At 36.9% G+C, this 72,089-nt stretch overlaps 3 protein-coding genes across 5 annotated transcripts; 2 read left to right on the top strand and 1 right to left on the bottom strand.

The window, feature by feature from the left end:
• Nucleotides 1-34,417: 34,417 nt before the first annotated feature.
• LOC114318947 (uncharacterized) lies at nt 34,418-37,155 on the top strand. 2 transcript variants are annotated; one of them, XM_028265926.2, is made up of 2 exons: nt 34,418-34,853; nt 35,154-37,155. In XM_028265926.2, the coding sequence occupies exon 2, from the start codon at nt 35,191-35,193 to the stop codon at nt 36,874-36,876; it is 1,686 nt and encodes a 561-aa protein (XP_028121727.2). In that variant the 5' UTR covers nt 34,418-34,853; nt 35,154-35,190; the 3' UTR covers nt 36,877-37,155. The 2 variants fall into 2 exon arrangements, with proteins under 2 accessions (XP_028121727.2, XP_028121728.2); XM_028265927.2 differs by having other exon boundaries at nt 34,448-34,853; nt 35,151-37,155.
• Nucleotides 37,156-41,987: 4,832 nt separating this feature from the next.
• On the top strand, nt 41,988-42,311 carry LOC145796272 (uncharacterized). The gene has a single exon (XM_082881342.1). The coding sequence runs from the start codon at nt 41,988-41,990 to the stop codon at nt 42,309-42,311; it is 324 nt and encodes a 107-aa protein (XP_082737468.1).
• Nucleotides 42,312-43,495: 1,184 nt separating this feature from the next.
• On the bottom strand, nt 43,496-46,916 carry XERICO (RING/U-box superfamily protein). 2 transcript variants are annotated; one of them, XM_028265930.2, is made up of 2 exons: nt 46,720-46,916; nt 43,496-44,337 (listed from the first exon to the last, which is right to left on the bottom strand). In XM_028265930.2, the coding sequence occupies exon 2, from the start codon at nt 44,320-44,322 to the stop codon at nt 43,852-43,854; it is 471 nt and encodes a 156-aa protein (XP_028121731.2). In that variant the 5' UTR covers nt 44,323-44,337; nt 46,720-46,916; the 3' UTR covers nt 43,496-43,851. The 2 variants fall into 2 exon arrangements, with proteins under 2 accessions (XP_028121731.2, XP_082735871.1); XM_082879745.1 differs by lacking the exon at nt 46,720-46,916 and adding an exon at nt 44,986-46,701.
• Nucleotides 46,917-72,089: the final 25,173 nt, after the last annotated feature.

Genomic DNA, 72,089 nt, shown 5'->3' with positions numbered 1-72,089 from the left:
CAACAACAATGCAGGCCCGAGCGGCGCTGCAAATACAAGGGCCTCGGAAGTTAGTATGGTCACCACCACTCCCCCTCCCCCTCCAAGGCCTACGACTGCCACACCATTCTCCGGCACGTCCGGAAGCAACTCACAAAGCAACCGATTCCAACCACGAGGCCAAAGAACCTTTACTCCACTATATATGCCTCTGACCAAGGTTCTGGGAATATTGATCAGGAAAAATCATTTAAAACCCCTGAAACCAAAGCCATTACCAAATCCACTCCCCCCCTCTTACGACCCGTCAAGGTACTGCGCATATCACCAACAACACGGTCATGACACCGACCGCTGTTACAGATTGCGTCATGAGATTCAAGATCTTATTGACAAACAGGTGATCGCGCCTCCTGATAAACCTAATGTCACAACCAACCCTCTCCCACCACATAACCAAGCTCCTCCTCCCAAAAGAATTAACTTTATCCAGACTGGGGTCGCATCTTACGATCCTAGTATCTATATTACGCCCACCCACCTACCCAAGCCGGAGGTGCTTCTCCCCGATTGCACTGACTTCTTGTGCATGGTGGACATCTCCAAAACCCAACCGGAACCGATGGTGGTGACCGTCGAAGACAGGGCAGGACAGATTTTGGGAGAGACTGAGTCTGTTGAATCTGGGACTGGGCAGAATTTTGCTGGGGGAGCCTATGATCCAAGCAAGTACATCCTATCAACGAGCCGAATTGGGCTAAGTGTAGAATTGCCAGAGACAGGAGAACTATGCATGATCCGAGGGGATGGATCTGGGCTATGGGCAGATGAGTTGACAGCCGTAGAGGAGGACTTTGCTGACTTGCAATTTCTCGAGGACCAGGAACTGGGGGATGCGTCGATTAATTGGTATGATTATGAGGAATCAGAGGAGGCCACGGGATGGCTCGAAGATCAACCGGATGCAGTGGGGGAAGCCCAACCAGAACAGAGCCCGGCAGGGGCAGAAATATCAGTTATGGCCGGAACGGCCGAAAATCAAGTTGTACCGCTGGAGGGCGCCGGTGTCGAGAATTCCGCTCGGGACATGGGCATTGTAGATACAGAAGTCGTTAAACAACCAGCTGTACTGACGCAGTTGGAACAAGAGAAGTTTGAGGCTACTGAGAGAGCCAGAAAAGCAAAGGGCCCTGAGGGGACTGTAAGTGCTGTGTGCACGAAGACAAACAATGCTGCGAGCATATGGACAGAGAGCACTGAGAGTACGAGTAGACCGGAGCCGGACAGATGTCTGTTGGCTGCCAGCGAAATGTGGTGGGAAGATGACGATTTGTGTCTTGCCCACACCGATGAAGACTGGGGAAATGGCTAGCCGGATGATACTTGGTATCTTGATGAAGTGGACCATATGACAAGAAGTGGGCGATACTTCAAGCCCCCACACCTAGACCAACCCGAGGCGTCCGGGAAAGACAGAGAAGCGGAGAGACAGAAGGAGAAGCAGATTGAAGAGGAAGCTGTGCTGAAACAGTTGAAGAAAATACAGGCAGACATCTCCATCTGGGGGCTGCTAATGGCATCACGAGTACATAGAGAAGCTGTCCTATCTGCTATGGACAAGTCCAAACTCTCCATAGACACCACGCCTGAACAGCTGGTTGGGCTGGTTTTTCCGGGAGGAGGTTCCCCGACATTAACCTTTTCGGACAAAGAGCTGCCGCCTGAGGGCACAGGTCGTAACAAACCTCTCTATATTTCTGTGGAATGTAGAGATAAGTGGATACCGGTGGTACTTGTTGATACCGGGTCTGCGATCAATGTCTGCCCGACCAGAACGGCATATGCAATCGGGTTAAAACCCGCGGACTTCGTCCCAACCACCCAAGTGATCAGAGCATATGACAATACCAGCAGAGAAGTGATGGGGACTGTTAAAATTCAAACCAAGGTTGGTCCAGGACAACACAGTGTCGAATTTCATATCTTGGACGTTCCCGCAACCTTTAACTTACTTTTGGGGTGACCGTGGTTGCACCAGGTCAAAGCAGTCTCTTCCACTCTACATCAGATGCTAAAGTACCCCCACGGGAAAGGGGTAGCGATCGTTTTTGGGAATTCATCAATCCATCCACCGCCGGAAGTGTCCACACCCGTCTTGGAGATCGAACACGGCACGGAGGATGTGTTTTTGTCGGGATTCACTTTGGCTGAGGCTCAAGTGGTGCAGAATGTCATGGCTGTGAATGAGGGCATGTATGTTAGTGCTCAATCTATATACCTCATGAACAAGCTAAAACATACCCCCGGGATGGGATTAGGGAGAAGCGGCCGGAAGGGCGTCTCAGTATTGGCCGAAGTACCACACAACCCCCACGCCTTTGGACTGGGTTATCTGCCCACCAAGGAGGATTGGGTAAGGAAAGGAAAAGAAATGGCCGGAAGGGCCAGGGCAAAGAAGGCCGGGAAGCCATTTGATTTAATGCACAGGCCCATCTGGGGTACCCTAAACGGACGTTTCGTCCGGGAAGGGGAAGATTTTCCATTCTGCGGCTTCCCGGAGCCATGGCTAAACGCGGAGGGGACGCGCGTGCCTGGTTTTGAAATCTTCTTCGACATACAATTATCTGGGGATGACGTTGCCGAAGCGCAGACAGACCCACCAACTGAAGTTGAGCAATGTGAAGCAGTGGATCCTGAGAGTACAGAGCTTGAAATGGGGGTAGCACTGGTGAGTCTACTATCAGATCCTCCGATCGGCCAAGAGTGCTTGGGGGATAACTCTTCGGTTTCTGTGATTGGAGATGAAATAGCTGCAGGCTTTCCAGCGCCGATCTTGGATGCATCTATCGCACCTTCTCTCATCTGGCAATATGAAGAAGGCTTTTTATCTAGCAGTTCCGGGTCAGGTAGTGAGCCGGAATCTGATTCTACCGAATCTTGTACGTCGGAATCAGATTCCAGCTCGACTGAGTCTGAGTCCGGTATTCCCGGGGGTGGTAACCCGGATACCACAGTCCTGTCTAGGTCGTCTTTTTCATTTTCTTTTGAGTCTGTTGTAACAGAGGAATCTGACGGCTTGGAAGTATTTAATGAGAATGATGTGAATGTGGTTTCCGAGTATTTTTCTGTGCCTTTGATTTATTGCTTAAATCAGGATTTTCAAAATTTTGATGAAAATAGCGAGGAAGAAATTCCCCCAGTTTTGCAACGATTAATTGATCAAGAGCAGGAAAGATTTATTAAACCTTTAATGGATGAAATCACTACTGTGAATGTTGGTACTGAGAAGGACCCGCGGCTGGTCCAGATCGGGTCCACGTTGTCTTCAGAGGAGCGCGAGCGCTTAGTCGCTTTATTAAAAGATTTCAAAGATGTTTTCGCGTGGTCCTATGAAGACATGCCTGGAATCGATCCTGAGATTGTACAGCACCGGATCCCTCTTGATCCAGAGGCCCGTCCTGTCAAACAGAAACTCAGAAGGATTCGCCCGGACTGGGCCCTCAAGATTAAGGAAGAGGTCACCAAGCAAATTGACGCAGGGTTCCTGCTGGTATCTGAATATCCAACTTGGTTGGCCAACATTGTTCCGGTGCCAAAGAAGGACGGCAGAATTCGGGTCTGTGTAGACTTCAGAGATTTGAACAGGGCTAGTCCAAAGGACGACTTCCCCTTGCCGCACATCGATGAATTGGTGGATTTCACGGCAGGGCACGCCTTGCTTTCGTTTATGGATGGTTTCTCAGGCTATAATCAGATAGTGATGGCACCCGAAGACCGGGAGAAGACTGCGTTCACTACCCCGTGGGGTACATATTGTTATCGAGTGATGCCATTCGGGTTGAAAAACGCTGGAGCTACGTATCAACGGGCAGCGACTACAATATTGCATGATATGATCCATAAGGAGGTCGAAGTGTACGTGGACGACATGATTGTCAAGTCCAAAGATAGAGAGGGCCACTACACCGCCTTACAAAAATTCTTTCAAAGGATCAAGGAGTTTCGTTTGCGACTAAATCCCCAGAAATGCACGTTTGGTGTTACAGCAGGGAAAATGCTAGGGTTTCTGATCACACAAAGGGGCATCGAGGTCGACCCTTCCAAAATCAAGGCCATCTTAGAAATGCTACCACCAAGGACTGAAAAGGAGGTGCGAGGCTTTCTGGGTAAAGTGCAATTCATAAGACGGTTTATTTCTAAACTAACCTTGACTTGTGAACCACTTTTTGGTCTCCTGAAGAAAGGAAAGAAATTCCAATGGGACGGCCGATGTCAAGCAGCTTTTGAGCAGATCAAAGAGTATCTACAGAACCCACCCGTGTTGTCACCGCCAGAGCCGGGGAGACCGTTGATACTATACCTTTCGGTAACTGAGACTACCATGGGCTGCATGCTCGCGCAGGAATCAGAAGACAAAGTGGAAAGAGCCATATACTATCTGAGCAAAAAGATGCTGGATTACGAGACCCGCTATACACCGCTGGAGAAGGTTGTTTGGCCTTGGTATGGGCAACCAGGAAGCTGCGGCACTACCTGTTAGCCCACTCTGTAATGTTGGTTTCGCGTTTAGATCCCATCAAATATCTTTTCGAGAAACCAGCACTTACGGGTAGGCTAGCTCGTTGGTTGCTGTTGCTCTCCGAATTTGATTTGAAGTATGTAACGCGCAAGTCAGTAAAAGGTAGAGCGGTAGCGGAGTTCCTTGCCGACCACCCGGTTGAGGGGGATGAAGCGGTTGAGTATCTATTCCCAGATGAAGCAATTCTGCACGTCGAAGATGAAACCTGGACAATGTACTTTGACGGAGCGTCAAACCAGTATGGGTATGGGATAGGGGTGTTGCTGATAGCGCCTGATGATTCCCGTATCCCTTTAGCATTCAAGCTCCAGTTCAAAGTTTCCAACAATGAAGCAGAGTATGAGGCATGTATTGCTGGCCTGGAAGCAGCCCTGGAACTAGGGGCAAGACGGTTGGACGTCATTGGGGACTCGAACCTCGTTGTGTCTCAAGCAAAAGGAGATTGGAAGGTCAAAGAGGAAAGGATGATAATCTACCACCAAACCTTGGATCTGCTAATTCCTCGGTTTGAGAAGCTAAATTTCACCCACCTCGTAAGAGAGAACAATAGGTTTGCAGATTCATTAGCAACTCTATCTTCTATGATAGACATCCCGTCCGGAGTCCGGATGCGTCCAGTCATTATTGATCAGAAGTTCGTGCCAGCATACGAGTCAATTTCCGCCATAGATGAGGTTCAAGACGGCAACCCTTGGTATTACGACATCTGGAACTTCTTGGAAAAGGAGACATATCCACTAGGGACAAATGCCAAGGATAAGAGGGCTGTCAGAAGAATGGCTGCTCAGTTCGTTATCTGCGGAGGGAAGCTGTACAAAAGGGGCCATCTGGGAATGCATAAGCTCTGTGTAGAAGCTGAAGAGTCAAGACGCCTGATGGAAGCCATCCATGGGGGAGAGTGCGGTGCACATATGAATGGGGTGATGCTGGCCAGAAAGATCCTCAGACAGGGCTACTACTGGTCAACCATGGAGGAGGATTGCATTAATTTTGTTCGGCGATGCCACAAATGTCAAATTCATGCAAATCGCATGAACATCCCGCCGTCAAAACTGTACAACATGACTTCGCCGTGGCCTTTTTCAGTCTGGGGGATTGACGTGATCGGAGCTGTTACCCCGAAGGGGTCAAACGGGCATGAGTTTATCCTGGTAGCGATAGATTATTTCACAAAGTGGGTCGAGGCCCAATCATACGCGGTGTTGAAGGCGTCGCATGTCGCAAAGTTCATCAGGAACAACATCATCTGTCGCTACGGGGTGCCAAACGAGATAATTTCGGATAATGGTTCCCACTTCAAGAAAGAAGTAATAGACTTGTTGGAGAAATACAATGTGGCTTTTCATAAGTCATCTACATACAGGCCGCAGACCAATGGAGCAGTTGAGGCCGCCAACAAGAACATCAAGCGTATACTACAAAAGATGGTGGAAACCTATCGAGATTGGCCAGACAAGCTGCCATTTGCTCTGTGGGGCTACAGGACTTCAATCAGAACTTCTACTGGAGCAACTCCATATTCATTGGTCTATGGAATGGAGGCTGTTCTACCCATTGAGATTGAGGTTCCATCGTTACGAGTATTGCTGAATGCCAGATAGCCGAGGCAGATTGGCAGCAAAGCAGATTCGAAGAACTCATGCTCTTTGATGAAAGAAGACTGAAAGCACTGTACCACATCCAAGGCTATCAACGCAGAATTGCCCGGGCTTTCAACAAGAAAGTTAAGTCCAGGAATCTGAAAGAAGGAGATTTGGTGCTCAAAGACAACCGAGCTCCCATCCATGACCCAAGGGGCAAGTTCAGACCTAATTGGACTGGTCCTTACATCATCAAAGCTATCTGGTCAGGTGGGGCTGTGGTTCTGATGGATCTAGATGGCTTGGAGTTCTCACAACCGATCAATATGGACAAGTTGAAGAAATACTATCCTTGAGAGGCTCGCTAGGCCGAAAACCCGAAAGGGCGACCTAGGCAAAATTCAGAGCACAAAAAAATTAGAAAATATAAAAACTGAGCTCGCGAGGTTGAAAACCCGCAAAGGGCGGCCTTGGCAAAAGTTAGAGCGCAAAAGGAGAGTGAAAATACTCGAGCGAACCTGAGCCTGAACTACGTAAGGCTTGATTCCCATCTTTGGGATACGTAGGCAGCTTCACCTTGAAGTTCAGCCATAAACTTTTCCCCGATCAACTCTGTCCATTTCGATCATCTCAGTCATCTTTATCCATCAGCATTTATCGTGATCTCCGGTACAGTGCTGTTCAAACTAGGGGCAACTTTCCGTTGCCGCGACGGTGCAAAGTTACTCAGACTAGGGGCAACTTTCCGTTGCTATGGAGTGCCGCATTGTTCTTCAGACTAGGGGCAACTTTCCAGTTGCGGGGATCTGGGGTTGTGCATCTCAGTGACAGATTTTCGGCGTGTCCAATTTTAATCCACATCGAAAATAACTTTGAGAAGTTTTAATAAAAGTTGACTTTGTTCAAATCAATCTTTTTACGACTAAGACCATTTTTGGACCAAAAGTGGAAAATTTTCAGTACCATAACTTTCAATTTCATTGATTTCAAAATAGGGTTCTCCTGCTCTTGCATTACAATCAAGGTTGCTTTTTTTAGTACATTCATAAAGAAAACTTGAAAATGCTAAATGAGCAATAAATTTGGGGCATAGTTGAATCAAGCATCTCTGCGTCCCCTCCCAGAGCTGGACGGAGCATCTGATGCCAAGCTAGGCCCAACTTGTGCTTCCTCATTGAGCCAATCCAAGCACTCATCTGACAAAGTGCAACTGAAAGTTGAAGCAGGGGCCAGAAGCTCTCTAGTCCTCCATGCCGTGGCATATCGGGCAAGTTGTGCACCCCGGACCGGGAAAGCGGCTGCATACTCAATCCCCTCCGGTGGGCAAGTCTGATCATGACCAAACTGACGCAGGAACCGGAACGGAAAATAGAATACGCAGTGGGTTAGACCAATCAGTTGGATCCCAATCAGCCGAGACATACTATAGCTCTTGGCCGGGAGGTTGAGCCAAGGGCAACGCCAAGCAATGCCGTCTGCGGACAAATTGCACATCCAATCAAACCACCACCTTTCGTCAAGAGCATTGATTAGGCGCTGTCGAAAGAAGTAGCCTCGAGCTGAATAAGCTGGGCAAGAGTCCACAACCTACAACTTATCCATTAACCATACCTAGGGGAGGGATGGAAAATGAGAGAATAAAGAATAGAGAGATGTATGATGAGAGAAAAGTAAGACAAGGGTTTTGAGAGAAAAATCGAGCCTGAGGGTCGAGTGATGTGAGCAAATATATATGTGAGGTCGGGTGGGAAACATTACCTGCAGTAGTAGTGGACTCCCAGCAAACCTAGTCGCCTCCCGGCGATAGACAGAATCTAAGCCCATCAATGTCTTGGCCAAGGTCATGGCAATACAGCTCTTTCCTTCTCTCAAACCTTGGGCGACTTCAATCAGGCGGATGCTAGCCCCGCCGAAGCCCGAGGAAAGCAGAAAGTAAGACAACAAACATAAGCAGAGGGCGTGTTGCCGAAAACCCTGCCAATAATGGTTGCTGCGGTCACCAGCGTCGGAAAAACGATGAATCAAGCCGAGGATGTCCAGCTCTCCACTGCAGATCAGAGATCGAGCGTCATGCGCTATGAGCCCACACATCCGCCCTAAAGCCTGGGCGTGACCAAAACGGAACTGGGGCAAAATCACTTCAGAGCACTCAGACTCCATCAAAACCTGAAAATCTTCGAAAGTGGGACACATCTCTTGGCCGCCAAAGCTAAAAACATGCGTCACTGGATTCCAGAACCTTGCCGCGGCATGGAGAAAAGGGAGATGTAACGGAGTATGGCTCAGCGTGAATAGTGCATTCAAGCCGAAACCCCGGAAATTCAGCTTTTCCGAGCCATCTAGAGAAGAGATCCAAGATGTGATATTTTCTGCGAGAAACGCCTCCATCTTTGCCTAAAACTAAGATGAAATGAATGTTCCCGAAGTTGAGGCTTTTATAGAAGGAAAAACACTATTCACGGGGACACGTGTCAAAAATCTGGAGGCTGCAGGACTGAATGGCCGGCCAGCTACTTTTTCTGGCTGGCCAGCCATTTACTTTTTCAGAAATGGCCGGCCAGCTGTCTCTCTCCACCAAAAATGGCCGGCCAGCTCCCAGGGGTGGCTGGCAATGCTGCAATGTATCTCCTTGGCCCTGTTTTACTCTTCGAGGGGAAGTTCCAAGCATTTCCATGTAACGGGGGAGTCAAAGGCCTTCATCTCTCTCCGTTTCGGATGTGTTCCGATGCCCAGGTCGTCAGAAGTACACTTTGTTGTTGTTGAGTTTTGCTTATCGAGTTGTTGCATTTTGCTTATCGAGTTGTTCGTCGAGCGGACGTGTTTTGTGTTTTTGAGTCATTGCTCTCTGTTTAAGCAATTTTTGTTAAAGTTTTGTTTATTTGCGTTGTTGCATTTTGCTTATCGAGTTGTAAACTTGCTAAAGATTCTGTTATATCTTAGTAAGTTGAGTTGTTTAGTTTGTTGCGTCGGTTCACTACCTGACTTGGTGATTACACAATGCGCATTTCCATTTCATTTTTGTGCGAAATAAATTGATGCGATACGATGCTAAAAGTACAAACACCTTTCCAAAAGCTATTTCATTTCATCATGCTTTACAACAAACAAAGGTACAAGTTTTACAAAAAAATAAAACTGCCTAACAATGTGCAAAGTGCTACAAACTACTAGTAAAAGAAAAATAAAGCAGGAAATAGCAGCATCAAAGTCCTCGGGAGCGGGAACGAGAAGCACGCCTCATCCTCTTCTGCGGGACAATCTCCGCACCATCATCATCATCCGAGTCGGAGTTGTCATCCTCAGGATTCCCCTCAGCCTCCTCCTCCTCCTCCCCGGCAGACGTCTCGAACTGACGATCGGTAGCCTCCTCCTCCTCATCAGGCTCCACCTCCACAACATGAGCCCTGCGTCTGCGGATGGGCCCCCCTCGAGCCCCTCGAAAAGGCCTAGATGGCCCGGCTCCTCGGGAAGGCCGAGATGACCCCGCCCCCTGAAAAGGCTCAGATGGCCCAGCTCCCCAATGAGGCTCAGGTGGCCTGGCCTGCGGCTGACCGGACCATGAAGGCATCTGAAACAAAGAGTTCAATTCAAATACATCAGCCCAAATATATACATCAGATGCAGATACAAGCAAAGGCTACATGAAAGGGATGCATGTAAATACAGAATATAAGTGGGGGTGTGTGTTAGATGTACTCTACACGAGTAGTCTATCGATGCAGTAGAAATCAGCATGTCATCAGAAGTATGATAAATTCCAGAAAACTGAAGGGTACCTGGATGCCCGCGACAGATAACAGATAAATCCCTCGAGTGTGGCCACCAGCCCAACCACCTCCTCTATGTACCCTCGCGATGGCTGCAAAAATGAGCTCATAATCATCAGTGCACAGAAGAATGTCTAAATATCTGAATGATGAATGAAAAAAGTGGAGCATACCGGCGGTGAGTCCGGATCAATGGCATATCGATCAACTTGCATCGGAGGCTCTAGTGGAATTGTGGTCGGAGAGATAGCCCCATACTGCCACGCCATCAACTCAGTCGGCATATCTGGCCATCTGACATGAGGATGAATCGACGGAGCCGGAGGAACCGGTCTACTCCCACCTCTAGATGTACCAGCTCTGCTAGAAGAAGGGATGTCTGTAGCTCGAGCCCGAGCCTGGTCCGAAGATGACATACCGGCAGGTCTCATCATCGGGATACGAGCTTCCGTCAATGGAGGCATCAAATATATGTGACGGTAAGTGGCGTAGTCCCCCTCCTCAATATATAGTAAAGCTTCACTACCCAGCATGGCGCCGACTACCTCTGAGTAAGAGAGCCGGTCAGCGGTCCGCATACTAGCTGGAGGTACTGCGGGAATATCCTGAGAAAGATACCCCCATACCTGGCGCAGAAAGCGCTCCCCCAGAAACCATACCCTGCCAACCGGCCCCTCGAGCAGGACCCTATACTGGGAGATGCCTGATGCTCCGGTATACTGAAGTCGGAGATCGTCGCCCAGAGGCGCCCAAGGCTGCCATGTAATCTGCGGATGATAAATGCATAAACCAATCAGAAATCGAGAATATACAGAGCAAATCAAAGATGAAAATGAAAAGAACTGAAAGTTCTGAAGTACCTCTGAGTGTCGCACAGTGTCGAAGTACTCTCGCAGGCGAAGGAGGGTCTCTCGAGGTCTCGGCTGGTGCGGGCCCTCGAATATCAATGAATATGGGGTCACGGGAATCCCTACCACCTCCAACTCTGGGGCTAATGATGGGAAATATACATACACCCATAGCTGAGAAAAGCGGTGCAGAATGTAAATACGAAATGCTGAGAGCAAAATACAGACTGTAAAAGTGCGCTGTGTGCGTGCAATGTACAAGTAATGAAAAGCAGAAATGTAAATCAAGGGGACAGAAAGTACCTCCCAAGCTCTCCAGTAGCCGCCAAGCAAATCGCCCCGCCCGCGGGAGGTCGCGCTCATGTAAAAATAAAGGGTAGCCAGGCTGGCGCCGCCCCAATCATATCTATGAACCTGTGATAGGTCAACTAGAGCGCTCAGCAAGTATAGCCCAACTGTGTTCCCTCTGTCAGCGAACAGGGTAGTCCCGAAGAGGAACATCAGGAAACCACGGGCATACTGCTCCGTCTCCTCGGGACTCTCAGGCACCATCTCCGCCCGCCGAAAATGGGAAGAGAACCAAGTGTATCGGACTCTCCCTGAGACCCTATCAACAGGCGGGCGAGCCCCCAACAAATACATCCAGGCGGCCTCCCACTCACCCATATCCTCGTCGTAGGGAATGGACTAACCCCCGACGTCTAAGCCGGTCAATACAGCAAAGTCAAAAGGGGTCATAGTCATGTCCCCAGTAGCAGAGAAATGAAAGGAATTGGTGGTGTCCCACCATCTCTCTACTAGGGCTGCCATCAGTGTCCTCCTGGTAGGACAACGTGACAACCCGATGCAGAAGGGTCCAAATCCTGCCAAGTCCACTAAGTCTCTGACGCCCTCCGGGAGCTCGGCATACCAATCTCGCGCCATGGTAGAACCATACCCCCGCACACTACGGGAGCAAGCCTGCGTTCAGAATGAATACATGTGTCAATAATGAAATAAATGGGCTGTGTGCCAATGAGATAAAATGGGCTGTGTGCCAATGAGGTGAAATGGGCTGTGTGCCAATGAGATGAAATGGGCTGTGTGCCAATGAAATAAATGGGCTGTGTGCCAATGAGATGAAATGGGCTGTGTGCCAATGAGATGAAATGGGCTGTGTGCCAATGAGATGAAGTGGGCTGTATACCGATGAAGTAAAATAAGCTACATGCAAATTCTATCTATCTGGGCTGCGTGTTCAGAAAATTTGAAATTTGGGCTGCGTGTTCAACTTTCAGTTAACTTGTGGGCTGCGTGTTCGCTATCTACCTGGGCTGCGTGTTCAGAAAATTTGAAATTTGGGCTGCGTGTTCAACTTTCAGTTAACTTGTGGGCTGCGTGTTCACTATCTACCTGGGCTGCGTGTTCAGAAAATTTGAAATTTGGGCTGCGTGTTCAACTTTCAGTTAACTTGTGGGCTGCGTGTTCACTATCTACCTGGGCTGCGTGTTTAGAAAATTTGAAATTTGGGCTGCGTGTTCAACTTTCAGTTAACTTGTGGGCTGCGTGTTCACTATCTACCTGGGCTGCGTGTTCAGAAAATTTGAAATTTGGGCTGCGTGTTCAACTTTCAGTTAACTTGTGGGCTGCGTGTTCACTATCTACCTGGGCTGCGTGTTCAGAAAATTTGAAATTTGGGCTGCGTGTTCAACTTTCAGTTAACTTGTGGGCTGCGTGTTCACTATCTACCTGGGCTGCGTGTTCAGAAAATTTAAAATTTGGGCTGCGTGTTCAACTTTCAGTTAACTTATGAGTTGCGTGTTCACTATCTACCTGGGCTGCGTGTTCAGAAAATTTGAAATTTGGGCTGCGTGTTCAACTTTCAGTTAACTTGTGGGTTGCGTGTTCACTATCTACCTGGGCTGCGTGTTCACTATCTACCTGGGCTGCGTGTTCAGAAAATTTGAAATTTGGGCTGCGTGTTCAACTTTCAGTTAACTTGTGGGCTGCGTGTTCATTATCTACCTGGGCTGCGTGTTCAGAAAATTTGAAATTTGGGCTGCGTGTTCAACTTTCAGTTAACTTGTGGGCTGCGTGTTCACTATCTACCTGGGCTGCGTGTTCAGAAAATTTGAAATTTGGGCTGCGTGTTCAACTTTCAGTTAACTTGTGGGCTGCGTGTTCACTATCTACCTGGGCTGCGTGTTCAGAAAATTTGAAATTTGGGCTACGTGTTCAACTTTCAGTTAATTTGTGGGCTGCGTGTTCACTATCTACCTGGGCTGCGTGCTCAGAAAATTTGAAATTTGGGCTGCGTGTTCAACTTTCAGTTAATTTGTGGGCTGCGTGTTCACTATCTACCTGGGCTGCGTGTTCAGAAAATTTGAAATTTAGGCTGCGTGTTCAACTTTCAGTTAATTTGTGGGCTGCGTGTTCACTATCTACCTGGGCTGCGTGTTCAGAAAATTTGAAATTTGGGCTGCGTGTTCAACTTTCAGTTAACTTGTGGGCTGCGTGTTCACTATCTACCTGGGCTGCGTGTTCAGAAAATTTGAAATTTGGGCTGCGTGTTCAACTTTCAGTTAATTGTGGGCTGCATGTTCACTATCTAAATCTGGGCTGCGTGTTCAGAAAATGTAAAGTGTGGGCTGTGTGTTCACTTTCGAATTCGGGCTGTGTGTTCGACATATCAGTGTTTGAACCGTGTATTCTAATGTGGGCTGTGTGTTCGCAATTAATCAACGAGCCGAGTGCTCAGAAATCCGAGTGTTGAAGCTACATGTTCAAGATGTAAGCAAAGTACTATGTCATAAGCTAAACTGCATGTTCAAGCATGGCAAATGTACGAAATGTAAAATACAGAAGATGAAGTAAATACCTCTCAAGCCTCGTGAGAGAGGTGCTGCTCCGGCTCTCTGAGAAGCAGATCCATGGGTGCTCGCTCGTCAAAACTGGTAAAGTGACGGAAGACGGCACGAGGGAGGACGTGTGCTGCCGGACGGTACCTCTCGGGAATGAAAGGTCGGGTCCTCGGGGGGAGCGTCATGGGATCGAAATCGTCTCCGGCACCTGGAAAAACTCCACCGTGAGGAGAATTGCCCGCCATTTTCAAGAATCTGCAAAAGGGGAGCAAAAATGAGCAAAATTAGCAAAAATTGGAAAAAGTCAACAAAAGTCAACTCTCGGGAAATAAAAAGTCAACAAAAGTCAACTCCCGAGAAAATATTCCAAATATTAAGATAAACTTACCTCAAGTGGTGAAAATGCAAAAAGAAGCTCCGAAGCCGGAATTTAATCGCTCCAAAGTGCTTAAAACTGAGTGTTTTTGCAAAAACAATTTGCGCGGGACGTTGGAAAACGCACGTGAAACTCAAATCTGGAGAGAAAAGTGTTGAAAGAGGCAAGAAAAGGAGAGGGTTCGGCTGCCTTTTATAAGCCTCAAGGCCTTGGATTGCAAGAACATCAAAAAGGAGGGAAAAAGACCAAAATGCCCCCGGGAAAAGGGCACGGCCGGCCGGCCCCTTTTTCTAGCTGGCCAGCCATCTGCTTTTTGCAGAAATGGCCGGCCAGCCATTAGCTTTAATGGAAACCGGTTGGCCACCCCCCCTTGGGAAGATAAATGGCCGCCATGCTCCTCACATGCTCACCTAGCTCTCTGCAAATTTTGAGGAAGATCGGAGTTCCCGGGACCTGAAAAAGTTCAAGAAAAGTACACTTCCGGTCGCGAAATTGCTCTGTCAGGACATCGGCTTCAAGTTCTGACATGTGTCTCATCATCATTCATCAAAATCAAAGCGTATCCTTTTTGAAAGAGTTGTTACCTTTCAGAGAAGTGGATCGGAGGCCGTAATCGAGTTACCTTCGCCGAAACACGCATTTCCGTACTCGTTGGTTCATGACAAATGGCACCCTGATTCATGCTCATTTTGTACTATCATGCACATTATCTTGCATTCTCATGGGCATATTCACATTGTCATGTACATTTCTTGATATTGGCATACCTCTGTGTTTGAGCATGCGTTGTCACGCATATTCCGTTCTTGCATTGCGATGCATACACTCACCGGCACTGCGTGTGTCGAACTTTTGAAATCACATTAAATACCGGTTGTTAGCATATTGTACTTGTTGCAATTTTTCTCTTTTGCAGGCACGATATTGTATGTACGGTTCAATTGAGGCTGGTGCGACCAGACGAATCGCGCAGGTATCGTATCTTCTCCGTGTGAGACGTGGCGGGGATTGAATAGTCCTCCGCATTCTTAACTGCATGAAATGTAGTTGTTGCTTTGCATTCTTGCTTAAAACTGTTGCATCTATTTGCGAATACTTGCTTCATTACAGCTTGCTGCATTTGCACGATCATCGGGTTACCTTCGGCTTCTTGCATATCATTTTGCATTTTGCCCCCTGCCTGTGGGCATGCCTGCGGGCGCATCTCTATTTATCCCGTATGATTTGTCTAAGTCTTCAGCCTTGTCAAAAATAGGTCGTCTCTGGGCTTTGACATTCACTCCCGTCACTTGTGACTTCCGAGTTCTGTCAAAGAGGGGCAACTGTAGACACCCCATTTTTGACCGACCTTAAGACTCAGACGTCACTGAGTGAGCGCTTGGTGATGTTGCATAGTGTGCTCGTTCAGAAGTTTCAAAGTCGCGGCCGTAAGCCCTGCCTCCGGACTTTCGAACCCTTTTCTGTGCCTTGTCTCGGTTTGCGAACCAGACTCGATTTTCTCTGTTTCTTTTCCTGAGGGGAGGGAGAGGTCCCGTAGACCATCTCTCAATGTCCGTAGGCTACGTTTGGTGGCCGTAGGCCATTTTTCCCATTTCGGAGTCTGGTTCCCGGTTTTCGGAACCGTTGGCCGTGTGCCTCGGTTCGGGACCGCTTAACCATCTCTTATTGCTCTGATTTTTAGCATACATCTTATTTGCTCCCTTTTGAGGGACCCTGGGGTCTGAGAAACCCACTTCGTGGCCGAATGCCACTTTCGGTGCTTAACAGCCCATTTTCGGGACCCCGAACTGCGTGTTTTGGCCCCGAAACATTCGTTTTGCATCGGTTTTCGTTCATTTTTGGCAGGTACCTCTGTTTTATCACGAGGAGGGTCACTGAAGGGTGGGAGGCTGTAAATGTTGCAGCAGCCAGTTATCTCTCCTCCGGAGCCTCCCGGCGCCCGTTTTTCCAACTTCCGGGCTAATGTTGAATACCTTGGGGCTAGTGTTGCCAACTTTGAACCACATATCTGTGATCTACACACCTGGGAGGCCACTAAAAGTTGGTGGCCGGCCATTAAGGTCACCTGACCCTTTTGACCCCTTTCTTCCGGGCTAATGTTGAACCCCTTGGACCCTTTTTCTCGAACTTTGAACCACATATCTGTGATCTACACACATGAGAGGCCCCTAAAAGTTCATGGCCGGCTAGTAATTCACATTGACCCTTTTGAACCCCTCTTTCCGGGCTAATGTTGAACCCCTTGGACCCACTTTCTTGGACTTTTAACCACATGGTTGTGTTGTACACACATAGGGGTACCTCTCCAGTAGCTGGCCGGCCAGAAAATCACATTGACCCTTTTGACCCCTAGCCGGCCGGCTAGGGGGTGCGGCCGGCCGGCCACCTCCAGCAAAAGTGTTAGGCCGGCCGTGTTCCTTGCACTGTGCACTTTACAGCTGTTGGGCAATATCCCCCAGATATTTTCTGTATCCGGGGGATATTTTGTGGGGGAGTTTTACTCTCCTTCTCCCCCACCTTTACACCCCATTTTGAACCCTTATAACCAGCTGATGGCCTCCTTTGTAAGGGTTAAAAAATTTACTCTTCAAGTCTCCATAGCCAACTCCATCTTCTTCCCTCTCAATTCTTGAAAAAACCCTAAGTCTCTAACCATCATTCCTTCTACACCACCAAGCTCTACCACCACCATCTCATTTCCAGCAACAAAGAAGGATTCTTGAAGGCTAAAGAAGCTGCAAATCCATCCAAGAAGCAACAAAAGTTTGAATCTTCAAGGGTAAGTAACACTTTTACCCTTTTGACCCTTTTTCTTGATCTATTTCTAAGCCTCACTTCCTTTTTGTTTCAAGCTCCGGCCCTAACTGAAAAGGGCCATATTTTGAGCTCATCTTCACTTCTCATCAAGGGCTCAACCCTGTTTGAGCCCTCCATAATACACTTGCTTCATTGATCATCTTGTATGTCATAGTTTTGTATGCTATTTTTGACCCATGAGAAATTTATTTTCGAGCATGTTGTAAACTGATATAAGGCTTATTTTGAGCCCCTCTTCAACATTGGAGAAGGGCTAAACATTGTTTGGTATCTCCATGTGTCACTTGTAGTTCAATCCCTTATTTGGCCCCATTTTTGCATAAATTGGTAGTCCTCTTTGCTTCTGTTTTTGGACCTTGGTCCGAACTGAAAGTGGTCTTATTTTGGCCTATACTTCATGTTTCATTAACACTTTTTTTCTATTTGGTGATTATTTTGTATACTTCATGTTATAGCACCTTTTGAGCCTTGTTTTGCATCACATTTTTAGCATATTTGTATACTGATTTTGAGGTTTCCATATACTGTGAATGTTCATATTTTTGGTCCATATTCAGTGTTGTAGAAGGAAATTTTTCAGTTTGGGTTTTTCTTGTATTACTTGCTTCATTACCCCTCTTTTGGCCTCTATTCTTGCATGCTATTTTTTCCTTACCTATGCTTGCTGTTTGGCCATGTTTATAACTGTGAAAGTGCATCTTTTGGGACTGTCTAGCTTCTGTCTTTGCATTGCGTGTCCATATTGTGCATGTTTGGCATGGCTATAGGCCATTTTGGGTGCCTAATGTTGCATTTCGGGACATTTCCTTGCATTTCATGTCATTTCGCTTCATTTCGGGACTGTTTTCCCCCATATTTTGTTGCTGAAATTCCATTAGCATACTTGCATATCATTTTGCCATGTTTCATATCATTTTATCATTGTCTCGGTTTGCGTGCCCGTGTGCACGCATTTCGAGGCACCTCTTTTTTATCCGCTGGCATCCCATGTGAGTGTGGCTGAGGCTCACTCATGTTGGTATAAGTCCATTTGTCATTTTCATGTCATTCCATCGCTTTTTGCCATTGCCTCGGTTTGCGTGCCCGTGTGCACGCATTTCGAGGCATCCTTTTTTTTTTATCTGCTGGCATTCCATGTGAGTGTGGCTGAGGCTCACTCATGTTGGTATAAGTCCATTTGTCATTTTCATGTCATTCCATCGCTTTTTGCCATTGCCTCGGTTTGCGTACCCGTGTGCACGCATTTCGAGGCATCTTTTTTTTTTTTTTTTTTTTTTTTTTATCCGCCGGCATCCGATGTGAGTGTGGCTGAGGCTCACTCATGTTGGTATAAGCCCATTTGTCATTTCCATGTCATTTCATCGCATTACGCCATTGCCTCGGTTTGCGTGCCCGTGTGCACGCATTTCGAGGCACCCCTTTTTTATCCGCCGGCATCCGATGTGAGTGTGGCTGAGGCTCACTCATGTTGGTATAAGCCCATTTATCATTTCCATGTCATTTCATCACATATCATCGCCTCGATTTGCGTGCCCGTGTGCACGCATTTCGAGACACATATCATTACCTCGGTTTGCGTGCCCGTGTGCACGCATTTCGAGACACATATCATCACCTCGGTTTGCATGCCCGTGTGCACGCACTTCGAGACACATATCATCGCCTCGGTTTGCGTACCCGTGTGCACGCATTTCGAGACACATATCATCGCCTCGGTTTGCGTGCCCGTGTGCGCGCACTTCGAGGCATTTCATTTTCATAGCATTCTGTGTATGTTAGGACTATATCTTAGTTGCATTTCATGCATATCATGCATATTGCATCATGTCCGGAATAGGAGTTAGCCCGGGCACGGGAAACAAGATACATTTCGTACTCCGAGTGACGGAATGTGTCTCAATTCCCCAGTCACCGACACTCCGGATTATCCATGATGGAGTTAGGTTTTAGCTGTAGTTTCATGTGCATTCATCCTATATTGAGTTGTGCATTTCGACTCCTCGGCCATCATGCCTCGGTATGCGTGATTGGTGGCACGAGGATCGAGACATGCATATATCTGTGCAGATACATTGCTATGCCCCTTTCCTGCTCTCTGTTGCAGCAAAATCAGGAATCAGCAACTTTTTGGGAATTGGCACGCATTTCAAGAACAGGTGTAAACACAGGCTAATTGGGGCATTCCGGTGGATTTCCGCGCAAGACAATCCGGACATGCACCATCCATCAGAAGCAAGGCAGTCCCTGGCTTGCACGCCAGTGTTATTTGTTTTCTTGGTTAATTCTTTAATTAATTAGGATTTTGTAATATTTTGGACTGTAATATTCTTTTATTCGGGACTGTAATATTTGGACTGTATATTTATTCAGACCCTCTCTGCGAGGGCACAACTGTAATAAGTGTGCGTGTGTGTGTTGCATGTCTTCCAGCCCCACGTCTTTCTCCCTTTTATTTATCCGCTTATGATGGTTAGATTAGGGCATGTTTAAATTAGCATACAGTATGACAGCATGTTTGCATCATTCATCTGTATTGCATGCACCGGGCTCGGCGCACCATACTAACTGCATCGTACTTCCAATTCCAAATTGAATACATGGTAGTTGTAGCATTTCATATACCATCTTAGAATAGCCGAACCTGCTATAGTTGCATTTTGCATGCGTTGCATTAGGCATTTCTGTATACTTAGGATCATGCATGATTTCTAATACAGTTTTTGTTTTGGCTTGGAGTACCCGGTAAGTTTTATGCTTTAGCATCCTTGCATGCGTGTGAGTGTTGCCATGAATAGCATGCTTACCATGAGGCTATGTGCTTACATGATTTAACTGCCTGAATGCCTGTGGGTGGAGGCTGTGTTATCTGAATTGGAGTAAAACATCAAATGTTTTAAGCCTACCTGCGGGTAGCAAACCATTTTCAAAAACAAGCATGAAATGTTTTGTTCCAATTCGGGCGACCCGGTCTATACTTGAATGCTGTGCGCATCACATAGTAACCTAGGCTAATAACCGGTATAAGAACTCACAATGTTTTCAAAAATTGATACCATGGTTAGTAGAGGCCGATCTATGACCGGGCGAGCGGGGGTGCTCACGAAGTGACCTTCCCCAATCGTACCCAAGTTCCCGAGCCAAGGCAACTTTGGTGATGACGGACACGTGGCCTTTCGGCACCGAGTCAGGGTTTCCTAAATTTCCCAAAATAAAATATTTAGGGGGCGACTCTGTATCTGGCAAAGCAGTCCATGTTTGGCACTTCTTTCAAAAATCTGTTTTTCTCAAAACGATTTGCCGGATTTGGACTCTTTGGTTCAGACTTGGAACCGTGACTGACGAAAAGTCGGGTCCGAGCTGTAGCGAGGTCCCCCGCGGGCTTGTTATAGTGTTTTTGACCAAGCCATGCATGATCTTAAGCTTTAAATTGCATGTTTGGAGCTCAAAACTCTGTTTTGAAAACGCAGAATTTTTACAGGTCACACAAGCGAAAGATTTGCCGCTTGAGCGAACATGACGAACATTTAGTACTTGTAATAACCCTCACCACTGATTGCTGATAACCCTACTGATTACTGCTAAACTGAGACTGATTATGATAATTGATTGAATTAACTGAAATCACTAAACTGATTGATTAATTGTACTAGTTTGAATGCATATCTATCTGTTGACTGTTAAACTATCTGTTCATGTTTTTTTGCTTTAAACTGCAAATTGAAGGCCTTATCGGCGACCGAATCTGAAATTGATTAGTGATATGTGTTAATCATAATTTATGTGATTTTATGGTATATTTATTTGAAATGTGATTTGGTATGGTTAAATTAGATCAAATATTGATAAAATGCACCACTTGGACTTATTTACTATCTTGCCACTTAGTGGCCCATTACATGGAACATTTGGAGCCTTTGATACACATCATTCTTGTTCATCTTAGAGAGGGGCCAAACCGTAGGAGATAACTGAGAGAGGGAGAACTTGGCTTTAATTGAGAATTGGCTAGAGAACTTGAAGAAATTGTAGAGGATTTGTGCAAATTGAGTTTCTACACTTGAATACAAGACTTAAGGTAGAGTAATTACCTTCTTGATTGTGTATTTGAGTTGATTCTTGCATGGTTCATGAGCCTCTAGTGATTTAAGCCTAGAATTGGTCCTTATATGTTGAATTGAAGCTCATTCCATGTATGCATGCTTATATCCTAGCATTTTGAGGTTGACTACATGGAATTTGGTACATGCATGTTCATATTATTGGTATAGTCCATGATTTCATCATGTTTTGGAAAGAATTGGCTCAATTGACTAGCTTTTGAAGCTTTGAAGTTGTTGAATTTATGCATGTTACACATTCATCATGTTCTTGAAATGTTGGTTGAAATTGGGTTTAATTCCCTCACCTTTGGGCCTTGATTTTACAAATTGAGCTTTGAATCATGTCATACTATGTATTTACAAGTGTTTTCCAGGAAATGGGCCCAAAGGAATCGAATTTGTTACATTTGAAGTTGAATTTGAGCTTGAGGTTCAAATCTGGGAATTTCAGATTTTGAACTCACGCTCGAGCGGGGTGACTGGTGTTCGAGCGTGAAATTCGTGCTCCCAGCACTCTGCACTGTTTTACAGTCCGCTCGAGCGAGGTTTGGACGCTCGAGCGAGGACTTGTGTCACACGTTTGAGCAGGTGTCGAGCGCCCAATCAAGCGTGATTTTCACACGTCCAGTACTTTTTCAGTACGCTCGAGCGTGAAAGTTTACGCTCGAGCGGAGTCTTTTGTTTGCATGTCCGCTCGAGCGGAGAATCCCACGCTCGAGCGAGACCCTTACTTTCTGAAAATTCTGAAAATGTTTGTAAAGTGCATCTTTGCATCCTCATTCCATTCTAGGCATTCCCAGGCCTAGTTTAAGGTATCTTAATGAGGATATAGATCTAGAACCACACCGAGGCAAATTAGGGATTAAGTTACTATTTTTCCAACTGTATAGCTTAGTGTGTGTTCACTCTGTAACTGTGTAGGGTTGGCATCTGAGGACGCGCTCTAGCTTAACTGTAACCCAGAACTCTGTGAGTAACAACTGTGTAAAGATATGTTCAAATATGATTATCTTCTGAACAATTGAACTGTACTGTTTTCTGAAATGATACTGTTACTGAATGAATGATGTCCTAATTACGAACTGTATTGTGACATCCTTAGCAACCTACTGTTACTGTGTTGTACTGCTACTGTCACAGAGATCTCTGTCGGTTCCCACGTTGGAACCAGTACTATTTACTGATATGATGGCCATCAACTGACTATTCGATCTGATAAGACCTACTGTACTGTTTTGCTACTGGATGTGCCACATATGACTGTAATGATTGAATAACTGACATACTGATTGAAATGATTGTTTTCAATATTGTAAGGACATTCATTCTTAACCTCTTTACGCATTATGTTATTCACTGGACTTTAGCTCACTGCTCATATATATATATATATGTAGGTGTACAGGCACCGGACCGTTGCTAGAAGCGTCGGGGTAAACTCCAATTTTGTTAAGCCAGCCACTGTGCCTCACTGCGAGGTTCCGAGCCTGTAAAGCCAGGGCTTTTTGGGTGTTTTAGTTTTCTTATTTTTTGTATCTGTTATGTAACTACTGTTTAGACTGAATGTTTTTGTACTTGTAACAACCCTCATATTGCTTACCGATTAATGACTGATTGATTACCGATAACCATCGATTACTGTTAAACCGAATTGATTATGACTAATAATTGGACTGATTAAAGTACTGAATTGACTGACTGGAATCTGGAATTTATTGACTGACTGTATCTGTTTAAATGCATAATCCATCTGTTTGACTGTTTGATTATCTGTTCGTGTTTCATGTTTAAACTGCTAATTGAAGGCCTTATCGACGGCCGAACCAGAAATTGATTAGTGTTTTATGATCATCATAATTAATGTGATTTTATGGTATATTTATCTGAAAACTGATTAGGTATGATTAAATTAGATTAAAATGAGTTAATTATATGAATTGGACTTATTTACAACCTTGCCCTTGAGTGGGTCACTACCTATACACCTTTGAGTTCATTACACTTAAATCAAAATGTTTTCCTCAGCCTTCTTCCTTGCATTACCGACTATAGAGAGAGAGAGGAACTAGAGGAGTGAATTTCATCTCATTTTGCTTGTAAATTGCTTGGTAATTGAAGGAATTGGAGTATAGGTTGCAAATTAAGCTTTCTCACCTTGTAATTGAAGCTCTAGGTAAGGATTTCAACCCCTCTTTGTTGTGTTTAAGCTTATTCATGCAAGATTCGTGAGCCTCTAGTGAATTAAGTCTAGTATTGGTTCATGGTTGTTGATATAGAGCATAATTCATGCATGCATGTTAGTGTTGTTGGAGTTTGAGTTGAGTTCATGGCAAAATATTGCATGCATGTTCACAATTATATTCAAGTCCATGATTTCATCATGTTTTGGAAACAATTGGCTCCTTAGAGCATCAATTTGGAACTTCAAAATGATTTGAATTCATGCATGTTTGCATGTTCATATTGTTCTTGAAAAATGGTTTGAAATTGGGTTTCAATTAAACACCCTTGGGCTTTGATTTCTCAAATTGAGTTTTGAACTATGATATTCTATATGTTTACAACTGTTTTCTAGAAATTCAGCCCAAGAGGATCGGTTTTGATGCTTTTGAACTTGGTTTTTGGTTTGGAGGTGCAATCTGGAATTTCCAGATTTTTCACTTCCGCTCGAGCGGGGTAAGAGACGCTCGAGCGGGTAATTCGAGCATCCAGTATCTCTGCACTGTTTTACAGTTGTGTCTCACGATCGAGCGGGCGTCGAGCGCCCGTCGAGCGAAGATTTCACCCATCTAGTACTTTTATAGTACGCTCGAGCGGGAAAGTTGACGCTCGAGCGTGTACCTTTGTTGCATGACCGCTCGAGCGGGGAAACCTGCGCTCGAGCGGGACTCTGTTTTCTGCTAAATTCTGAAACTGCTTTTTGAGTACATCTTTGCATCCTCATCCCATTCTAGGCATTCCTAGGCCTAGTTTAAGACATTTTATGGAGGATATAGATGTAGAACACACCGAGGCAAATTAGGGATTAAGTTGTTATCTTTCCCAGCTGTGCAGCTTAGTGTGTGTTCAATCTGTTAACTGTGTAGGGTTGGCGACTGGGAAGACGCGCTCTAGCTTACTGTAGCCCAAACTCTGTGAGTAACAATTGTGTAAAGATATGTTCAACTGAGAATGTTTTCTGACTGTTTAACGAAACTGCTTTCTGAAGTACTTATTGTTAATTGTTGAATGTATGTCCTATATTCCGAAATGTATTGTGGCATCCTTAGCAACTGTTGTATACTGTTATTGCTACTGTTACAGAGATCTCTGTCGGTTCCCTCGCGGAACCACTACTGTTTACTGACTGATGGCCATCATTACTGTTCGGTCTTTAAGACTTACTGTTTACTGCTATGCTAATGGATGTACCACATATGATTGAATAACTGTTCTGACTGAAAGATTGAAGTATTGTTTGATGAACTGATTTCATTACTGTAAGGACATTTCATTCTTAACCTCCTTACGCATTATGTTATTCACTGGGCTTTAGCTCACTGTTTATATATATATGTAGGTGTCCAAGCACCAGACCGCGGCTAGGAGCGTCAGGGTTACTCCAGTTTTGTCAAGCCAGCCCATGTGCCTCACTGCGAGGTTCCGAGCCTATCTGTTAAGGCTTAGGGGTGTTTTAGATTTCCCCCTTCTGTACCGTCTTACTGTTCTGTATAGACTGAAGGTTTACTGTACTGTTATGCAGGGATTGAGTCCCTAGTCTGAATGATTGTAAATATTGTGCATACTGTTCTGTACTGTTTATGTATATATGTATGAAAAGTCTTTTTGCATACAAACTGTCACAGCTCATTGGGCATTGTTTAATTACTGTTTTGGCTTCCGCCAGGCCCTGTACTTTGTTTTACTGTACTACTGTTCTGCAGGCCTTTGGTAATCTCGGATTACTGGCCGATTACGGTGCTAAACCCATAGGTCCGGGTTTGGGTCGTGACAGTACTGTACTGTTTAATAGGGATTAAGTCCCTGTCCTGAATAATTGTATACATTGTACATACTGTCTTGGTACTGATTGTATATAGATATATATGAAAAGTCTTTTTGCATACAAACTGTCACAACTCATTGGACATTGCCTATTTACTGTTTTGGCTTCAACCATGCCCCTGTACTCTGTATTATTGTCTGACTGTTAAGCAGGCCTTCGGAAATCTCGGATTACTGGCCAGTTACGTTACTAAACCCATAGGGGCGGGTTTGGGTCGTGACAGAGTGGTATCAAAGCGATACTTAACCACGAGTTATACCGCACACACGTGTCTAAATGAGCTATAGGGTGTCCTAGAAAAGCAATTAGGGCATCACATGAGCATGAAAAGTGTGTGCGGACATGACATGAATATGTGTTAATGTGTTGAAACATATAACTGCTTATGTTTAAATGTTTAAAGTATGCAACTTCCTACGTTTAGTATTACTATGTTGCATATAGTGAAATGGGTAATGCAAGCACTGCTAATGAAACTGAATCCTCTGAGGCAAGAATGACGAGGTTGGAAAGAATGGTGGAACTACTAACCGCAAGACTAAAACAACAATAGAACCAACAGTCCCCACCTCCTCCAGTATAACCAGAGCCACCTGTTAATGATGATATCATAGCTTTGACACAGAAATTTAGTAAGATGAAACCGCCATCCTTTCAGGAAGGCCTTGAACCGCTAAAAGCTAAAGCTTGGGTTTTTGAAACAGAAAAATTATTTGAGGTTTTTCCATGTTCTGAAGCTCATAAAGTGTTGCTAGCTACCTTCACCTTACAAGAAGAAGCTAGAAGGTGGTGGATGTTAATCCGTGATCCAAATACTGTCATGACTTGGGCTCAATTTAAGGAGTCCTTCTTCGAAAAGTACTTCCCTTAGTGTGTCAGGGACAGAAAGGTGATTGAATTTGAACAACTGAAACAAGGTACCATGTCCGTAGGAGAGTATGAAACAAAGTTTACAGAATTTGCCCGTTATGCACCACACATGGTTGATATAGATTACAAAAAAGCCAGGAAGTTTGAAGGCGACCTTAATGTTGAAATCCTTGATAGGATCAATGTTTTGAAACTATTGAAGTATGTGGATGTCCTTGACCGAGCCATTATGGCCGAAGCAAATATCGAAGCTTTGAAACAGACTGAAACACCTGCAATTGAGTAGCGCGGGAAGAAACGGGGTTTTAAATTCAAGAAAGGCAGAAACAACCCACTGAACAAAAAGTAAAACTCAGGGTCAACCACCAGCTCTAGTCAAGGAAGTGGTTCCATACCGCCCTGCTCCGAATGTGGTAAGAAACACAGAGGGGTTTGCTATAAATTATCTGGTGCTTGTTACAGGTGTGGCAAGGTGGCCCACATGGTAAAAGATTGCCCCTCTGCTCCTCAGGGCAATAGTAAAGCTGCAGCCAGCGGCGCAGCATCAACTGCTCCACCAAAACCCAATCCCAAAGCTACTGGGAAAGAGCCTATGAGGCAAGGCCGAGTGTTCGCACTCGTACCGGGAGACGTAAAAAATACCGAGACCGTCGTGTCAGGTATCCTCTCTATTTGTACCCAAAATGCTTACGTACTGATTGATTCGGGGTCTACGCATTCATATGTATCGTATGCTTTTTTGAAAAAATTGAATAGACCATTAGAACCCATGAATTATCTGTTAGCTGTATCTTCACCTGTTGGGGGATCTATGACTTGTACTTATATGTACCCTGCATGTGAAATTATTGTTGGGGATATGCATCTATATATTGATTTATTGCCATTGAACATTGACCATTTTGATATAATATTGGGGATGAACTGGTTAACGAAGTATCATGCTACCATAGACTGTGTAACGAAACAAGTAGTTTTCTGTCCACCCGGACTGCCCGAATTTGTGTTTAACGGAGTAGGAGTAGTACCTCCCCCGTATCTGATTTCCTCCATGAAAGCCTTTAAATTGATTAAAAAGGGGTGTAAAGGGTATTTCTTTTCTATATTGACTGTACCTACTGATGATAATACCGATGTGAACAATATTCCTATAGTTAGAGAATTTCCAGATGTATTCCCAAATGATCTACCAGGGGATTTGATTGACAGGGAGATTGAGTTCACCGTTGATGTGATTCCGGGTACACAGCTAGTATCTAAAGCTCCTTACCGAATGTCTCCGACTGAACTAAAAGAATTAAAGGTACAACTGCAAGAACTGTTAGACAAGAAGTTCATCAGGCCCAGTACTTCACCGTGGGGCGCACTTGTCTTATTTGTAGAAAAGAAAGACGGCTCACTGAGACTTTGCATTGACTACCGTGAACTGAACAAGGTAAATGTGAAAAATAAATATCCATTGCCACGTATTGATGACTTATTTGATCAGTTACAGGGTGCTCAAGTGTTCTCTAAGATTGATCTCAGATCCGGTTATCATCAGCTGAAAGTTAAACCAGTGGACATTGACAAAACTGTTTTTCGAACGAGGTATGGACATTACGAATTCCTAGTTATGCCTTTCGGAGTTACCAATGCACCTGTTGCATTTATGGACCTTATGAATAGAATTTTTAAACCATTCCTCGATGACTTTATTGTTGTATTTATAGACGACATTCTGATTTATTCTAAAAGTAGAGAAGAACATGAACATCATCTAAGACTTGCCTTACAGACCTTAAGATAACAGAAACTGTATGCTAAACTGTCTAAATGTGAATTTTGGCTTGATCATGTTATGTTTTTGGGACATGTTATTAGCAAGGATGGAATTTCAGTTGATCCGCAGAAAGTTGAGGCAGTAGTAAATTGGCCTAGACCTACAAATGTTACAGAAGTCTGAAGCTTTTTGGGATTAGCCGGGTATTATAGAAGATTTGTCAAAGACTTCTCCAAAATTGCCTTACCATTGACTCAACTGACACAAAAAGGGATATCATTTGACTGGACTGACCAAAGAGAATCAGCATTTCAAGAGTTGAAAACTCGACTTGTGACTGCACCAGTTCTTACCCTACCTTCAGGTACGAATGGTTTTACCATTTTTAGTGATGCTTCTCATAAGGGTTTGTGATGTGTTTCAATGCAGAATGGGAGAGTTATTGCCTATGCTTCCCGACAACTGAGACCGCATGAAAAGAACTACTCGACCCATGACTTAGAACTTGCTGCAGTAGTGTTCGCACTGAAAATCTGGCGTCACCACCTTTATGGGGCGACATGTGAAGTATATACTGACCACAAGAGTTTGAAATATTTCTTCACACAGAAAGAACTGAACATGAGACAGCGGAGATGGCTAGAATTGATTAAAGACTATGACCTACAGATTTTGTACCATTCGGGGAAAGCCAACACCGTTGCCGATGTATTGAGTCGGAAATTGATTGGGAACTTAGCCTGTTTACTCACTGGACAGAAGGAGTTGCTATGTGACCTTGAGAAATCTGAAATTGAGATTGTTTTGCGAGAAACAGGTGGAACAATAACTGCTATTTCTGCTCAACCGGCACTGATTGAAGAAATTAAAGAGAGGTAACAACAGGATGACTTCTTGAAGAAGATCATTGATGAACTAGAATCCAAACCGAGGCCGAATTTCAAATTTGAGAATAATGTGTTGAAATTTCAGGGAAGATTATGTGTACCGAATGACTCTGAACTGAAAAGAAGAGTTTTGCAAAAAGGCCATAATTCGAAACTGTCTATCCACCCAGGAAATACGAAAATGTATCAAGACTTGAAACTAAATTTCTGGTGGCCGGGAATGAAGAAAGAGATTGCTGATTTTGTATCAAAGTGTCTTCATTGCCAACAAGTCAAAGCGGAACATCAACGACCCGCAGGCTTACTACAACCCTTACCGATACCGGAGTGGAAATGGGAACATATCACCATGGATTTCATTGTTGGTTTACCTCGCTCCAGTAAAGGTATGGACTCAATTTGGGTTATTGTTGATAGACTGACTAAATCTACTCACTTCTTACCTGTCAAAACAATTTATAATGCGGACAAATTGGCTGTAATCTATATTGATGAAATTGTTAGACTGCATGGAGTGCCTGTGTCCATTGTTTCTGATAGGGACTCGAAGTTTACATCGAGATTTTGGCAAAGCCTACAGACTGCATTGGGTACTGAACTGAGACTGAGTAGTGCATACCATCCTTAGACAGATGGCCAGTCAGAAAGGACCATCCAGACTCTGGAGGACTTACTGAGAATGTGTGTCCTTGATTTTCAGAGAAATTGGGAAAGCCATTTGCCATTGGTTGAATTCGCCTACAACAACAGTTATCACTCAAGTATTGGTATGGCGCCTTTCGAGGCATTGTATGGCAGAAAATGTAGATCTCCGATTTGCTGGGCAGAAGTTGGAGATGGGCCTTTCCTTGGGCCCGGGATTGTCTATGAAACTACAGAAAAAGTAAAATTGATCCAACAGAGACTGAAAACCGCACAGAGCCGACAGAAAAGTTATGCGGATATCAGAAGGCGAGACAGAGAGTATGAAGTAGGTGATCACGCTTTTGTGAAAGTGACACCAATGAAAGGCCAGACTCGTTTTGGAGTCAAGGGTAAGTTAGCGCCAAGATATGTCGGACCGTATGAGATTATTGAGAAAATCAATCCAGTGGCGTATTAAGTAGCGCTTCCTCCTGAAATGGAGCATATGCACAACGTGTTCCATATTTCTATGTTGAGGGACTACCTCCGAGATCCTTTTCATGTGATAGAGCCGACCCGTATAGTTCTAAGCGATGACTACACTTACGAGGAACGACCTGTTCAGATTGTAAACAGATGGATCAAGAAGTTGAGAAACAAAGAGATTCCGTTAGTGAAAGTTGACTGGCAGAATCATGGTGGCGTGTATGCCACTTGGAAAAGGAAAGATGACATGGCCGAGAGATATCCTGACTTGTTTCCACTGAATCATGTTTTCTTCCAGAATGAAGGTAATTCGAGTTTGGAGGACCAAACTCTTTTTAAGGAGGGGAGACTGTAATAACCCTCACCACTGATTACTGATAACCCTACTGATTACTGCTAAACTGAGACTGATTATGACAATTGATTGAATTAACTGAAATCACTAAACTGATTGATTAATTGTACTAGTTTGAATGCATATCTATCTGTTGACTGTTAAACTATCTGTTCACGTTTTTTTGCTTTAAACTGCAAATTGAAGGTCTTATCGGCAGCCGAATCTGAAATTGATTAGTGATATGTGTTAATCATAATTTATGTGATTTTATGGTATATTTATTTGAAATGTGATTTGGTATGGTTAAATTAGATCAAATATTGATAAAATGCACCACTTGGACTTATTTACTATCTTGCCACTTAGTGGCCTATTACATGGAACATTTGGAGCCTTTGATATGCATCATTCTTGTTCATCTTAGAGAGGGGCCAAACCGTAGGAGATAAGTGACAGAGGGAGAACTTGGCTTCAATTGAGAATTGGCTAGGGAACTTGAAGAAATTGTAGAGGATTTGTGCAAATTGAGTTTCTACACTTGAATACAAGACTTAAGGTAGAGTAATTACCTTCTTGATTGTGTATTTGAGTTGATTCTTGCATGGTTCATGAGCCTCTAGTGATTTAAGCCTAGAATTGGTCCTTATATGTTGAATTGAAGCTCATTCCATGCATACATGCTTATATCCTAGCATTTTGAGGTTGACTACATGGAATTTGGTACATGCATGTTCATATTATTGGTATAGTCCATGATTTCATCATGTTTTGGAAAGAATTGGCTCAATTGGCTAGCTTTTGAAGCTTTGAAGTTGTTGAATTCATGCATGTTACACATTCATCATGTTCTTGAAATGTTGGTTGAAATTGGGTTTAATTCCCTCACCTTTGGGCCTTGATTTTACAAATTGAGCTTTGAATCATGTCATACTATGTATTTACAAGTGTTTTTCAGGAAATGGGCCCAAAGAAATCCAATTTGTTACATTTGAAGTTGAATTTGAGCTTGAGGTTCAAATTTGAGAATTTCAGATTTTGAACTCACGCTCGAGCGGGGTGACTGGCGCTCGAGCGTGAAATTCGTGCTCCCAGCACTTTGCACTATTTTACAGTCCGCTTGAGCGGGGTGTTGGACGCTCGAGCGAGGACTTGTGTCACACGCTCGAGCGGGTGTCGAGCGCCCAATCGAGCGTGATTTTCACACATCCAGTACTTTTTCAGTACGCTCGAGCGTGAAAGTTTACGCTCGAGCGGAGTCTTTTGTTTGCATGTCCGCTCGAGCGGGGAATCCCACGCTCGAGCGAGACCCCTGCTTTCTGAAAATTTTGAAAATGTTTGTAAAGTGCATCTTTGTATCCTCATTCCATTCTAGGCATTCCTAGGCCTAGTTTAAGGTATCTTAATGAGGATATAGATGTAGAACCACACCGAGGCAAATTAGGGATTAAGTTACTATTTTCCTAACTGTATAGCTTAGTGTGTGTTCACTCTGTAACTGTGTAGGGTTGGCATCTGAGGACGCACTCTAGCTTAACTGTAGCCCAGAACTCTGTGAGTAACAACCGTGTAAAGGTATGTTCAAATATGATTATCTTCTGAACAATTGAACTGTACTGTTTTCTGAAATGATACTGTTACTGAATGAATGATGTCCTAATTGTGAACTGTATTGTGGCATCCTTAGTAACCCACTGTTACTGTGTTGTACTGTTGCTGTCACAGAGATCTCTGTCGGTTCCCACGTTGGAACCAGTACTGTTTACTGATATGATGGCCATCAACTGACTATTCGGTCTGAGAAGACCTACTGTACTGTTTTGCTACTGGATGTACCACATATGACTGTAATGACTGAATAACTGACATACTGATTGAAATGATTGTTTTTAATACTGTAAGGACATTCATTTTTAACCTCTTTACGCATTATGTTATTCACTGGACTTTAGCTCACTACTCATATATATATGTAGGTGTACAGGCACCGGACCGTTGCTAGAAGCGTCGGGTAAACTCCAGTTTTGTTAAGCCAACCACTGTGCCTCACTGTGAGGTTCCGAGCCTATCAAGCCAGGGCTTTTGGGGTGTTTTAGTTTTCCCCCTTTTTGTATCTTCTATGTAACTACTGCTTAGACTGAATGTTTTTGTACTGTACTGTTTAATAGGGATTAAGTCCCTGTCCTGAATGATTGTATACATTGTACATACTATCTTGGTACTGATTGTATATAGATATATATGAAAAGTCTTTTTGCATACAGACTGTCACAGCTCATTGGACATTGTCTATTTACTGTTTTGGCTTCCGCCATGCCCCTGTACTCTGTATTATTGTCTGACTGTTAAGCAGGCCTTCGGTAATCTCGGATTACTGGCCGGTTACGGTACTAAACCCATAGGGGCGGGTTTGGGTCGTGACAGTGCTTTTATAGGATTTAGAAGGGTTGGCTCGAGCAGCAGAACCTGCACTTGAGCGACCACCCTTATTTTTGATCTTCAGCTCGAGCGTAGCAAGTTGCGCTCGAGCGTAAAATGAGAGCTCTTAAAAGCTTCACAAAGTTTTGCAGACCGCTCGAGCGACTAAAATTATACTCAAGCGAAGACCTTGTTTTCAGAATTTTGACTAAGTATTTCAAAGTACATTTTGGTATCCTCATGGCATCGTAGGCATTCCTAAGCTTTAATTAAGCCATAATGGTGATGATATGAATTTGAAACACACTAAGAAAAGAATGTATTAAGTTAAGAGATTACAAGTGTGTGTTTCAAGCATGTGATGTGATAAGAAAGAACAAGAATCATGAAAAGAAAGCTAAGTCGTAATGGCCAAGTGCATGTGTAATGATAAGATATGTTTGTGTTATATACTTTTGTGTTTGTAGGTCAACGTTCGAAGATTGATTGACCATTTTCGGAAGTCCACTGTGAATAACGTTATTGTAAAGATATGTTCATATGAATTATGTTTTGAATGTGATTTGATAAGTTATGATTTCTGAAATGATGTTTGTTTACATGAACGAATGTCCTATGTTTGAAATCTATTATGGCATCTATAGATAGTCCGAAATTATGGGGGACGACATGTTAATGCGGGTCCATGATATATATGTGATTACGAGATCTCGTTAGCCACTTCGATGTGGTGATATGTGTTTAATCGATATCCAGAACCAATTACTCTAGTCGGATGACGATGTGATGTGTTCTGTGAGATGTACAATTATTATGTTAGGATATGAGAATTGATGCTGTTATGATCTGTTTTACAGATATGATATGTTATGAATTTGTTTACTAACCTCTTTACGTTAATGTTATTCACTTGGCTTTAGCTCACTGTTTATATATGTATATGTAGGTCAGTGTGTGCCGAACCAGGCCTAAGGGCTTCTGTCTGACTTCGTTTTGTCAAGCCAACCATTGTGCCTCACGTGGAGGTTCTTGAAGTGTCGTGTGTTATAAGCTCCAGTTGTTTCTGTATATAAGACATCAAAGTTTTCGTTGGCTGTACTTAAGATGCTATAGTTATGTGTGTGGGTATAACGTGTGATATATTTCTGGATATGTATATGAAGCTTTAAATATTCTGTTTTATATAAGTCAGCACAGCTTATTGAACGAATTTATTTTTGATATTTGCTTCCGTTTGCGTCTTATTCTGTAATTCTGCTTTAGAGGCCTTCGGTAATTCCAAGATTACTAGTCGGTTACGACACTAAACCTATAGGGGCAGGTATGGGTTGTGACAAGAGGCAATAGATCGAAGAGAAGAGAAGAGAAAAGAGAGAGAGAGAGAGAGAGAGAGAGATATATATATGGATTTTAGTGTGTAAACTGAGGGGATAATGTTAGAGATATAAAATTTTCTACTAAATAAATGATCAAATGTCTTACATGGATATAAGGGTCTCAATTTTGTGACCCACACCCATGTGACATTTGTTTGGTAGAAAATTTAGGACCTATAACATTTTCCAAAATGAGGAGTTTGTCCCGTATAACGTATATATATACTTGGATAGTTTGGTCATTTTACATACGCGTGTCCTTATGAATAAATTATTTTAATACTTGGATTTTTGACCAAACAAAATTCATTTTTGGGTTTATGAGCCGTGTCCATAATTAAAAAATAGAAATTAAAGTGATATTCTAAATCAAATTATATAGATTAAAAGTGTAATTATCCTGATTTTTTATTTTATTTTTTGTTTTTTCATTTTTAGACATTGCTAACCATTTCACTAATGGAAACCTTTTTCGCACATTGCTTTTTGTGGTTGACAATTATCTTTGGCTGCTATCTTTAACCGTCGATAATTACCTTTCACAAGTCACTATTTTTTAAATAAAATTTTAAAATACATATATACTAAACTTATTTTATGTAAATTAAAAATAACAAATAATAATTGTTTGTAGTGTGCTTTGCCATTTGTATGAGATATTGGGGCCTAATTTGAAACATTATTTCAATTTGTGCCACTATTCATCTGTCGGTGTAACTTTTGCATAGCATGCTCATCAATTCATGTAAAGTTCTAACCAGTCATGTCCTCCCCCCAAAATATTATTATTATTTTCCATTATTTTAATATAACATAGATAAAATCAACGAACAACCCCGTACGCCGGGTGCGCAATACGCTCACCCCAATCTCCACCGTCCACGTAATATAACTCCGCACGTGTACGCATCTCATTACCTCAACAAAACACCCGACGCGCACTTTAGCAAGATCCGTTGCAGCCCCCAGTACTTCAATCATCAGATTCATCACAGCCATTGACGAACCTCAGATTGTGAAATTGAAGAGAGATAGAGAGAGAGAGAGAGAGAGAGTGAGTGAGTGAGTTTTAGAGAGAGAAAGTGTGTGTTTTGAGGAGAGAGAAAGAGGGTGGCGTGAGTTTGGATTTCAGTGCTGTTTGCTTCTAATGATGATGTGAAAAAAGGTGAGAAATCTATCCCCATTTTCGTTCAAAATCCCTAAAAAAGCTATATAGAATTACAGATCTGTATATTTGTACTTGTTTCACTGTTCTCTGCTCTCTGTGTTTTTGATAATTTTTTTTTTCCTGTAATTGTTGGCATTGTTTGATTTGTGCTTTGATGACTGTTTGCTAATTTGTTGAATTATTTTGCATAGAATAATTCTATATCGAATTTTTTATATATATGTATATTGTCTGTATTGTTTGATTTTGTGCTTTGATTGTTTGCTGAAATTTTGAATTATTTTGCATTTCTAGTAGGAATTAGGGTTTTTGTGTGGCATTGGATTTTGGAAAAATGTTGGGTCGGAATCCACTATTGCGGACCGGAAGTTTTCGGCCGGAGAACCTAGGTCAAAATGCTCTTGCAATGATTACCAACCTTGGTTTCGCAATTTTCGTAGTTGGGGTTTTGATTTTCACCATTATTGCGGCTACTTATGAACCAGAGGACCCTTTGTTTCATCCTTCAACCCAGATCACAACTTTTCTCACATCCACATCGAATGCCACTTTTAAATCCGATAACACTGTTGTTAAGACCGGCGAGGATTTTATGGCTGCGAATCAGACTGCATTTGCCACTTTTATTAATATTACTGATGTTGATAATGATGTGCCTGCCACCGCCAGTGTTGAATGTGAGGTTGATAAACCCATCGACTGTACAGACCAGGAGATTTTTCATGTGATGATGAAGGCCGCGATAGAACATTTTAAGGATATACATTTTTACCGGTTTGGTAAAGCTGTTCCTGGATTGAATGATAGTTCTTGCCACATGGCATGGCGGTTTAGACCCAAGGAAGGAAAGACTGCAGCTTTTTATAAGGACTATCGGAGTTTTGTGATTTCCAGATCCGAGAATTGCACTCTGAGTGTTATTGGGATTGGAGGATACCATTCTGGAGGGAATGCGAGGAAGAAGAAGAAGAATCAGAAACCAGGGTTTGAGAAGAAGCCTAAAAAGCGAGATCTGAACCCGGTTTCTCTGCCAGAAGTTGGGGAAATTGTCAATGATGCTCTGCCTGTGGTTGAATCAGAGGGTTCATTTAGCCGGGGGCGGTACTTGATTTATGTTGGAAGTGGGGATAGATGCAAGCCCATGAATCATTACCTGTGGAGTTTCATGTGTGCTTTGGGTGAAGCTCAGTACTTGAATAGGACACTTATTATGGATTTGAGTATTTGTCTCTCTTCAATTTACACCTCATCACATCAAGACGAAGAGTCGAAGGATTTCAGGTTTTACTTTGACTTTGAGCATCTAAAAGAGTCAGCTTCCGTGTTGGACCAGGCTCAATTTTGGACTGATTGGAATAAATGGAACCAGAAAGATGGATTGAACCTCCATCTTGTTGAGGATTTTAGGGTCACTCCCATGAAGCTATCTGAGGTTAAGGATACTTTGATTATGAGGAAATTTGGTTCCGTGGAGCCAGATAATTACTGGTACAGGGTGTGTGAAGGTGAGACAGAGTCGGTTGTGCAACGACCTTGGCATCTGGTATGGAAGTCTAAGCGGTTGATGGACATAGTGTCTGCAATTGCATCGAGGTTGAATTGGGATTTTGACTCTATTAACATTGTGAGAGGAGAGAAGGCTAGGAACAAGGAGCTCTGGCCTAGACTTGATGCAGATACTTCACCTGAAGCTCTGATCTCGACCTTGCAGGACAAAATTGAAGATGGAAGGAATCTTTACATTGCCACTAATGAACTGGACACATCATTCTTTGACCCTTTGAAAGACAAGTATTCCACTCATTTTCTTGACGAATATAAAGATCTCTGGGATGAGAACAGTGAATGGTATTCAGAAACAACAAAGCTTAATAATGGGGTTCCCGTTGAATTTGATGGTTACATGAGGGTCTCCGTTGACACGGAAGTGTTCTTGAGGGGGAAAAAGCAGATTGAGACTTTCAATGATCTCACTAAAGATTGCAAGGATGGTATTAACACCTGCAGCTCGGCCAGCTAATTCCTATACTTAAGGTTGAAACATTCTTGCTGCTAAATTTGGGAATTTCCACTTGTATCTTTAGTTTTATTTGTCTGCTTTATATAAATTTTGGTATTAATTTGTAGTTTGGAATTTAAGTAGCATTCCTATGTGCCCTGTAATTCTAGACAAACAATCGTCAATGTTCTGTTACTTGGTTTTCTATTGAAGTTATAGCTGCATGTCAATTTTCTGTTTGATTTTACTCTCATGTACCCAGTCATATGATATTAAATGAAGATGAAGTTTGTTCTGATATTCTTAGTTATTCATGTTTTCTTTGAAGTTTTGGATTTATTTTAGTCTAAATTATCTTTTGTGGAGCTTGATCACTGTTGTTTCTGCCTGTGAGCTTCATGAGAAATTTAGGTGAAAGAGTTTTCCTCTGGGTCTGTAAACCGTTTGGATTTGTTTTGATCTGGATTCCACATAATTATTGATATTATTCCAATCTTAGCCAAAAGTTCTAGCTGGATAAATCCAAAAACTTGATAATTATTGAAACTTTTAAGAGTATTGTTTGGTGCAAGAATGATGAATTTCAAACGATATAATAAGAACTTAACAAAATGATAGTCTATACTCGGAAGACTCATTTGGTACTGTGCCATACAAAATCCAGCTTATAGGTCGCTCTCTCCATGGCTTGAACTGCAAAGTCGTAGCCCATCCATAGTGGCCAACTCTGATACCAAATGAAACAACCCTTTTCTGACCATTGTAGGATCGTAACATGCCTGTTTTCTGTATGCTCTCCAGTTGATGGAATGTTGTATTTTATTTATTGTTCTGTTGTAAATGGTAATTCAATTCGTCATCTTGGTGCTTTTTCCTGTTGACAAATGTGGAATAGGTGGAGAATGGAAGTTATACCACCTCAATGGCACCTCTCTCTCTCTCTCTCTCAATAATTGCTGCATATGCATATGCTAGCACATGGTCTCTGTGAATTTCTTAAATACTCTTTAACAGGTTTCAGATGGTAACTTTACCTGTTTACTTTTCTTTGATGGCTAAGCACAGTTTATAATGAAGTTGACTTCAGATTGTTTTGGGAACATTGGTGATCATCATTATATTGAATAAGTGCAGGAGAGGAAGTGCATGGAAATTACAGGTCTCCATTGAGTTTCACACTGCACTAGTAGGAGGCTGTGAAAAAATGGGTTGTGCAGTGAAACAAAATGAACGTAAAATGTCCCATTTCCCATTTGTCTTCTACACCTCTGGCTGAATATTATTCTGTAGTTGTGGTTTGTGCAAGCGGTGCTCTAATTAATGAGGTTGCACAAAAGAGAGTGAATGAAATCGATTTTTTCTTCTACCTAGCTAACCAAGGTGGGTTAGATTTTGTATGTATGTATACATATATCTATATGCCCCAAGCGTGCCGTGTAGTGCAGTATATTGTAGAGCAGAGCAGGGTTTGTTTCTTGTGAAGTATAGCTTTCTCGTCCCTCCAATCATGGAATTGGAATCAAATTACAAAATTTCCCGCACTGCCAGCTTCATCTGAAGCAGAAAGCTTGGCTCTTAAGAGGAAGTTCGCGGCAGCAATGTTCAAAGGCGATCAGAAAGCGATGATGTGACAGTGGGGATTAACTCGGATAGTCCATCGGCATCGGCATCGGATGTTAGCTATTCGAGTCTCCAAATGATGTCTCAGATGAATGTGAATTCGAATTTGTTCCAACCCGTAGCAAGAGATTCATGATAAAAATTATAGTCTGAGTCTGAATCTGAGTCCAGTAACTCAGCCGAGTCATAGCCATGCCAATCTCGAACCAGGCTTGGAGATTTTCAGATCTGGAAAAGTGTAAAAGGAAGAGAAGGTGAAAATGTGTGTGTGTGTGTGTGTGAGAGAGAGAGAGAGAGAGAGAATCAGTTTTAAAATGCAAAACTCATAATATTTTTAGTTTTAAAATTAGAAAAAACTGATAATGTTCACAGTTTTATTGGATAGTCGAATCAAATCAAAGAGTAGAAAGGCAAAAATGTTTAACATCATGCTCTATATTTTTTTTCCCCCTCGGTTAGCAAAACAACTATGTTGAACATTGCTGTGTAAAACTGATAATATTCTCAGTTTAAAAATGAAAAAAATTGATAATATTCTATGTTTTACTAACACAAGGGCAAAAACAACATTATATCTGAAAATAGGACTTAATAATTCAAAAAAATTTAGACAGGACTTGAGTTACCATGGTATTTGTGAATAGAACTTTTAAGTAATTAATTAATTGATTTTTTTTAATTTTTAAATTTGTCATTTTGGAATTCTCATTATGACCCTTTTAGTCTTAAATTTAGAATTAGGTACCTAATTTTTGTAATTAATCCTCAAGTTCAGAACTTTTAGTGCTTAAAAACAAATTTCATTGATTGGTGTTAACACAAAAATAAAGCTGATTAACAAGAATTCTTGTATCAAAATTATCTATATGTTTAGATATGTTTAAACTATTATCATTAGTTATTGTTTGGAGGAAAAAATATAAGAAAAATCACATCTCAAAATAATTCAGTTTCTCATGCTCTCTAAACCACCCCACCCGCTAGGTTTTTTTATATGCATTGTGTATGTGTATGTCTGTTAGTATATACTATAGATATGCATATGTTTTCTGTAATGCTAAATTCGGGCTCGACAGCTTGATTATATGTGCAATTCATCACAACGTGGCGTTAGATGATTTGTCGATGAGAGAGAAGTATAGAAATATTCATTAAAATTGAAGACTAATTATGGGATTACACAAAACATCTAGAAATGCCATTGGATGTGTTCACTTTCTAATAAAAGTATGTCCAAATTTTTGTGGTGCAAAATCAAGGATTCAACATTACCTTAGCCTTGTACAGATCAGTAACAACCTCCTTTGGGCATTTCTCAAACAAACAACAACATATCAAGTTCCTTAAAATTTTCCTTAATAATTCTCTTTCTCTCTGTGTCTCTCTCTAAAATTTTATTTCAGACAGAAAGAGAAATCTTAGAAAACTGGAAGCCGGCGTCAGCAATCACGACGCAAGGTAATGTGTCTCGATTTATACAATTTTTTTTTTTTTTTGTTGATTTGCTTGATCTGAAAATATTGTTTAATAAGAAAATTCAAACGATTTATTTTTCCATTAAAGAAAGTTTATATCTAAAAACAATGTGAACACTGAAATGATGCATAATTCTTACTTTTTCCAAGAAATTATTTGAAGAAAATTATTTTGTTCAAGAAAATAGTTATGGTGGTAACACATTTTTGTTTTTGTTTTTGTTTTTACAACAAAAAAAAATAATATTATTTTTCTTTTCTTTTCATTTATCATGGAAAGGTGCCAAGGTTGATCCGTTTATTATTGTCATTATTGCTAAACTTATATGGTGTCTTGGGTTGATGATTTAAAATGTTTTCTTTGGCGAATTGGATTAGAACTAATGATACCAATTATTATTATTATTTTTGCACGTAATTATATATGAGCATTCTTGAAAGCATTTGAAGTTTTTATGTTTTTGGTTCAGGACTTTATAATTTTCCAAATCCAATTGTAATTCATTTTCATGGGTTTATTTTCTTTTTGTTCTTTTGTCAGTTGATAAGAGATGAATTATAAATATTATGATAATTCTACCAAATTGGACATTTAACTATAGAAGAAAATCCAACATATTTATGTGTTTTTTTTTTTTTTTTGTCTTTCAGTAAAAAACAAATAATAAATAAAATTTATATACTTAATTGCTTCACATTTATAGGTACATCTAGATTATATGAATTCAAAAAGTCACAAAAAAATTTAACTAATATATGGAAAAGATTATTAAAAAAAATTTAAAAATCAAATCAAACCAATGTGTCTAACATCTGTGCTACTACTTAGTGGAAACCCCCCCCCCCCCCAATGAAAAGAAAGAAGAGTGAAAAAAGAAAAAGAAATAAGAATATTTTTCTGAGATTACAGCAAGTCACACGTATATGCTCTTTGGCTAGTTAAGGAGTGTCAATAGGGACACAATGATTTCTATATTATGTTATTATAGATTTTTAAATAGTTTTGTTTTAATAATAATATCTTGCAAGAATTTGAATTTCTTAAACTACTTTTGTAATTTAGTGGAGCAATCCTCTAGCTAGCTACCATTTTGTGTTCAAAAGTGCAATAACTAATCATATCTATCTATCTACTAGTCCACTAAACATTCATTCACCACCACTTGGCTTTGTTGTTTTCAAGCGCATTTTCAAGGTCAACTCTGAGAATCCTTAATTTAATCATTGTAAGATATGCACTATTATTATTATTAGTATATATATATATATATATATTTTGATTGAAGAACAATTCCAGTCATTGATATTTTAATAATATTATAAATACATAAATTTTTTATAGAAAGGTGCAAAAAATGTATGACAAGACTAACTATTTTGAGCATTATGTATTGGAACACTAATCAATTAATCCTATTAATTAGACTTTATTTAATGGGTAATAAGTCTTAAAAGTAAGACATCGATAATTTATCCTTATATATTTTGTAAATCTTTTTGTGAAAGAACAAATAAAACTGTTCCAATTCTTACGACTCTAATATGAAAAGTTGTAGGTTTGAATTTCAAGAGTTGAATTAATGATTAAAAGTTTCATTTTCTATTGCCTCTTAAAGTCACTATAGGGCTTAGATTAGACTTGATAATTATCTAGTATATGTAGAATAGGAGACTACATAGAAGCCCCCAAAAAATAAAAATAAAACTTTGTGAGAAAAAATCATACTGAAACTTGACATGTATTAGCAACTGCAATTTCATGAAACCTTCATCATCATCAATTTAGGCAAATTACATTTCACCGCCCTCAGTTATGAGCATTGTTACTTGATCCCCCTTGACTAAAAATTGCTACGTCTGACGTCCTTAATCTTTTGATTTGTTTCAATTTCAATCTTTAGTAAACATTTTGTTATGAAAGATGATGAACAAAATGACCCATAGTTGAGGGCCTAAAGTATAATTTGCCCTTTGTTTCACTATTTGCTTGATCAACATCTAATGTTAGTTTTGCCTCAACTTATTTTGGATTTAAGGATGGAAAAATTTCCTGAGAAACAAAACATAGTTATGGCACATATAAATTTAGAGGAGGTGAAGAACTCGGCAACATTCGGATCTGCATCGACCCCATCATCTCCCATCACTTTCCAAAAGTCTTCAAGTGTAAAATACAACTGCCTCTGCTCCCCAACCACTCATGCCGGTTCTTTTCGTTGCCGGTATCACAGAAACCCTGGCATGGCTCGTAGCAGTGTCTCTGTTGGCGGTAAGCTCAACGAGTTGGGTTCTGTCAGCTCTAACCTCTCTGATATGGAGAGCAAACCGCCCAGAATTTGCGATCAACTCCATGCTCATTGAGCTATCTTCTTTATTGCTTGGGACGAAACTAGGTTATAATGGTCCAAGGTGGTTGAATTTGTTTTGCTTCTCTTAGTATCTGAGAGCTTGATCTGAAATTGCTTATTTATTAACTCATCCCTTTTGTTTTTCATTATTTTCTTCACGTGTTGATGGTGTAGTACTTCAATAATATATGATGATGTTTGTTCCGTCTTGTGCTTGTTAAATTTATTTTTGCATTAGTGATCATTGAAGCGCATCTAAAACACTCCCTTAGAACGTAATTTGCCCTCACTCCAACGAGTTGCAGGCAAAGTCGTCCCTAGGATACAACAAAGCTAATTTGAGTGAAGAACTGCAATTAGCAAAATTGAAGGACTTCTATGAAATTCTAATCTTGTAACATTACAACAAGAAAGGCAATTGCACAATAAAAACTTGCAGTGTAACAATCAAGCAAGGAATCTAGCTCCGTCACCGCCTCAAAAGCTGCAAAAGACTTTACAATGTGAAGCAATAAGGAGGTGTTTTGAGATGGAGATTAGATGCAAAGTTGAACTAGGCGGTTACAGCTAAGATTGACAGTGGCAGAGCTATGTACTACATGAATACACCTTTTGTGTTGAGTTTCAGATGGTTTGTTGGAGTCTTGAAGATTTGTCTGTTATTGCTTGTCTATATCCTTCAATGGTATAATATAGGGTGAAAATTTTCAATTCATCACAAGAATTCATCTGGTTTCTATGAATACTAGATTTTTTTTTTTTAAAAAAGAAAAAAAAGAAAAGGGTTTTTATCTGTATATCAAGCACATGAAAAGAACGTCTCATTCACCAGACTAGGTAGAAGTTTAAACATGTCAAGCACCAAGGAGAGTTATTATATGATCTGCCATCCACTCAAAATAGCAGGGAAAACAGAGCACCATGGTGAGTTAAACAGATGTATAGCATCTTACAAGATAATTCAATCTCATGGATTGATTTTGACCAAATATTTAAGTGTGATTCAAATTATATTTGTGCAGTTTTACTGTGAAATTACTGAAAAGGACCTATCCTTTTCATTAGGTTCCCACTAAGGACATGAATTTGGCATTACTCACTAGTGGAGAGCGTAGACACTCAAAAATGACCCAAGGTTTGTACCAAACAAATTTACTCAAAGGTTGTGTTCGGATTTTCAATTTGAAGAAAAAAATAAAAAACAAAATTCTATATTTTATTTCTTTTCCAATCTTTTTTCATTTCTATTTCTTATACAACCACAAAATCAAGAACCAAACACAGCTTAAATGCACTTAACAAAGAGAATTCTTTTCATAAAGCCTAAGCTCAAGATGCATAGAACATCATAAACCTCACAAAATATGTACAACAAATTTTGGTCACTGAGGCAGAAGTCACTATAGCAATCACACACAATACTGGCTCATAAACACTGGTCCAAATCCTAGCCAGCTAATGTATGCATTCATATAAAACTCTTTGTACACTACTACTACACTATACACTAACTTTTAACTTCCTCAAAGAGCATTCATTCATTTCTGAACTACTCACATTGGAGCTGTATCTTCTTCTTCCTCCTCCTCTTCCTGGGGCAACATCCGAGTCCTGCAAAGTGGGCACGTTACGTTCCAGTACTTCAACCACTTTTCCAAGCACATTTTATGGAAGACATGGCCACAAGGAAGGTGATTTATCTCTGCATCGGGCTCAAAATCTGTCAGGCAAACCGAGCACTCTTGTTCGGGTAGTAGTAGGCCTTCGCACACGGACTCGAACCGAACTGCAGGGGTCCGCCTACGGAACTCTTCCATGTAGGTCTCTGAGGGGCTTCCGCGGCATTCACAGACATCTGAAGGGTTTTCGACGGAATATTCTTCAAATGCTGCGATCCGGATGCCCATGGCGTGGAGGATGAAAAAGAGTACGTCTTTGACGACGGAGAAGGATATGGCGGTGTTTACTAGAATAATGCATAGCACTCCTCCGTCGGATGGAGTCGAATACGGTGAGAGGCCCATCTTTTGATTGGAAACCTGAATATAAGAAATGAAAGAGATAAATTAACTCTCTAACCCAAATGAAATAAAGACTAAAGAGAAAAGAGAAAATTGACACAACACCAGAGAAATTTTAAGAGAACTCTGTTGATTGAACCGATATGATTTAAGAAGATACAGGATCTTTAAGAATTTGTTAGAATGTTGAAATGAAAATGGCAATATTCAAAGAACTGTTTTCATTATCTCTTTTTTTTAAAAAAAAGAAGAAAAGAAGCCAACTCTTTTTCCTTGAACAAAAAAGAGATGCTTCTGGGTTTTCCTTTTTTCCTTTCCCTTTTGCTTTTCCCTTTTTTTTCTTTTTTCTTTTTCTCTTTCATTTCCAAGTCAGAAAAGCAAAATGACAGAAAACAGCATATTCCCTTCGTTTCCCGCAGAATTCATGAGGAAAGCTAAAAATTGGTTCATGAAAAAAGAAAACCTGTTTCTTAGAGAAGAGGCCTAGTAGCAATTCATTTTGGGTCACAAAAGGATTTATTCTACAAGACCTATATACATCAGGAAAAAAAAAAGATGATTTTTCACATGTATTTTCTTTTCTTTTTGTCAAAAGGCAATAATAAACCAGATAAAGGGGTAACATAAAACCCTCCCTTTTCCCTATTCATAACTCCCCCAACTTACAAAGGCAAGATTCAATCCCAAAAAGACTTCACCACCTAAAGTAGGAGAACACTTTTTTCAAAATGCACTGGACTTTGTGACACGGGGGTATTTTAACTGCCTCTTTGTGACACAAATGTGACGACCACTAAGATTGCACCTATAATCAAACATTACAGAATACATATTATGTACATAATAGCAGTGGGTGCGAACACGATATATTTGCAATTTTACAGCAATTCGAAATAAAAATAGGTTAGATTTGAAAAACTATTTAGCATTTATTTTATGGGCATTATTAGAAAAGAAAATAGCATTACAAAGCTTCAAACCGTCTGTGGAAGTTTTGGAAACTACCTATCAAGTTTATCTTTTAACACTTCAAAAAAATATGAAAAAACTCATTTGAACTGCAAAAAAATAACTTTTAAGAGACAATTAGAATAGTAAAAGATGTTACATAGGTTCATATTTGAGTTCACAGCAACTGATAGATATGTATATGTACATAGAAATCTAGAAGTCTTGGTTCATTAGGACTTTTTTGGTCACATCCTTAAGTCTCTTGCTCAACGAGCTTTGCGATAAGTAAGTTCCTATTAAAGTTACTCATCTAAGGAGGTTGGATACTCATCTAAAAACTGCCTCAAATTGTGGAAATTGAAGGGGTTTGATCATATCTTATTGAACCAATCTGTCTCTATATTTATCAATATATACACATATATACAAACAAATACAAATATCTCACACACACATATATATATGTGCGGGAAATCCCGATGTGGGATTTCCCGCACAATATATATATGAGGAGCAAGTGAAAGTAAGCAATAAAGAGAGCAAAACCAATTATCCAAAACCCAGTAACGGTAATATTTGATTCCATATTGAAAAAAAAGATTTCCATATAAGAGCATCTCCAATCTTTCATTGATTTTTTTTTCATCAAATTCAAATTTGATGAAAAAATTGATAAAAGTGTGTGCTCTCACCATTTCATCAAATCAAGGCAGAGGCAATTTTTGTCACCAAATCCTCCACCCTATTTCCAACGGCAATAGTTTTACTCAAATTTGAAGAAATTTAAAAAATAGCAAGGATTGGAGATGGTTTTCTTTCCAAAAAAATGGTTAAAACAAAATTTTAGAATGACTTTGGAATTTTTTAAAATATTTGATGATATAAAAAAAAAAAAAAAAGGAAAAAAAGAGAGTGAGTAAAGTTTGGGGTGTTCCACATCAAATCAAGGTTATAACCAAATTTTCACTCAAATTTGAAGGAAAAAAGAAAAAGAAAGAGAGAGCAAGGATTGGAGATGGTCTAATATGATGCATAACATTTCAGAGAATTCAATCTCAATAAATGGGTCAGCCACCCAAACTAACATATATTACTGCATAGAACAAAACAAAAATAATCAAATGTGGAGATCTAACAGTGAATCAGCTAAGGAAACAAAAAAAAGGAAGAGAAAGATAGGTGAAAGAAGGAAAAGGGAACATGGAGGACCTCAATTAAATGAGTTCAAAAGAAAAAACCCATTTTTAAATGGACACAAAAACCAAAAAACCAACAAATAAAGAGGGACAGAAAATTGAGATCCAATTCAGATCATGTTCAACTTACCACTGAAAAACAGAAAAATAGCACCAGAAATAACCATTTTTCAATAAAAAGACAAAACGAAAGACTGTATCATCAAATGAGACAGAGAGAGAGAGAGAGAGAGAGAGAGAGAGAGAGACTTACAGGGATGAGGTGAGCTTTCAAAGATTGTGTATTATGTATGAAACTGAAACAGAGTTTATATAGAGAATTGGGTTGAACCCAACAAAGATTTTAGAGAAGGGACTCTGATTTTAGAGGGATTTTAATGGGATCACAAGAAGGGTGTGGGTTTGCAGACTGAAGAGGATGATGACAAAGATGATATTGGCCTCTCTCCCAACCCCCTCCCGTATTTATATACAGCCAATGACCCTACACATGATTATCGACTACCTCCTCAACCCGTGTTTCTTAACCATGGTTAGTTTAGCATACTTAACCATGGTTACTTTCCATCATCTTCATTTTTTCTTTTTCTTTTTGGAGAAATTACAACAACAAAACAAACTTCATTATCTGCCACTTGTAACAAAATAAATTTTCAATTTTTAATATAAATTATTGACTTATTTTCATTAAGCAAAACAGGCGAAAAAAGAATTTTTTAACTATTAAATTTAATATATATATATATATATAAGGATTAAAATATTATTTTCCGTTAAGTTTTTAATAACTAAAATATTTTTATTTTCATTAATTTTACTTAATAAAAACATATCAATAATTTAAATTAAAAATAAATTAAAATATTCAAATTTAAATTAATAAAATTAATAAATAATGAAGTTGAAAATTGTTGAAGCGAAAACTGGCTTTAACAGATTTGAGCCGAATTGTTGAAGCGAATCAATAATTTTCATTAAGTCAAACCCTATCCTTTGTTTCCTTGTAAAAAACCCGTTTGCCAAAACTGGCTTTAACAGATTTGAGCCGAATTGTTGAAGCGAATCATTCAAACCTGGTGATTATCAAAGTCCACTCTTTTTTTTTTTCATCCAAAAAAAAAAAAAAGTCACACTCTTCTTTAGCCCAAACTTTGAGACTCCGTACGGTCTAAATTGAAAATTGCTTAGTTTTTTTTTTTTTTAATATTTCAGTAATTTTTAAAAACAAAATTATCTGTACTTAATTTAAATTATTAAAACTAAAATATGCTTCAAGGAGAAATTATTCCATGGTCTGAAATTCTGCATCAACATTTGCCCGGCCAATGTTAACAATACATGGAGAGAAAAAAAAGTCACAAAATATGAAGTAAGTTTATAAACTTTGTCAATAACTATCAGATTCTTTAAAACTTCATCGGTTTCATATACTATACGTGACTTAATAATTTCTCTCGGTGAAGGATAAAGATGGTTTGATTTTGATTTCTAATACTAATAAGAACCGTGAAATGGTAGTTCAACAATTCTTTAGACCTTTAGAATTTGAAATTAAATTAAAAAAGATTTACTTTTTGATGCATCTAAATTAAGTACATTTGAGGAGAAAAATTAAAATATGATTTTTTTAATTAAAAAACAAAAAATACGAAAATAAAAAGTCAAACAGATTTAAATAACTAAACCTATTATGATCATCTTTAAATATAATTATTTGTTTATTACCTTATCTATGAATTCGTTTATAAATCTCACTATTTAATTTTTTTTTTATTTAAATTATCAAGATTCAAGCCAGTTTGTATGCATCTATATTCGTTCATATATCTTCCCATTTTTATTTTTATCTTTATAAAGGGTGTTTGCATCAGCGCGTAGACTAATTTAAGATCCGAAAGTCTTGAAGTTAGTGATGAAGTTGGATCTTATTATCAAATTTTTATCACTTAGCCATTTCTTTAAAATTTTCTCGCTATTGTATTTATTATCAATACAATATTCACACATAAAATAATAAATAAAATATGATAGAAAAATCGTGTTGACATTATTAACTCCCTCCCCCCCCCCCCTAAAAAAAAGAGGGGTTGAAGAAGACAATATTTGCAAAGGATTGCCTTGTAATGTCCGAACAGGCCTACCACATCACTAGGTTTGAAGGGATTAGGTCCAAATCTAGGAGCCAAACATTCTTATTTTACAAAATTGACTATTATTATTAGTAGATTATATATAATTCTTTCCACACTCAATAGTGGCGGAATTAAATTTTGAGTCAAAAGGTAGCAACACTAATTAAAGCTAATCGGCTGGATCTTGATTTTAATCTATACCAAGAAATTAGTGATATGATTGCGAAGGATTTGTTGGCTAAACAAGGACTTGTTTTGAAAAGCAAGAAATTAGTGATATGATTGCGAAGGATTTGTTGGCTAAACAAGGACTTGTTTTGAGAAGTTGACTTTTATTCACTTTTTTTTAGTTTGTAGTAAAAGTTAAAAGTTAATTTTTTTTAAAAAAAATTCATTTGGAAAGTTGGTTTTTAGTTAATGGTAAAATTACAATTCTACTCCTCATGGATCAAAATGTTTTACATGGGTGAAATTGTAAATATTTTAAACTAAATGGGAGTGGTTTAGTCGTTTTATTATGATTTGACATTATAAACAAATATTAATAAAAAAAATCAAAAATCACTTTTTACTAACTTTCTAAACCATTTGTCTAAAAAAAATCAAAAACTTAATTAAAAGTCAAAAAATTATTTTTTACTATCTTCCCAAAATAGGCCAAGGTCAAGGTCAAAACCTTTGTCAGCAAATAAGCTCCAATTTTCATTTCTTCTCTCTCAGACAAGGATTGTGAGGGGATAGGAACCCCTTGTTCTATATTGTAGTTTTGTTCTAGGATTTGGCCCTAACACCCAAAAAAATAAAAATAAAAATTAAAAAAAAAAGAAAAATTGCACTCATCTCACTTGAAGTTTGAAGCAAATATAATTAGTCTCAAATTTTTGTTATAATTACACTAATCTCCCTCAAGATTTTAACTTATCTAACGTTTAGACCGTTTCTCATCATTAATTTGTTTAGTTGTATAAATGAAAAAATTGATGTTATCATATATTTCATACTAAAAGGTATATTTTACTTTATTTATTTCAATGTCAACCCATTATTGCATTAATTTGGATTACTTTAAGGCCCCGTTTGTTTCTAGAGTTGGATGATGGAATTGAGACCACTAATGATATGGGATTCAAAAAATTGTGTTTGTTTTGGAAAGTGGCCATGGGATTAAGAGTACCGTCGGACTATGAAAGGCTTCCAAGGAGGGGACTAGCAATCCTATAGGAAGGGTGGTATTGATATTTAATCACATGGGACTAGAGGTAAAAATACTATTTTGTCCTTCATTTTATAAAATTAATTTAATATAAAAAAAATTTAATATTAAAATAAAATAGTATAATAATATATTTATACCAAAAAAAAATATATCAACATAAAATAATATAGTACAAAAATATAATTTTTAATATTAAAATATATCAAAAACACCAAAGGGTGTTTATGGTATTTCATATAGTTAATACTCTCACTAAAATATATCACAAACAAACACAATTTTTCTTAGTCCCCTGATAATATGGCTCATGTAATATTAAACACGAATAATTGAGTAAAATTTTATTGATAGTTGGATTCTTTAATATTTACAAAAAAATAAAAATAATAAAAAAAAGAGAGAATAACAGTAAAAATTTATTGATAGTTAGGTTCATTAATATTAAAAAATAAATAAATAAAATTGAGTAAAAAAATTTTGATAGTTGGATTCTTTAATATTTAAAAATAAAAAATAAAAAGAAGAAGAAGAATAACATTGAGTAAAAATTTATTTATTCTTTAGTTGGTATAAGTCCAAATTTGATAGAGAAAATTAGTCTAAAGTCCCTCTTCTATTTTTAATAATGGAAGAGATGCACAATATTATTTTATGATGTCTAAGGTCCCTTAACCTCATGCCCATATATGACAGAGAAATTTGACTCTCTCAAATCAAATCTCTTGGAACCTCTTCGCTTTCTCCGAGTTCTCCACCCCCTCCCCGTAGTACCTCTTCCCTGCAATCATCCTCGTCATGACATTGAAGGTGAGCTCGAAAAACGCCGATTGTTCACCACTTGATCTGGATTTGCGGCGTGAGTCTATTGGTCCTTCAACTTTGCCTTAGAGACTGGATTGTCAAATTACATGGTAATAAGTTCCCAACCCCAAAGTACCACCCTCTGGTGGTGGTGGTGGTGGTGGTGGTGGGTACACAAAAGAGTTGGCAAGCCCCATTGGCACCAGTATTACATCCAAGTAACACTTCTTCCATTCCATCTCTCGCTCTCTCTCTCTTTTTCTCTCTCTGTGCAACTATTTGTATATTTTGCGTGAGTTAGCTCCTTTTTTTTAACATCCTTTGGCTTCTTTGGACCTCTCTCTCTCTATATATATATGTTTGCATGTATATATAGTGTAACAAGAATTTAATGTACATGGAGTTGACTGAATGCAACATCCATCCTTGAAGAGCAGGAAGGAAGGAGAGAGAGAAAGAGAGAAACAACCAAAAGTACAACTCCGCTTTCCCATTAATTAGAAACACAAGCCTAATTATGCGAGAGTTTTGTTTCTTTTTTGTCTCTTTTAGTCTACAATATATATGCTTCTAGAGTTTAGTAAATCAAAGAAAATTATAAGTAAATTAGAGAGAATTTCTCTAGCATTGACCCCAAAAATTCTTTGGATTGAAACCAGAGAAATTCTCTGGATTGAAGAGAGTGACTTCCATGGATTCTTACCTGGAGATGATGAATATATATGTAGAGTACGGTGGCAAACTGGACTTGAATTTACTTAGATGGTTGTTGTTGTTGAACGTAGGGAAAATGGTAAATAAATTCATAGAAAATTATAAGTAAATTAGAGAGAATTTATTTGGTTTGGAGAGAATTTCTCTAGTTCTGGTTTGAAACCAAAGAAATTCTCTAGATTGAAGAGAGTGACTTCCATGGATTGTTACCTGGAGATGATGAATATATATGTAAAGTATAGTAGTAGATTGGACTTGAATTTACTTAAAGTTAGATGGTTGTTGTTGTTGAACAAAGAGAAAATGGTAAACAAATCAGAGAAAATTATAAGTAAATCAAAGAGAATTTCTCTGGTTTGGAATTGGATTGAATTTTTTCTGAATTAATTTGAGAGACCTTAGACATTATGAAAATATTAGATGTCTTTTATGCTATAAAATCTTAATACTAGAGACCTTAAAAAAAACCCCCAATTTAATAATAATGTAAAGGGTATTTGTGAAATTTTACATGGTTAATCATACTCCTATCTCTCAAAATAAACATAAACTATTACTAGTCCACTGGCTATCAAACAAACACAATTTTTCTTAATCCTCTCATTAGCAGTCCCTTCACTAACAATCACCTCACTAATAATCTCCTCCATTCTACCTCTGAAAACAAACGGGCCCTAACCATACTAAAATGATGGTTAGTGTGATTATGTCTAAAAAGTGGGACTAAATGTATTTTTTCCAAACCTCAAGGGAGGTGAGTGTAATTTACCCCCCCCCCAAAAATTGTTCTTATTAAGCAATTTGATTTTTTTATTTTAGTAAAAAAATTATGCTGACTTTTTTTTTTTTTTTTTTTGTCAATAAGTAAAAGAGTAATAGATATGAAAAATATTATATTAAACTGGAAAAAGGTTGAGACCTCCTTTTTTCTTGACCCCCACCACCCTCAATGTATTGGGATTGACCAATTTTTTATTTATTTATTTTTTTTTTTCCTCCTATCACTCACTGACATGTGTCTGTGGGGGTTGTGGGAGTTAAGGAAAAGGAATTGGGGTTGTTGCTGCGCAGCCACGTAGCAGCAACTGTTGTGCATCATTATGGGCCCATTTCGGGGCCTATTTTGATAATCCAAACTATTCACATTTTAGAATACATCAAGTAGAACATACCTGCAAGAAATCAAGTTAATCGGATATTATTTACCCATTCATTCACTCATATTTGTATCTACAAAAAATAATAATAATTGTGAATGAATATAAATGTGAGTGGATGAATAAGTAAATAATATCCGATTAATTTAATTTTTTACAGGCATGTTCTACTTAATATATTCTAAAATGTGAACGATTTGAATTATTAAAATGAAACCCGACATGGTGCAGGCTGCACAGCAACAACCCCAATTCCTTAAAAATAAAAAAAGATTTCTATCATTTCTATATTAAACTCAGTCACCAAGACCAAATAACTACATACAAAACTTATAACCTCACACAACAAAGTGGTCCTCCACCACCACTAGGCCAAAAGCCGTTGTGTCAAGACTTTCTTGATAACAATTACTCCTCGCAAAACTTATTTAAGAGAAAGATTGGGCTTCAAAAAGTCGATGATACTATATTTTAAAATTTCTTTATTCCTTTGCCTAAAAACATTTAAAGTTACTGGATTATAAAAATTTTGATGTATGAAAATTTTAAAACATAATCTAATGATTGTAATTATTTTGAATTCTGATTGAAAACATATTAATTTAGCATATCCTATTAGCAAAGTAAAAAAATTCTAAGGCCTTTTTGAGTCAACTCTTTGTTTGTTTGGTAACAATTAAAGCTTGTATGACTGCCTTGATTTCGTTGTGGAATGACTAAGTCTTCTTTTAATAATTTATGAGTTTTTTCCACTCTTTATATGATTGATATTCTCTCACTTGTGGAAGACAAAATGATCTACTTGTGGAAGGTAAAACATAACTAAATGATATCATGATGATATTAGCAAAGTGACCTAAAAGGGTCATTAGGTTGATGTTTAGGATTTTTTACCTAAACAATTCTATGCCTAAAGCTGACCAAAATGTTAAAAAATTATTTCAAAAAAAATCAAAAAAATCACCTAAAACAATCAACCCCAACACAAGACTACACATTTCTTATTCTATGCACGCTGAAGTGTCATTTATTTTTAAAAATTGATTCACAAGCGAAATAACACTAAACATATTTATTCAACATGATATTGTAATGTCATTATTGAAATTATGAACCAATAGTAATTGTCTTTATTTGAAACGAAAGGAGAATAAAAAGTCACATATGAATAAAAAATTTATATGAAAACCTATTAATTAAACATTTCAAATTGATGTTCAAAAAGGGGGAAAGTTTCAATACCAAACCCTCTCCATTATACCTAATTGCATGTAAAATCCTTTGACTTGGTTTCCTTCGAAAGATAAACATCCAATTGCACTTTGCCTCTTCAAAATACTTTCTTTTTTTTTTTTTCTAACTTAGTGGTTTTGAATCACACTCAAAAAATCAATTGAGTCAAGTCAATATGTCAAACATTTTAATGGTGAATTACACAATTCAGCATAAGTTTAACAAATAAAATTTAGATCAAAACCACCTTCCTTGAGGTTTGAAAAAATATAAATAACCTTACGCTTTTGACATAACCTCCATTTCAATAAAGTTAAAGTGATTGAAAACAATAAAAATAGTGAGTAAACACTAAAATAAATAAAGATAAATATATATTTTAGTATAAAAGAAATAATAATATCATTTTTTTATTTATTTTCATGACTAACAAATTATTGATAAAAAGAAACTTTGCAGTTACGCGAATTATAACTTCAAGAGAGGCCAATATATAATTATATTAAAAATGTGAGATTAATTGCATTTTTTCCAAACGTTAGAGGAGGTGTGTGTAATTTACCCTATTAATAAATAAAATTATAAATTTTTTTCATGAATTTGTAATTATTTTTTAAAATACCACTTAATTATAATTTCCCCAACACTTTATCAATGATACCAAATCTTGTCAATTGGCTTAGAAACATCATTTTTTCATTTTCATAATACGTTATTATAGGATTACAAATTGAATTAAACGTGTGAACACTTAAAAAAAAAATGAGAAACAAATCTGTCATTTTGTACCTCAGGTTCACTTCAAGACAATCTCACCCATAAATATAAAAATTAAACTACTAATATGTCACATTCGTACAATATTGATAGAGTATAGCGCTATATATATGTAAACTAAAGGGTTGTCAGTCTCATTGAAAAGATAACATAAAAATTAGGAGAAGGAGGAGAAGAGCTGGTGCTAAGGTTTTCCAATTGTGAATGTCATATTCTTTCAAGGAAGCAAAACTCAAGACAATAACGGAATCAAACGGTATGTATATAAGTTTATATTTTAATAGTTAATTATATTCATAATGTTTTGATTTCTAGTATATAGATCCTATATTCTTACATGTGGAATTAGAGCACATGTAAGAATTTATTCTTAATTAGGCTGTCATTGACTATATTTTGTTTGGTTTGTGAAAAACGGGTTGAACGTGATTCAGATAAATTGACTGGTATGAGCTCAAAATTATTATTGTGATCCATAAAGTTTGGGCCATGGTCATCTCAGTGTATATATTATTTTATATGTGGATATGTGATATGGAGGTGTAAAGCCTGTTTTAAATTATTTGGGTTCTTTAATGGGAGGGCCCAGTAATTATTTTATTTAGGCCCAGTCCCCTCTCCTATCCTTATTAAGGTTTACATATATCTATATATATGTAGATCAAAGGGTTGTCAGCCCTATTGAAAAGACAACAAAAAGATTAGGAGAATGAGAGGAAGAGCTGGTGCTAAGGTGTTCCAATTATAAATGCCATATTCTTTCAAGGAAGCAAAACTCAAGACAATAACGGAATCAAACGATATGTATCTAAGTTTATATTTTAGTAGTTAATTATATTCATAGTGTTTTGATTTGTAATATATAGATCATATAATCTTACATGTGGTATCAGAGCAAGTTTATACTAAAATCAAAATCATGGCAGATTATTTCAATAAAATTATTTTATATAATGATAATAAATAAATTAATATTTCTTTTACTGAATGAGAATGATGCTTTTGCATCTCAAAATTGTGCTTTAGTAATTTCAAGCAAAGTTTTTCAATGTAACGAGTACATACTGTTTGAGTATTGATAGTTTGCTCCCAATTGTGTTTTATAAAATTAAAAATTAAAAAAAAAAGTAATTTAGATCTGGTAGTTTTACGAAAATTGTGAAGTATGGACGTGTGTATATTGAATCTGTATTGATATATATATACATTTCAAATCTTACCTAATCAAATATTTGCAAAACATATGAAACATATTCGTTTTTATGACTTTTACATAAACATTAGATTGTTTAAGAGTTCTACATCATGTATATCACTTTGTGTAATTTTTGTAAATTCATATGCGAATTTTGATTGGCCGTGAGATATTACTTTTGAGTAACTGTTTAGTAGTGATTCGTAATATGATATTATATATGCTTGGATGGGTTACAGATTGCATTATTGTTAATAAATAAATAAAGTTTTAAAGGTAGACAAATATTTATTTTTGTAGTCCTAGTTGAAAGATTTTTGAATCAATATGGGTGATACTGCCGAAGTGGTTACTTATTGAGATTTAAAGTGATTTATCAATAAGGATTCTGGGAAGCTCTTCTAATATTATATCACTCAATTACCTACCCAAAGGGGGTTAATTGAGTGTATTAATTTTAGAGGTAGTGTGAGCCGCTAGTAAGAGAAATTTTATTGTTTTTGAAAAAATTTATCTACCTAAAGGAGATAATTTCTTGATAAATCATTCTTGCTAGTTGACTTGTTTATAGGTGTTAGAATGTATCTTATATATTTAGCCCAAAGGTATTTATATGATGATACATTCTGAAACATCTAACAATATTGTTAAAGTTTATTTGCAGTCCATTGTTGTGAGATTATAATTATTGCCCATGTATAATTAATTAAGATTATATTGAAGTTTAAAGATGTTGATTGTATTCTATATATTCAACCCAAAGGTGTTTATATAGTGATACATTCTGGCACATCTAGAATATTGCTAAAATTTATTCGCAGCATATTCTTGTGAGATTATACTAATTGTCTATGTATTATTGAAAGTTTGAGATATTAAAGTACTTTCTATATATTCAGTCTAGAAGTGATACATTTCAAAATTTGAGAACATTGATTGTGGTGATAAGATTGCTATTGTCAATATATAATTGATTGATATTATATTGAATTGAAGGTAATGAAGGGAGATATTTTATGAAAATCAAATTTACTCTATTAAAGTTTTGATTATGAATCGGTTAAAAGATATTGAGTTAGCTTTAAGACTAATTGATTTAGATATTGACATACTCGAGAATGTGTCTTCTTAACCATTTATATTAAGACCTCAACATAGTGTGAAAGATTGAAATTATATTCAATGTTAACCATTTAAGAAAGTAGAGTTTTAAAATATTCACTAGGTGATTCTTCGAAGAAAATCTAAATTGTACTCTACAATGCTCTATATAATACCTTTGACTTTTACAAATCGTTATCTCTCTTCAGTGTTTCATGTTTTCCTTTTCAGAATATTTCGTAAATCTCTTTATATATTATTAACTCAAGTAAGAAAAATTCTTTAGTATTTTTTTTGAGCTATGACGCTCTTCCCACCTTCGGAATCTCCTTACTTGTTTTTTAAACTGCTTAAAAAAAAATACTTGTGTTAATCAAAATTTTATTTTCTGTTCAAGTTATTTAAGTTATAGATTAGTACTGATCTTATTTTAAAGAATGTTATTTTTATATTATCCATGAGATACAATTCAATTTTAATGTTAACAAAATAAGCATTGGTATTATTTTTAATTTTGGTAATAAATAAAATAAAAATAATAATAATTGAAATAGATGTTCATTTATTATAAGGTGTGTGGGAGAAATTATTTTATTAATTTCATAAATGAGTATTGATGTTATGCATTTGTCTAATCTCATTTATGTTGAAAAACACATTGATAAAGATTTTAAAATTATTAATTGAAGATCGATATTATAGTGAACATGATAATTTTGGTTAATGTGCATAACCTCTTATTAATTTTTTATAAAATTGTGGAATCAATTTAAATATATCATGCTTGTAACTTCGGAAGAAAGTTGAGTACTTGAGCGTCGTAATTGGACTCCAATAAAATGATGAGGTGTATGTTAACATGTTTAAATTATACAAGTTTTTGTGATAAAATATTTTTAATTGCTATGTATACTTGTGTATACTTTACATATGATACTAAGTTAAAAATATTTTTAAACACTTTTGAATTGCGAACTAATATAAAATTTAGTTAGAATAGCTTTTGAGTTTGGGATTGTACAAAAGTAAAAAAAAAAAAAAAAAAAAAAAAAATTATGATATATTTTTGAAATCAAAATGGGACCTATGGCTATTTGTTGTTACTTTGTAAATTGTCAATGGTTCTACTATCTTGGTTCTAACATAAGAATCTTTTAAATTTTTAAAAAGTGAAGTTATTAGATTGGTGAACAGTTTAAATATATAAATCTTCTTGTATACTTGTGCCTATTATAATAAATTGGTTCGTTCATTCTCACATAGAGAAAGTGAGAGTGCAAGTAGAATCTAAAGTATCTATTCAGTCTATTGATAAAAGTTGAACATGTATAACATGTGCAACCTTCTAGACATTCTCATACAATTAAAAGATCCTTGCGATTATATTATTTTTCTAAATGAGCAATATCAAGAGATTGAAGAGATGATTGTTACGTATGATGAAGATATTGGCGATTTGTAATATGGTAAATAAATTGGTACAAATTATTAATTAGATATGAGATCATGTTATACCTTTTTTAAAAGTTTGAAATCTAATGAGTATTTTTTTTAAAGATAAATAAATAAATACAATACTATTGCAAGAGGTTGTGATTTGAAAAGGGTATTGTCCTTACCATTGTCATAAAGATATGTTTATAATGATTATAGTGGTATTGTGACATTTATATCTATTACTTCGCCAAACGAAACAAATTTGATTTGTAAGTTAAACAAATTTATCTATGGTCTTAAATGAATTTCTGAGCAATGATGTTTAAAGGTTTACCAAATATTATTACTTGGCTTTATGGATAATACTATTAATTTATGCATATATCTCAAGTTTAGTGGGAGTAATTTATTTTTCCTGATCCTTTATACTGATGGAATTTTACTTACTAGTAATAATTTCGAATTAATACTTGATGTGAAGATATTGTTGTTAATAAATTTTTGATATAAAATATCTTGATAAAGTATTTTATGTGTTTGGCATTGAGATACTTGAAAAGTAACTTAGAAGATTATTTGTCTCATCTCAAAGAGCATACCTAGATCACATTTTTACAGAATTTAATATGCAGAATTGAAAACTTTACGTTGCTCTTCTTAATGATCGAGATTAATTAAGTAACATTCAGTATTCATAAAATGATTTTGAGAAAAAGTTTATGAGGAATGTCCTGTATGCTAGTGTTGTGAGAGTTTAATGAATTATGAAGTTTGAATTAAACTTGGTGCATACGCAATTAGTTTGTTAGACAATTATTATTTTAATTTAAGCCTTGACCATTGGGTTGAAAGACATAAAGTGTCATGATATTTATAGAGAATTAAAGATTATACAATTGGCTATAGAAGAATTAATCATGTTAATATTATTGGTTGTATAATGTCGACTTTGGAAGTTGCTCAGATGATATATAGTGTATGTTACTGGTTACATTTTTTATGTTTGCATGAGATCTTGCTTCATGAAAGAGTTTCATAAAATCTCTTATAATTTTTCACTATACAAACATGTTTTAGAGTTCAACTTGAGTTATGTAATTAAAGAATTTTATTTCAGAGTTTGGAATTGTTAATTTCATCTCCAAACCTATAAAGATGTATTATGATATATGGTTTTAATTTTCTCTATGAAGAATAACAAAAACTTTGATGGTGTTAAATACATAATTTTAAAGTATTTCAGAATTAGAGAGTTGTTAAAGATGATATTCTTTATGAGCACATGTTATAAAATGCATACTAGTTGATCCTCCAAATATAGGGCTTAGGCCAAATTTTAGTTTGCTAAATATATTGAGCATATGGATACTTTACAGTTTTTTATGTACTTGGTTAAAGAAAATTTTTACCCATAAATATTATCTATGGTATATTTCAGTTAATAAAGTTTAATGTGTTTATTCACATTTTGTTTATAGTTATGTGTGTATACACATAAATGGTAATTGTCATATATGTATTCCTTTTATATGAGCTCTTACAGTTATATTTTAATTTTGAGTTATAAAAATTAACACTTTGGTTTAGAAGTGTACATGGATCCATAAAGTATAATGTTTGGTTTAAAGCATGAAAGACCTCGATTTAAAGGAATAAAGGCTTCTTTTGGAAGTGTAAAATGGAATAAAATTCCTTGCAGGGTCTTGTCAAGACCATACAGAGGACTGAATGTGGAATTAGCATGTTATATAATTTTTGGATCAATTATGTTGAAATTCCACACTACACTTTATCACATATAGGAATCCATGTTGGTGAGATATTAGTGTTTGTAATTGTGGCAGGTGTTATGTTGTTCAATAGCATAATTACCGTTACAGTTCGATATTAATATTTCTTATTGAACGGGATTTTGTGCTGCGATGTTTCTATTCTGAATCATGTTTATGTGGCCACTAAAGTTGTTTAACCCGAGAGTCATTTTTTCTTAAATAAAATATTTTCTTAAAGTAGTAGTCAATGTTGCTTAAATGGGAGAATGTAAGAATTTATTCTTAATTAGGCTGTCATTGACTATATTTTGTTTGGTTTGTGAAAAACGGGTTGAACGTGATTCAGGTAGATTGACTGGTATGATCCCAAAATTATTATTGTGATCCATAAAGTTTGGGCCATGGTCATCTTAGTGTATATATTATTTTATATGTGAATATGTGATATGGAGGTGTAAGGCCTGTTTTAAGTTATTTGGGTTCCTTAATGGGAGGACTCAGTAATTGTTTTATTTACGCCCAGTCCCCTCTCCTATCCTTATTAGGGTTTACATATATCTATATATATGTAGATCAAAGGGTTGTTAGCCCTATTGAAAAGACAACAAAAAGATTAGGAGAATGAGAGGAAGAACTGGTGTTAAGGTTTTCCAATTGTAAATGTCATATTCTTTCAAGGAAGCAAAACTCAAGACAATAACAAAATCAAACGGTATGTATCTAAGTTTATATTTTAGTAGTTAATTATATTCATAGTGTTTTGATTTCTAGTATATAGATCATATAATCTTACATATCGCGCTTAGATTGAAGGTTCAAATATAAAACAAAAAATAATAGGTCATTAAGACCTTATTTATCATAATGTTTAATACAATTCATAAGATTGTTTATAATTTTATTTTTTATTTTGAGAGTATGTATCATAGTTTTTGATACAATTTTACTTACAACTTATGAAATAATAATAACTTAAATAAATAAATAATTGTTTTTAACTTTTATTTTTTTTATTATCAATTTTTAATTTACAAAACTAAAAAATCAGTTGCAATAGTTTTTTCAATTATTAGGTAAAACTCTTACTATTGCTAAAATATATCAAAAAGTTCCAAAATCACATTTCCTGTAGTAAAGATAAAATCATTGAAATATAATTTAGCATTACTATTCTTTGTGCTATATTTGGCACGGGGAATAGTTATAGTTAAATTGTCAATTCATTAATTTTTTTTAATCAATTGATAGGAGAGTAATTACAATTATGAAAAATATTTATATAATCAAATAGATTGCTATCTTGCAATAGTTTGAAAGTTAACAAAACCTAACAATCAATAATCAAACCCACCAAGTCGAAGCCAACAACTACATGCAACTGCATGATGGAGGAGAATAAACCACAACAAATCATTATAAGGTGTTGGGTCCATCCCACATCAGCTCGGGAGGGACTTCTCGTCTACCTTATAAGCGTACTGGTCCCTTCCATCTGTCAACAGGTCTTTTTCCCTCTTCTAGGAGAGGAACAAAACCGTGAGGGGGCAAGCTCTCTGCGGCCCAATCCCAAAGCGGACAATATGTTAACACACCGCGAGGGACCACGCACGTGCATAAAATATCAAACTTCTCTTTATAAGAGTTAAACTTGAAACCTTAGGCCACAAAATGTGCTAGACAACACTAAACTAAATGGCCTGATTAATTCAGCAAATAGAGAGATGATAATGAGCGGTTTTGATTGAAGGTAGACAGTCACAATTCAATGATTGTGATTAAAGCAAGAAAATACAGTAAAGACACCATCAAAATAACATTACTAAATTTTAGTAATTTATCTCTATTTATTGCTAAACTATTGCTTAAATAAGTTGATAAAATTTAATTATTGAGAAGCTGATAAATTATTATTTTCAACCTTTGTTTCGTGATTATTATTTTTTAAATTATAAAAAAATTATACAAAACAGACACAATATCACCTGTAAAACTCCTACTTTTGCTAAAAACACCAAAAAGTTCGAAAATTACATTTCCAATAGTAAAATAAAACCATTGCTATATAATTGAGCATTATTAATCCTTGTGATATATTTGACACAAGGATTAGTTATAACAAAGTATCAATTAATTAGTAGCTTTGATTAAAGGTCAAAAAATTAAAATTCAATGTTTGTAAATCATTAGAACAAAATTATTAAATTAAAGCAATTTACCTCTCTATGCATTTATATTTTGGGGAAACAAGTGGATTGTCCATATATGGACACGTGTCATTTGTTTTTTGAGTTTTACCAAGGTGTCACACAAGTGGATTGTCCATATATGGACACGTGTCATTTGTTTTTTGAGTTTTACCAAGGTGTCACATTATTGGGAGTATGACACTTGTCCTATATGGTAAAATTTGTCCCAACAGCACCAAAGAAGGGCAGACTATTATTTGATGTACATGTGTCGCTCTTAAGCACGTGTGGGCCATGTTTGTTTGGCTGAATGTCTCTGAACACGGCCTCATTCATGTAATCCAGAACTGTCTTCGCAGGATGGACTTGTGTTCATATCTGACTTAGAGGGTGAACTTATTAAAAATTTTATTCTCATAATTTAATTCATTCATTTTTATAATATTTTTTATTAAATTGATTTGATCATTGTAATATATTTAGTTTATTATATTTTTCTCTAAAAAATAAAAGAAAGTGTAATTTTAAAAATAGATCATCTATTTTTTTTGGATGACAAACAAGATAAATTGAACAGATAATGAACTATTGAATCGACTTATTTTTATGTAAATGATATACAAGAAAAGTTCTATAAAATAAACAATTTAGATAATTAAAACGGGCTTGTAATAAGTCACATGAGCCTAAATAACATTAGATTTGGACCGGAGAAAAGTTAAACCTTTAAAAAAAAGTGATGAGAAAATTAAATATATAAATCATAATTATTTTACGTGTGACCTACATCGTTCAATTTTAAATTTATATTTTTGAATAAATTTTAAGACAAAAATCATAATAAATACAACTAGCATTTTTCAATAGAAACAAAAGGGACACCAATTATATGAGTTCATTCTCTTGTATTCTCTTGACCACGTGTCATCTTTATAAGGAGCATTCAGGAAATGTCGGGGACCCCTCCGGTCACCGGCATTATGTGCAGGTGGCAAACAATTGCAAAGAGTTCAAAAATTTTTTACAAACAGCATAGATAGAAGTCTAGTCCCATCACTTTTGGATGAGATTCCGTTCTTCTCATAAAAAGAAATTATTCCATTCCTATTTTTACCTTTTTATTTATTCTTATATTAATGATTAAATAATTAGATCTAACTATTTGTGATTGTGAAAGAAGTGTAAAGCATTTACACTCTGTTTGGTTGGGGATCTGGGCAGAAATTTTGAAAGAGAAAAAGAAAAGGTGTGTGAAACTAGGTGAAATACAGATATATTTTATTCACATTTCACTTACTTTTTTCATTTTCCTTTCCAAATTCTCTATCAAATTCCCCAACCAAACACAGCATTAAGGTAGAATAGAGGACAGACAACAAATGACAAACAACTAACAAGATATAAAAGTGTAGTTTGGAAATAAATTATTTTAATATTTTTTTATAAAAATAAAATAAAATAAATGATCTGATAACTTATAATGACTTTTAACTTTTTAACTAAAACAGATAATTACACTCGACAACGACAATCATTGAGAGAGTCTGTGACCGATAAGGACTCAGCACCAACTTTTTTCATAAACACATCCCACTATTGCTTTGCATAAATGCAAATCAGTAGTTTGAAAGTGTCTAAATATGTCTAGGAGCTCCACACAAATCAATGATTTTGATTTGTTAATGTCATTATCACATTGCCAGTACTAGTGAATAATTTGCTCATATCCTCAAAGCACATAACTTTAACTTTTAGATTATTTGATAATTTCTAGTTAAAACGCTATCACCCTCCAATCCAAAGCATATATTCTGTCTTATTTTATTTTCTAATATTTTAATTATGTAAACTTTAATTTATAACTTAATTAATTTGTGTTTAAATAGTTCCTAGCATGATCTTTGTCCAAATTTCATTCAAATTTAGATTCTAGGGAGTTTTTGTCCAAATTGAAACAAATTTTTGACAAAAATAACATTAAGTACCATGTAAATTAAAAATTAAATTGACATAATTAAAATATCATATATTAGAAATGAAGATAATATGTTTTTCCTACAAACCACATGTTTTCTTTTTTATTTTTAATTAGGGTGGGTTCGTTTGTTGAATGCGAGCTCTGCATCTCCAAAAGAAAAAAAATAGCAGTGGGTTGGTAGTGAGAGTTGCCTTGTGCACTACTCCAGAAGGACTTTAGTGCATGATGAAAAGTATCTACATACAATCCAAGTTTACCTATGAATATGGACTACTGTGTGTGTGTGTGTGTGTGTGTGTGTGTGTGTGAGAGAGAGAGAGAGAGAGAGAGAGAGAGAGAGATATTAATTAATAAAAAGAAAGCTCGGTGGAAGTGCCGGTCGTTAGTGCTCGTTTGAGATGTTGATTATCTTAGGAATTTTTTTGAGGTTGTTTAAAGTTTCTTTGTCAATTATATATTTTAGTTAAAAAGTTAAAAAAATATAATAAATTGTCACATTATTTTTTTAATTTTTTTTACATCTTTTCTTAAAAATTTTAAAAATTATTAAAATAATTTACTCCCAAACGAGACCTTAGTTATTTTTATGAGATGATAAAAGTTTTGTATTTGAGATAATTTGCAATGTTTTTTTATTTTATTTTAATTGTTGTTGAATAGATAGTTATGAGAGAAAAAATAATTGATTAATGTATAGGATTTGACATTTTATTTTATTAGTTATTTTGTGATTTTTTGTCTTTATTGATCAATCAAAATCTTTGATTCCAAACAACATCTGAGGGTTGTTTGGGAATGGTCAAATTAATATATTTTTTGACTTTTTACAAAATATATATATATATATATATAAATTGTAAATTGAGATTAAAATAATATAATAAAGAAGTGATTGTAATCAAAATAAAATAATATTTTAAAATAATATGTGCTATTTTAACAGACTAAACAAAGCCATGTTTTATACTTTATTTACTTTTCATTTAAAAATATATTATGGTACACTTATTGAAGAAAGAAAAAATGAGGCCGGGCCTTAATAATCCGGACCCGACGAATTGATGATTTGTCGTATTAGCTCGTGAAATTCGTCAAAAAAATTTAAAAAATAAATGTTAAATCTTAGTTCATGTGTGTGCTATGGTTCAAACACACACATATGTGATGTATATATATCTGCATGTGTATGCATTAGTGATTTTCAGATCACGAATCGGGTTCGATTTTAGCCGGTTCATTACCTACCGAAATAATCACACGGTTTCTGGCAATGGCTCGGTTGAGATTGGCAGAGTGGGCAAATGGAGATGATTTTAGATCTGTTGAAGATGATTGTAACATCTTGAGGTGCAGGTTCGCTCGAGTGGTGGAGTTTGAGGTTCTTAGCATTTCTTCTGCAATCTAAGTGTTTATTAGAAAGACCGCTCGAGCGATTAACTGATCGCACGGGAAATGCATGGTCACTAGTACTTTTTTTTTAATATATCTAGGAACTTCGTACAAGTCAATGATTTTGATTTGTTAATGTTATTTTCGTTTTATTTTATTTTTTAATATTTTAATTATGTTAACTTTAATTTATAACTTAATTAATTTATGTTTAAATAGTTCCTAGCATGATCTTTGTCCAAATTTCATTCAAATTTAGACTCTAGGGAATTTTTTTGTCCAAGTTGAAACAAAATTTTGACAAAAATAATATTAAGGCCTCGTTTGACAAGTAGTTGTTTTAGTCTAAAAGTCAAAAAGTTACTAAAAAATCAAAAAAGCCTATAACATATACCAAAAAAATCAAAGATTTCCTTTCTTCTTTATTTTTTGCACATTTTTTCGTAAAAAACTAAAAAGTCATCCCAAACATACTAATTTTTTTTACATCATATTTTAGTCAAAAAGTTAAAAAATTATTAAAATAGTCTGTTCCCAAACGAGGCCTAAGGCCAAGTTTGGCTAACAAAAAAAAGTGCACTTATTTCACCTTTTTATCTTTTTTGGGTCACATCAATCAACATCTTCTCTCTACTTTTTCTACACATAATACAAAAAAAGTCAAAAAATACACTTATTTAGTCTTCCCAAACTTATCATGTAAATTAAAAATTAAATTGACATAATTAAAATATCATATATTAGAAATGAAGATAATATGTTTTTTTTACCAGATTTTTTTTTCTTTTTTCTTTTTTCAAAGGGTGGGTTCGTATGTTGAATGTGAGCTCTCCATCTCCAAACAAGCAAGAAAAAAATGTCACTGCGTTGGTAGAGAGAGTTGCCTTGTGAACAACCCTAGAAGGACTTTAGTGGATGATGAAAAGTATGTGCAAGAAAAAAATATCACTGGGTTGGTAGAGAGAGTTGCCTTGTGAACAGAGGGATTTTTTAGAGTTTTTTTTTTAAAATTTTTTTAAAATGATGTATTATATGGTTGAAATTTAATGATAAGTCACATCAATTTTTTAACATTAAATCTCAACAATATAATATGCCATTTTAAAAAAATTTAAAAGAAAAAAACTCTAGAAGATCTTAGGTGTTGTGAACAACCCTAGAAGGACTTCAGTGGATGATGAAAAGTATCTACATACAATCCAAGTTTACCTAGGAGTCTATAAGTCACAGTCTACGGACAACTGTGTGAGAGAGAGTGAGAGAGAGTGGGAGAGAGACAGACAGATTTCAATGTTAATTAATAAAAAGAAAGCTCAGTGGAAGTGCCGGTCTTTAGTGCTCGCTTGAGATGTTGACTATCTTGCTAATCGTTTTTGGTTATTTATATTTTATTTGTCAATTATATATTTTAATTAAAAAATTTAAAAATTATTATAAATTGACACATTAATTTTTTTACATATTTTTTTATAAAAAATTATTAAAATAATTTATTCTCAAACCAAATCTTAGTTATTTTTATGAGATGGTAGAGGTTTTGTATTTGAAATAATTTGTATTTTTCTTTTGGTTATTATTGAATAGATAGTTATGAGAAAAAAAATAATTGATTAATGTATAAGATTTGATATTTTATTTCATTAATTATTTTGTGATTTTTTGCCTTTATTAATTATTTTAATCAAAACTTTTGATTCCAAACACCACCTCCAAGTTGTTTGGGAGTATTAAATTAATATATTTTTTGATTTTTTACTAAAAAAATATAAATTGTGAGTTGAGATTAAAATAATTTGACAGAGAGGTGATCATAATCTAAGTAAAATAATATATTAAAATAGTATGAGTTATTTTAATCCAGACTAAACAAAGTCATGTTTTATACTTTATTTATTATTTATTTTTTGGTACAAATACTTTATTTATTATGGTACACCTGTTGAAGAGAGAAAAAATGAGGCCGGGTCTCGTGTCATCCGGGCCCGACAAATTGATGATTTGTCGGATTAGCTCGTGAAGTTCGTCAAAAATAATAAAAAAAAATTTAAAAATAAATGTTAAGTCTTAGTTTATTAGGATATGTGTGGTGTGGTTCAGAAGGTTTAAAAGTAAATTATAAATTAAATGACAGATTATCGAATTGGCATGTTATTAAATTGCGATTTAGGCAATTATGACTCGATTGACAAATTGAAGAATATTTTAATTATTAACCATTTGTATAATATACAATATTAATTTATATAATATTTTTCATATATATAACTATTAATTTGTAATAAATTTTACATTTTAAATATCTCTCACATTCATTTTTATTTTGATATTTTATTAGAGGTAAAAAAAATATATATGTATTGACTATAACGGAGTGGAGCCGTTTTGAAAGTAGATTATAAATTTTAAATATAGATTGATGCGAATCAATGTAATTTTAACAAATTTAACAGTATTTTACAGAGTCCTATGTTTGTACCATTAGCTACGTGAGTCAATGGCTTGCTAGTTCATTGCTAACCTGACCCGACCTAATACCAACACTTAAGCTTATTTTGAGAAGTATGTGGGAAGTTAATTTTTTAGTTTTTTTTTTGAAAAAATATGAAGAAAAAAAAAAGGTAATATAACTCAAAAAAATCAATAAATTAACATTTAAACTTTAATTGCCAAAATAGACCTTACACTTAATTTCTATCAATCAATTAAAGAGGGGGAAGTTTCTGCTTTTATACTTACATTTAGGTCTCATTTGGAAATAACATATTTTAGCCAAAAAAATTACTATAAGTTGTCATATCATTTTCTCTATTTTTTTATATATTTTTTAATAAAAAGTTACCAAATTATTAAAATAATATGTTCTCAAATGAGGTCTTAGGATAAATTATAATGATTAAGGTTAAAGAAATTGAAAATAATATAATAATTTGTAGACACAACAATAAATAATGTTAAAATATGTAGTTTAATATAGAAGTGATGATAAGGTTATTTTTTTATTTATACGACTAATGAATTATTGATAAAAATATAGTAAATGTTATTTGAAATATTTTTTTTAAATGACTAAAATAAATATGTTAGATTTATAGAGCATGCTGTATTTTTTTCAAAATTTAAAAAATATTAATATAAGTTACTCTGAAATTTATGTTCATGGTGGTCACTCAGAAAGTGTTAGACCGCTTGGCTATAAATAAGTAACCCAATGCCGAAAGTTAAATGGTTTTACTAAAATAATTTTCTTGATAATGTAAAAAATATATTTTTTTAGCCATATCACTCTAATAGTTCTTATGTTATTTTTGACATAATCATATTTTATATTCCTTCTGTTTCAAAATATTATTTTCTTATTTTATTTTTCATTATTTCAAAATATTAGTTCTTTTTCAAAAATTAAGAACTAAAATAACATGAATTTCTTATTGAGTAAATTGGTGATAAATCCAAGTTAAGGAGGGTATAAAGCATTAGGTCCAGTAGATATTTCTTATTGGTGAGAGTTCCACCATTTGTGAAATATTTTAGTGAGAAGTCATTTGGTTGGTTTTGGAGCACATTTTGTTTTCAATTTTATTCCTTATCGAAATAATCACATGGTATTCAGCAGCTCGGTAGAGATCAGCAGAGTGGGCAAATGTAGACGATTTCGGATCTGTTAAAGATTATTGTTACATCTTGAGGTGCAGGTTCACTCGAGCGGTGGAGTTTAAGGTTCCTAGTATTTCTTCTGCAATCTAAATTTTGAGGGAGACTGCTTGAGTGGTTAATTGATCACTCGAGCGAAGATGCGTGGCTACTAGTACTTTCATTTAAGATCTGGACATTTTCTAGAAGCTCACGTTCACCGCACAAGCGGTGAAAAGATCGCTTGAGCGATCTGTTTGGAGCAGCCAACTTAAAAGTCAATTTTTGCCCATTTATTTCTTACATTTTCATGTCCTCTCTCTCTCTCTCTCTCTCTCTCTCTCTCTCTCTCTAACATCCATTTCCGAAACCCTAGCTCAAAAACACTTGATTTCTCTCATTTCTACTAAAGATCCACCCTAAATCTTTCAAGAAAAGTTAAGAGTAAGCTTGGTTCAAGATTTGTATCGATTGTTTCGCATTTCTTCCAAGTCTCTTGTTGGGTCTCCAACTCCTAGCTCTCATTTTCAAGGTAGTGGTACTTTTAACTTGATATATCTATGATTTGAGATATGTATGTGATATTTTCTTAGTTATAATGATGTATGAGATGATTTTGTGATATTAAGTGGGTTTGATAAACAAAAGGGGCTTATACACAATGTTTTTGAGAAATATTATGAATGTTCTTGTTGATGATGAATATTGACTCCTTAAGTGTAGAGGAGGAAAAAATCCCAATTTTCTTAAAAATCTTAGTTTTGAAACTTGATTTAATAATGGTGTTTGGTTCAATTGGTTCTTAAATCTTGAAATTGGGTGAATGATTATAGTAATGGTGTTGAGACATGAGGTTTTGTGAACCTTCTTGGATATCTGTATTGAAATAAATAAATATTGGAATTGTGAAATTGAGAAGTTGGGAAAATCTCCTGTTGTTGGTATTGTTAAATCTTAATTATGAATTGAATAAATCTTAAGTAAATTGGATTTGAAAACTCATCTATCATGTACATTATAATTTCTCTGATGTGATTTTACATTCTCGTAGATGTATGGAAAATGTTAACATGAGGTAAATAGCGTATGAATCTGGGAAGTTTAGTCGGGTTTTGAGTAATGGATTGTGCTTTGCATTTGGTACCTGCACGAGGACTCAAGATACCCAATTGTCATGTCTTAAGCTTATTGCGCGGACAAATGTAGGAAATGGTTTTTTTGGTGTCCATGAGCCTACCGTTTTTAGAGTCGGCAAATGTGAAAAAAACATGGTTTAAGGTGTCCATGAGCCTGCTGTTTCAAGAGTTAGGAAATGTAGAAGGGAAATGTTTTGGGTGCGCATCGACCTACCATTTTTAGAGTCGATAAATGTGAAAATATTATATATATATATATATATATATATATGTATGTATAGTTTTACGGCTCTTGCTTAGGACGTCATAGCGTATTTATCAACCCATGGGTAGATGAGACTTTGAATGGATAGTCATGCATTGAACATTTTTTGTTTTAGAAGAGAAAATATGAATTTTATCGCAACAAGTGCATGGCATGATCATATACATTTCGATTATTTAAATGTCTTATTAATAATATTTCCTACTGGATAATAACTCACCCCAAAACTAACAACATTTCAGGAAATGATGGTTTGATTCCACCCAAGTGGCTTGGCGTTGGATATGTTTTGAAAAGAGCATGAAGGCTCAATGGATGTTATTTGTTGAAGCCCTAGAGTTGTTTTGTGATTTGGGACTGATTGTCTATTTTTGTGTACTCAAGGACTATCCTTGAGAATGTGTACATCATTAGGGCATTTTATTTTTAAATTTCTCTTGCTCCTTAAACTTTTATTATTTTTTTTGTGTATGTAAATGGAACAATAATATATTCACTTGGAATAGTTCAATGAGAAAGAGATTATTTTGAATAAACGACTGTATTCCTTGATGGCATTCGTTTTACGAAGTAGAAAATATTTATTGTTTTAAATTATAAAATGGTGAAAGACGGTTGGGGGGCGAAGTGGAGGACGCGAGATGGTGATGAGTTGACAAAGGAGCAGTGGAGCAGCAACAGCGAGATTGACGATGGCTATGGTGGTGAGAGAGAGACAGAGAGAGAGTCTGACCTGAAGATCAGGAATCTGAAGCGGTAATGGTCTAGGGTTTGGCTTGGAACTGAATGAACGGCTACGGCAGCGAAGTAGTGACACGTTCATCTTTGGTAAGGTAAGGGAGTAGCCATTGACTGGCGGTGGCAGAGTCTAAATAGGGTGGAGGAAGGCATGGCGGTTGGGTTGATGTTGAACTTTGAAAACCCTAGAGAGAGAGAGAGAGAGAGAGAGATGAGAAGTGAAAGAGAGAAAGTCGCGTGAATTTGTATAGATAGAAAGCCATTGTAGTTTGTACAAAGCGTGTCAATTTTTAAGCAAAATAAATATGGGTAATTTGGTCATTTTGCATCGTTTTGTCTTTATGGACATAATAAAGTAATGCCTAGACCTTTGAATAAAGGGAATTCGAATTTGGATTTATGACTCGAGCATTCTTTCTTATTTTGCCCTTCGTTTAAATTCATTAATATTAATATACACAAAAAGTATAATTATGGTAATTGATGTTCCTAAAAAAATTGTACTATTTTAATTTTAAATCAAATGGTAGTTTTGGAAAGTTAATATTTTGAAGTGTAATAATTGAATTATAAACAAAACAACGCCCACTTAGTACACATTAATGTGTGTTTGGGAGGGTAAAGATTGAGTCCACACCTAACCTTTGGCATAATACACAAAGTGGTGGTCCCAAGACTTGAACCCATAACCTTAAGGTTATTAGGCCAAGTCTTAACCATTGAATTATAAAAAAAATAAAATTTTTCAAAAATGACTAACATTTTT

The sequence above is a fragment of the Camellia sinensis genome, chromosome 7, assembly GCF_055761805.1.
Source record: "Camellia sinensis isolate YWXY chromosome 7, ASM5576180v1, whole genome shotgun sequence".
NCBI classification, from domain to species: Eukaryota; Viridiplantae; Streptophyta; class Magnoliopsida; order Ericales; family Theaceae; genus Camellia; species Camellia sinensis.
This window is presented reverse-complemented; position numbering and strand designations above follow the sequence as displayed.

Bases quoted from the DNA above. Each gene is read 5' to 3' on its own strand.
- LOC114318947 (XM_028265926.2), top strand. From the start codon at position 35,191: ATGTTGGGTCGGAATCCACTATTGCGGACCGGAAGTTTTCGGCCGGAG.
- LOC145796272 (XM_082881342.1), top strand. From the start codon at position 41,988: ATGGAAAAATTTCCTGAGAAACAAAACATAGTTATGGCACATATAAAT.
- XERICO (XM_028265930.2), bottom strand. From the start codon at position 44,322: ATGGGCCTCTCACCGTATTCGACTCCATCCGACGGAGGAGTGCTATGC.